General features: G+C 39.3%; 1 protein-coding gene and 1 pseudogene across 1 annotated transcript; both read right to left on the reverse strand.

Moving 5' to 3' along the window:
- Positions 1–659: 659 nt before the first annotated feature.
- LOC136857869 (uncharacterized) lies at positions 660–31,785 on the reverse strand. Its single transcript, XM_067136889.2, has 6 exons — positions 31,407–31,785; positions 29,573–29,767; positions 13,071–13,227; positions 12,787–12,992; positions 6,149–6,361; positions 660–1,024 (listed from the first exon to the last, which is right to left on the reverse strand). Exons 1-6 carry the CDS (start codon positions 31,783–31,785, stop codon positions 993–995), a joined length of 1,182 nt encoding a protein of 393 aa, XP_066992990.2. The 3' UTR covers positions 660–992.
- LOC137497078 (putative nuclease HARBI1) lies at positions 9,640–12,122 on the reverse strand (annotated as a pseudogene).
- Positions 31,786–72,089: the final 40,304 nt, after the last annotated feature.

Below are 72,089 nucleotides of genomic sequence, written 5' to 3' on the forward strand. Positions count from 1 at the left end.
CAGTATCCAGTATTCGGGAGATAGTAGGTTCGAACCCCACTGTCGGCAGCCCTGAAGATGGTTTTCCGTGGTTTCCCATTTTCACACCAGGCAAATCGTGGGGCTGTACCTTAATTAAGGCCACGGCCGCTTCCTTCCCACTCCTAGCCCTTTCCTGTCCCATCGTCGCAATAAGACATATCTGTGTCAGTGCGACGTAAAGCAATTAGAAAAAAAAACAAGTGGTCACGACTGGTCCGTGACCGACAGCTTTGCACTCCCACCGGCCAACGGAGAAGAGGAGGGGTGGCCACAGCTCTACCATGGCTCTACGCCTCTGTATTCGGGAGGCGGAGAGGGGCTGAGAAGGGTTTTCTGTTGATTCTCCAGCACTAAGCCGAGTGCCGGGATAGTTCCTAGTATAGGCCACGTCTGTCAACCCTTTCACCATATCCGCACATCTTCTTCCTCACCATCTAGGAGGCCCACCTCCCCATTCAGGGCAGGAATGAAAACATTATTTAGTAATAGTGGTGATCAACGTTATCAAAGGGGAATACATCCACAGCTACCTTGATGCGGTCATTCGTGAGAATGATTCTTTCTTGAAAAGGAAAGCGTTGTATTCGGAAAAATCAGGATAATACATGAAGAGAGAGAAACAAAAATATGTTGTTGGAAGTCATTGGCATTTACATAAGCCTTTATTTATTATATGTTGCCCCTAAATGTGTTTTAACATAAAGAGAGAATCACTGGATTGTGTACCATACAATAATGGGCAGAAATGCAGAAGAATGACTACATAATCTGAGATAGGCTACGTTATATTAAATGTTGTAGGTAATCCCATGGGTGGTTACCGGCACTGAGCCCTTATTCTTGCGATACATTGTAAATATCTTATGTAATTATTCCTGTTAATCGTTGATCCTTTGTGAGTTTACAAAGTTTTCTTCACATAAACTCTTCTTCGGACATCATGGGAAGATTTCGAGAAGCACTGACGTAAGTTAGCATTTGATGGAAGTTTCATTGCTGTATTCTGAAACAGAAAATTGTTTAACATTAGAATCAGTCATTGACATTGGAGATCATACTGTATAAAATCTAAAAGTTTGTTATTCTCCTGTGACTTTCAGCTCTTTCAAAGGATTAAAAATCATGTGAAGAGGTCTGTTTTACACTAGGAAATGAGTTAAAATCAGCCTCACAGTAGACATTACTTCTATCAGAGTTGCCAGATGCATTACAAACTCTGATAAAAGTGTATTATCTTCGAAGCGGTTTACTTTGAAGGTGGGTGTTTTAAAGTATTCACGATAAGGAATTAAACGTCACGTTTCAGAATTTCTAGATACTACATCGTAGATTACAAGAAGTATATTTCAAACCAAAAAAAAAATACTGTAGTTATGAGATATATAATATTAATTCTAGCTAATGTTAAATTCAAATTAGAATTAAACTGGAATAGGCACAGAAATAAAGAAAGCCATTTTATAGTATTTTGGTTTCTAAATCTGTAAAAGTGACACAAAAGACGACTGACACAATTATCACAAATATATTCACCTTTTTCATATCTCAAAAACAAATTTTGCTACCCATAGACAAAGTATAGAAACATACTTTTTTTCCTCATAATAGTACATCTGTGTTCTATTCAGGAATGATTGATTCAAATCCTATATCTCAATGGTTACTTCTTGAACATTTCTTACGAGATGTTGCGTTAGTACAGCGGTAAATAGTGTTCATTGGTTGGATATACATCATGTTCAGCAAAGGGAGTCCTGATCGATGTATTTTATTGATAGTTATCAGTTACATAATAGTCCGACTCGTTCTCTGAATGGTAAGCGTACTGGCCTTTGGTTCAGAAGATCCTGGGTTCGATTCCCGGCCGGATCGGGGACTTTAACCTTAATTAGTTAATTCCAGTGGCTCGGGGGCTGGGTGTGTGTGTAGCGTATTCTGCATTAAAATCGTCCTAGGTAGGGCCGTCATCTTCACGACTATCTGTTTTCGCTTGTAAGTTATTTGTCCGTGCCACAAGTTGCTTCTAAATTCACCTACCGCGCATGAACATGAATTTTCGAGGCTCGTTAAATTGAAAACTGTACATTTCTGATGATTAGCAATGTCATTTACGTCAGGAATTTATTTGTACCCATCTTTTGGAGAAATCCCTTACGTAAGTTAGTTATTGAATTGGATTGTATACCTGCATTTTTAAAAGCAATCTGCTGACTCTTTCCTGAGGTACCTAATGCTTCATGTAAAGCACAATGAAGCGATGATAAGTTATGAATACAAAATATTCCAGTTTAGAGATGAAATTTCTTAATAGATAATAAGAAAGGAACAATGTAAATTAATTGTCTTAAAAAATTCCGACGGTGCATTTCTGAGATATAGTTGTATGTTGGCAATATCACTATATCATTTATATTCATGTCTTCCTTTTTTGTACATGAATGTGCAAAACGATTGCATATTCATGGCTTACAATTTCATGATGTACGGTGTAAAAGTGAGTTATCATAACATTACTATTGGGTAAATGTGACGTCCAAGATCACCACCGTTTGGATCATCAATAAGTAATTAATAATCGGCACTTCTTTAATCCAGATTGCTCATTCTCTATCAATTGATTCTATATTTGTTGAATACTATCTCCTTAAACGATGTTGATTTATCGAACTTCTTCCGTGGTGAGTAGTGTACAAATAAACGAATGTTTGGCTTAAATTTCTTCTTGAATTCCAATTTATCTTCATACTAATTTACTTCCATACTAATTTAAAAATTCCGTTCAAGCTTATTCGTCTACTAATGACAGTCCGCACTATCTGTCCACTGACAGCTCTGATAACACAACTTAGTCGAGCAGCTGTTCCCCTTACTCCCAAGTCTTCACAGCCCAAAGTTTATATTCCAGTAACACTACTCGATTGTCGGAAATCACCCAGAACAAATTGTGTTGCTTTCTTTTTGGATCTTTTCCAGTTCTCGTTTCATGTAATCCTATTGGGAGTCCCTTACAATGGACCCATGCTCTACCGGGGCCTTCCCTGCGCCTTATACAGCCTCTCCTTTACACTCTTACTATCGCCCTTAAACACCCTCATAACCGTATGAAGAGATCTGTAACTTTTATTTTACAACCTCGTGTTAACATGTAAATACGTGATCCCGATGGGGTAATTTCACTCCACGAACAAAGCTTAAAAATGCGAGGATATTTGTTTTTGATGAAACTAGGCTGACTTTTCACTCGATTTACCATCACACAAAGTTATAATAATAATGTCTGGTGGAACACCACTCTTAATTCCTACTGAATCAGATAATTCTTCACCTATTATAATTTTCTGACGTATATTTTCTAGAAATTTAACCACCCATTCAATCACTCGTTTGTCCAGTCCAATATCCCTTATTTTAGTCAGTATTCCCCGATGAACTACTTTATCAAAAGCCTTGGATTGGTCAATAGCGATACAGTCCATTTGACCTCCTGGATCTAAACTGTCTTGTACAATGTATCTTGCTGGAATCTTGCAACATGAGCCGAACACACATAGACACTTCCTTTGGTAATTTATTTTTACTGGAATATCTATCTTGGAACCTGTTTCTACATTAAAGTACCCTTCAATTTTCACTAAAATGACTGAAAATTACACTACCCATCATGTTATTCTCTGAAAGATTAGTTGAACGAGATAAAAAAGAGATAATGTAGTAACCAATGAATTTTTATCCATATCAAAAACCGAATGCATTGCTTAGGAAAATACGAAACCATTACTACTGAATGCACTGCAGAGCGTCAGTTAATATGTTAATTCTAAAATACAGTACATTGATTGATTTACTAAAGTGATAAGAAAACGAAAGTATTTCAGAATTAAAGGGCTACACCATAATTCCTGATTGATTCGCGTACAACAGAATATCATAATTTATGCATTTGAAAATCATCATACTGAAATTTTTAATCTATTATGCAACTAATAATAATAATGGCCTATGGCGTCCGGAGAGGCCTGGTGCGGGTCTTTTTCTCGTAAACGGCCTATTTATAGTGACAAGCAAAGAGAAAAGTAATGTGAGCCAGTCAAAGTACATCTGCCATCTTCGCCTATCACTGAGTAGCCTAAGGTGTCATTCCATTGTGTTATACTTCGAAGGATGTACTCAGTTCACATCTAAGTCTTAGTGAATGGCTAAAAATAATTTTAGCAGTAATTGGTTTTAGCATTACAGAAGTACGGTACCGAGCTCGATAGTTGCAGTCACTTAAGTGCGGCCAGTATCCAGTAATCGGGAGATATTGGGTTTGAACCCCACTGTCGGCAGCCCTGAAGATGGTTTTTCGTGGTTTCCCATTTTCACACCAGGAAAATGCTTGGGCTGTACCTTAATTAAGACCACGGCCGTTTCCTTTCCATTCCTAGGCCTTTCCCATCCCATCGTCGCCATAAGACATATCTGTGTCGGTGCGACGTAAAGCAAATAGCAAACTGAAGTACGGAAGGAAAATGGGTTATATTTTTGAGAATAACCTTGGTCTAATCTATCAAGATTTGTTGTGACTGTGGCAAAGAAGTAGAACTGAATTGAGAAGGAAACATCCCTCGCTTTTGTCTGGTGTAAAATTTCGAAACCACGGAAAGCCATCTTCTGGACAGCCAACATTATTGGGCTTGAACCTTTCATCTCCTAACGGACAGCTAGTTTCCACGATAGATCAAAAGCGTTTTAAACTTGCCCACATGATCCGTCCATCCCGGCCTTTTTCCCGATTTTTCGGGGTTGGCGCTTTGCGTATGAATTTGGTTTTGTTTTAGGCCAGATGTCCTTTCTGACGCAAGCCCTGCGTTGAGGGATGTATTCTCTATTGAATGTGTCTATGGTGGTTGGTAGTGTAGTGAGAAGTGTAGATGATGTGTACTACGACGAACACGAAAGTCCAGTCCCCGAGTAGAGGAATTAACCATACGAAGTTAAAATCCTCGAACCATCCCGGAAATGAACCCTGTATCCTCTGAACAGAAGGACATTACGCTAACCATTTAGCTAGGGAACCTATATTCACGTAATAGTAAAATATGATACCCATAACAAGAAATCACCCAAAGTGATCGCCCTGCGGGTAGGGACGTAGAATACATCCACGGTATCCCCAGCTTGTTGTAAGAGGTGACTGAAGGATTACCGAGGGCTCCCAACTTGGGATAATGGGTTGCGACCACAGGGATTGTAGCTGATTCTGATATTCCTTCCACTATATTGTACCAGTCTCCTCTCTTTCTTTTCTTGTATCTGATCTTCCTTTGTCAACTCGGTCGGATGCAGAGTGGGTCTCAGCCCACAAGTAGGCATCAGTGATCCGTGGTCCGACAGCTCTGCACTCCGACCGACCAACCGAGCAGAGGACGGGTGGCCAAGCCTCTACCGTGGCTCTACACCTCTGCATTCGGAAGACGGAGATGGGCTGGTTCCTACCGTCGGCTGTCCTGAGAATGGTTTTCCATGGTTTACCATATCCTTCTGAACTAAAGCGAATGCCGGGACAATTCCTAGTACAGACCACGGCCGCTAACCCTCTCACCTTCACCCCATATCTCCTTCTCCGATACAAATCTCCTGGCTTGAGAGACGGCGTCACCGTCTAGGATGCCGATTCCGACGGTATTAAATTTGTGAGGCCTATGGAGACTAATTTTCTCGTCCTTCGTGGTGGTTCCCTTTCTTAAATTGATACCTACATTTTTCGAAGTGTCGGACCTCTTCATGTTAATATTCTTACTATTGTTAAGGGAGGATTGTTGCTCAGATGCTAATCCACTTAACACTTTGATCACCACTGAAAATTGGTTGTTACAGTTGCTCAAATTTTTCCATTTTCATTAGCTATCGACATCTCATAATTACAGGAGGTGAAAAGCCTGTTTAATTGAGGTATCTGTAACAGTACCCGAAGACCTTATATAAGATAGTGTTATAGAAAATCTGAGAAAAATTTGTAATATTTAAAATGAAACAAGAGGGGAAGAAACATTACAGTGTGTCTCTCTTACAAACATTTTAGGGATAGTAGAAGAAAGAACAACTTTTCATATGTTTTCGTTTTACTGCTGAGAACAATACATACTTGAAGAAAGGTAACTGGCCACAGCGTTGAACACCTTGAAGTTCTTGATGCCATAGAAGAGAGGAGTACCTTTCTTGTCCACAGAAGATAGAGGAATAAGTTGTGTCTCGTTGTAACCTGCCACGCCAACAGTGAACAAGATGTCACCATGGGCTTTAATCTTGTCAGCTGCTGATGTAGGGTCCGTTGTACTGATACCATCCGTTACCAGAACTGAAATTCATACAACGGATATGACTTAAGTATTCTCATTACAATTTAAAAATAGAATAATAAAGTAAGAGATATTTTAGTCCCTAATACGTTCTTATGGTTTGAGATGTCATTTATTTGGATTTGCAAATAAGACTACTATGGGATGGTTCCCTAGATGTTCTTCCCCATAAAAATATAATCATCACCACTACCACAAATAAAAACTACAATAAGAATTGACCGTGTTCATTTTCAGTGCTGTTCTTTCTATTTTAGTTTTATGGAATATTTTTAGTAAAATATACTTGAAGTGATGACAGGTAGCGGGATATTTAGAGTTGGACAGAAATTAAGAAACAAACCATGAAGGAAAGAACGGTTTGTATCTTCCCCAGATATGTTCACAACACGAAATAGTTAACATTTCTTCTAGCTCTATTCTGATAGTATGGCTACGATACTGACTAAATTAATCACAATATCCAAAGAAGTTAACTCCCACTGACATAACATAGTGATCGTAGTCACATAACGTCCGGTTTTACACCGAATTCAAACCATAGGGATGTGATTTTCTATTTTTTAAAGCATTACACGGGATTACAACTGCAGTCCCCTTGAACAAAAACCTGTAGCGATCTCACTCTGTTTATCAAGATGATCCGGTCGTCTTAAAATTCGTAGCAGCAAACCGATTTAAACTGAAAACGTTTTCACCAAAGAAGATCATATTGCTACCAACTAACACTTCAGTCGAGAAACATCCAGTTATTTTTGGTCCCTCTTAGACGTTATATGGATAAAAGACGAAAAAGAACGTAGTTTCTTGCTCTTTTTCAAACATCTGTGATATCACCATTAGTGTTTCTGAATTTGATTTTGATCTTTGCATCGGTAAATGAATGTGGAATGGAAAGTCATCTCCCAGTCATTCAAATCCCATGAAAACTGTAAAGTAACGGCTTACTATTACGTAGTTGACAGTTTCATGAAACTTAAGATATTATAATTTCTCCGCCTGTTGCTAATTCTCAGTGGATGTAATAGTTTTTTGTCTGTGTCTTGCACAGGCCAAAGTAAAATTTAGCTTCAGTAAGAGTCCCAGTCTCATGGAAGCTGTTGAAGTATACGTGGTGCTAAATAATATAATTTGGAGTACGACTAGAATGTGTTACTAGTGAAAGGTGTTGTGCCGAAATAGCAAATTTCTGGCTCAGTGAGTAAAGCAATGGGAAACTACCCCACCCCCTCATCCTGCCTAATAGACCTACGACTCATTTAGGTACCACAATTTGTTCGCCAAGACCGCTTCCTACCCTCTGCTAGCCCTTTCCTGCCCCGTCGTCGCCATAAAATCTATCTGTGTCGGTGCAACGTAAAGCAACTTTTAAATACGTTTTGCAATTTCTCTTTTTTAGAGATCCAACCAGCCTTCATACTGATAACCTTATTTCATGTTTCGTTATCAATTGGAGCATCAACACATTCAATCTTTGTTTCCAGCCTGAACGTCAACGGATTACTCGGTAAATATAGGTGAACTTTCAAGAGCTGTACGATTTCAACTGCAGTACAATGATCTTGCTATGATCCAGATTATAAATAATTATTGACTGTAACTATTTGTGACTGAATTTGGTTATTATTTTGTCTCTCTTTATGTCTGTACGCCGGCCCCGTGGTGTAGGGGTAGCGTGCGTGCCTCTCACCCGGAGGCCCAGAGTTCGATTCCCGGCCAGGTCAGGGATTTTTACCTAGACCTGAGGGCTGGTTCGAGGTCCACTCAGCCTACGTGATTAGAATTGAGGAGCTATCTGACGGTGAGATAGCGGCCCCGGTCTAGAAAGCCAAGAATAACGGCCGAGAGGATTCGTCGTGCTGACCACATGACACCTCGTAATCTGCAGGCCTTCGGGCTGAGCAGCGGTCGCTTGGTAGGCCAAGGCCCTTCAAGGGCTGTAGTGCCATGGGGGGTGGGGTTTATGTCTGTACTTTTCTGAATGATAACCGGATACTTATTTCCTTATATCGGTCAGGACAAGTAACAACTAAATGTCCAGGTCAGTTTAATTCTTGCCTCGCTGATTGTAAGAGTGTAAATTAACGAAACTTGGCATTTAAATTAGGTCAAGGGCGATTAGTATCTAAGCTGCTCGTTTTGCGATTCGCGTTAAAAGGAGAGATGTTGGAAGGAAGGCCTGAACACGAAGAAGACAGTAGCTCATATGGTAGAGCATTGGTCTTCTGTGCCCAGGTCACTTGTCAGCCCGATTGTAGTTGACTATGCTCATCCTCTGCAATCTCGTGTCAGTAGACTTACTGGCTTGTAAAGAAATTCATTCCGGAGCAAATCTCAACAGCCTGGGGCTATGAAAACCATAGTTATTGCAATGAGAATAATAATCACATAATACTCCCTCAACACAAGACAAGTGCGCACTGATATACTGATCCTTTCGGTCACAATTTATTTCCTGACATCGAAGAATTCTGAACTTTCCACCTGGAAAGGAAATTACAGAGAGTTTAATATGATTTCCTCAACTGAGGACAAGATGACCGAAAGGGTTAGGCTGATTGAAATTGTATTTACTACATCATCTCTCTTCTGTATAACTTTCATATCGCAAATAAAGGAATGATGTGTGCTTGCACTGGACGAGATGTATAGAAAGGAGATCGACGGCCGTCATTTGACGAATTTACAAGTGCAAATTCAGTTTCCGGAGAAAGACAAGAGTGGGTGATATGTATATGGCAGGCCGCACACCGGACGCGTCAAGTCACGTCAGCGACACAGAGACATGACTCATCAGAAAGGAGCACAGTGATAAGCAATGGAAAAACACAAATCGCCGCACACCGGTCTGCGTCTTGATGATATCATCAGCATCCTGCTGCAGACACGAGCGATAAGACACTGCATGTTCCATTTCTATGCGTCATGTCTTAAGCAAACACCTTCTCGTATAGTTCTGTTCCTGCTTTTTCTGAGCAGTGCCAGTGAACACAAGTGCCAGCATGAATGAAGAACAAATCAACGTTAAATTAGTGCAATCCGTGGAGAAATATCGAATAATATATGATTATTCGATACCAGGACATTCGAATAAGAACGAGGTGGATAAAGCGTGGCATGCAGTGTCCAAAGAATTAAATTTAAATGGTAACTTACATTCAGTAACATATTTATTAATTACGTCCATGTACAGTAATTACATGTTTAATTATGTAAGAATAAACATTTCTTGCGCAACCAGAATTACTGATAATGTATAGTGCAGCTATATTTATATTTATTCTATAGCGTACTTATTCTGCCAAGAAAGGGCTACGTTTGGTTTCATAAAGTAAGAACACAAGGGATTTCTTAATTCAACAGCCTCAACTGTTGCTCTTCTGTTGCAGGGTTGCAATCTCTCCAACACACGCATCGTATTGTCAGTATTTTCATCCTTATTTGTTACACTCGGTTCACTAAAAACGCCGTCTTTTAGTCTAATGAAGTTATGCAGAACACAAATTGCTCGTATTATGTTGTCTATTTTATCAGGTTTGCAGGCTATAGCTGTACCGAGAACTCTAAATTTAGAAGCAAGCATTCCAAAACCACATTCTACACTCTTTCTAGCTCTGCTAAGCCTATAATTAAAAATCCGCCTTTCATTTGTAAGTTATCTTCGCGGATAGGGTCTCATGATATGCTTCTGTAATGGGAAAGCTTCATCACCAACGAAAAAATAAGGAAATGGTGAACAGTGATCATCATCTTTCGGTAGCCTCTTGGGATCAGGTATATTCAGTGTGCCCTGCTGAAGGTTTCTTCCTAAAGCTGAGTTTCGCAACACGCCACCATCACTGTTTCTGCCATAGTCACCAGCTTCTATAACAATGAAAAGTCCATCTGCATCAACCAAAGCTAATAGAACAATAGAAAAATAGCCCTTGTAGTTATAGAAGGATGAGCCACTGTTTCTCGGACACTGGATACGAACGTGTTTCCCGTCTATGGCACCAATGCAGTTAGGCATATTCCAGAGTTCCAAATATCTTTCGGAAATATTCTCCCATAACTCCTTTGAGGGTGCAGGCATAAACTCAGGTTGAAGTGTTGTCCATACTGCCGAACACACTTCATCCACAATTTTGCCGATTGTTGTTTCTCCTCTTTTAAACTGAAAGCTCAAGCATCTGAAGCTGTTGCCAGTAGCTAAGTACCTGGAAATAAAGGACCATGAATACTATTACTGCTAAATTAAATTTTAAAAAGCTTGAAAAAAATTATTTTAGCCAAATTAAACTATTGACAATTGCACTCATATACACACATTCTATAAATTTAATATCATTGAACTGCACTGTTTTTGTTATAAAATGTTTGTTGTGAATTTATTTTTTATGTGTTAATAAGCATTCATTGGTATAGCTATTGTATGTATAGTCCTACTAGGGCTCTGGCCTCAAGGACATCCTTTATATGAAATAAAATAATAATAATAATAATAATAATAATAATAATAATAATAATAATAATAATAATAATAATAATAAGTGTATTTTCTCATTGCAGTGGCCACCTGTAAAGACAAATGGAGAAACTGTAGGAACTGTTGGTCCAGATACTTAAGGCAAGCTCCTACCAGTGGTTCAGCAGCAGTAACCAAAAAGCCCTACTATCTTGCAGACTACTTGGCGTTTTTGACACCATTTACGAAATCAAGAAGACAGGTGGGAAACGTAGAAAATCCGTATGAAGAGGAGCAATCTGCAACAGAGGAACAACCATCATCAGTGGCCATGACAAATGAAAACGACGAGGAGAATAGTGCTCAAGAAATTATGCAGCCGCTACCTCGAACACGTAGAAGAGATACAAAAAGAAGCGCCATTAAAATGGATATTGACGAAGTTTTCTCTTCATATATTCAGATGAAAACAAAGCGTACGGCTGAAGCGGAGTGTAATAACCCTGATGAGTTGTTTTTCAAAAGCCTGCTACCAGATGTGGCTAAATTATCACCTGCAGCTAAAAGCTTATTTAAGTTGTTTGTGCAGCAAAAATTAAATGACATGCTGTACGGATCAGCCAGGAATGTTCAGTGTAGTGATACTCATTCCCATCCATCAACTTCCGTATTGCATTACGGTGGTCAGACGGGCTCCTCATATACTATCTCACCATTCTCGTATGCAGAGAATTTACCAGAAGAAAACGAGGAAGAACGTGATCACTCATACTGATAAGATGTAGTTACAAAGACAGCACTGTATGGTATGAAGTTATAAGTGAAAAACCAAAACATTGCACACATATTATTTATATACTTTGTCAATATGAAAAATTTCGCAGCTGTGTTCATCATCTAATAAATAATTTAATTATTTTAACAACAAATTATTATTCTAAGCTTTGAACTTACCTTAGTGTTATAAGTAGCTTTTCATCAGGACTTATAGCCTTCCTGTAGTTTGTATCTTGTTTTCTTAATAATGGAGAAATTTTCTGAAGAAGTTCTGTGTAGCTTTCGGGGTACATTCGGTAGTATGACTGAAATTTTACCGGATCTTTTAGTAAATCATGCGCTAAGGTATAAGCACCATGTTGAGCACACGACATATTAAAATCATGAATCCATTTTCTTTTCCTCTTGTTACGCAATTTCAACCACATGTACAGCAAAACATCATCTTCACTCGAGGAGGCCATGTTAACAGCTGATAATGCGTAGCGTATTGATGCAGACACATGCTTCTCCGGTGTGCGGCTACAAGTCTGCATCACGAGTGCGACAAACAAGCGAGTCGTTTTTCATGTTGCGTTGCAGATGTTGACGCGTCCGGTGTGCGGCCTCACTATCGTATACATTCACCTTATAACGGGAATTATTACCAGTATTTATTTCTAGAGAGAAGAGCGGTCGAATATAAAACTGACACTTCCATTTTCTTAGTGCAGAAGTTTTAAACTTTGGAAACTCTTCCTGCCGCTTGTTTTGAGGCATTTGGAATTTGTACAGGGAGGACTTGGCGAAAGAGTCAAAATATAACAGTTCATCGGACTCGTCGCTATCCACACGGGGATACTAAAGCCTTTCAGAAACTTCCACCGTTAATTATGATTTATGCATGGAAGAAAGAGCGTAAAATTGCATTATAAAAGCGAATTCATAACAATTTATTTGCACAGCAGATTAAAACAAAAGTTATTCATCATCTAACAAATGAATACCATGATCTTTTGTGTCGATTATCGAAGCAAAGTTGTATTTGTCGGGGTATTTGGGTTTGAATTCCATGGTCGGGCCAATTAAAGATTTGTTTGATCTTAGACAGCATCGTTTCAAAAGAAGATATTCTGTATTCTGTAATGTCTACGAAAGTTTGTAACTATGCTAAGTAGAACCGAAAAATTAATTAGTTTTGCATGTTCTGGTGGTACTTACAGATGAGGGTAAGATTGTGAATAGCGTTCTGAGTAACTTCATAGTAAGCCAGGTTGAGAGCACGCAGGATATCAGTTCCTCCTGAGCTATATCGAATCTTAGTCAGTTCATTGAGGAAGTTACAAGTATCAGATTCTTTAATAGATACGTCCACTGCTGCTCGGCTGCTGAATGTGATGACTCCAGCGGAACGGTCTTTGGACAGTCTGAAAGAACAACAATTTCAGTCAGGTTTCATAATCTCACAATGGTTAAAAAATACAATACCTCTTTTCAATACTCACGGGAAGGCGCCAATGATAGCTTTCACGAAGTTCAGTTCAATATCAAAGTTCCTTGGACCAACGCTTCCTGATTCATCGAGTATGAACAATAGATTGTTTTGTCTCCCAATTGTTCCATGAATGTTATTCATCAAGTCCTCGCCAGTCTCGTTGATAGCTGGAATAATTCACGATACACTTTAACACGCGTAGATTAAAAAAATAGAAGAGAAAATATAGAACAAAAAAGCACAGAAGATAAAAGAAAATAGAAGTTAAGGGACGTTAAGAGAAGAAAACAGAAAAAGAAGACGAGGAAACAGGGCGAAAGAGAAAAGATAAGGGGAAAGGATAAAACTAAGAATAGGAAAGAAAACTGAAGAGAGAGAAGAGATGACCGGAGAATCGAAAAAGGAATAGAATAGAGAGAATAGAAGAAGGAAAAACAGAAAAGAGAGTTGTTAAGAATGAGAAGCGGTTAGTAGAAAAAATAACAGTATTGAATGTAACAGAAAAGGAGATGTAAAGAAGTGAAATAGAAGAGAAATGAAGTGAAGTAGAGGAAAATGAACAAATCGAACGGAAGGGGGTGAACAGAAAGGATTTACCAAAGAACAGATCGCGGAATATGTGAAGAGAGAGACCAGAGCAAAGAAAAGTAGAAGAGAACAAACAAGTGGAGTGAAGAAAAGCGCTGAACAGAATCGAAGGGAATGAGAGAGCATATAAAGACGAAAAAAAGAACCGAAGGGAATGGAGAAAAGAGAACGGGAAAAATAGGATGGATCAAAGTAAAGAGAAAAGAGAACGGAACTTATATCCTGAGTGCCCTCAACCTGGCTTGCTATGAAGTTTCTCAAAACTCCATTCGCAATCTTACCCTCATCTGAACAAAACAGGAGAAAGCATAAAATAGAACTAAAGTGAGGAAAAGGGAGGAGGAGAGAACATGACAGGAAAGGGGAAATAATGGAAGAAACGAAAAGGGAACAAAGCAGGGCAAAACTGTAAAGAGAAGTGAAAGAAGGGGAGATGAGAAGTCATAACATAAAATTTGTTCAGTAAGAATACTTTCAAGTATCGTTATGCTCGTTAAAATGAATCACTGAGTATATACATTGTATTGTAATTAGCAAATATAAGGAAGCTCATCCCTAAATGATTTTCGACATTCTTATTCCATATAATTTTTTCCACCACTGCTATCATGTGCAAATTAACCCTGGGTCTACAACGAATAATGAGTTCTCTGTGTACTGTCAAAATATCAGGTCCATAAAAAGTAAGATTACAGACTGTGAACTTCCTGTTCAAGATTTAGCTGCTTTCGACGTTATCGCCTTAAGTGAAAATTGGTTGACGGATTTTGTGTTAGACTCTGAAATCCCACTCTCTAAAGAGTTTTCCTTATTCAGGGCCGATCGTAGAACTGGATCCCGGGGAGAGGGGTGTTTTAATCGCTGTCAAATCTAAATGGCATGCGACCCTACGCTCCGACCTGATGAATGACTGTGAAGCTGTTTGGATTGAAGTTACATTTCATAACATAAAATACCTTATTTGCATGTTTCTATTGATCACCTCGTTCTTATCTCAACTATTCTGAAGCTTTTCTTTCCTCTGTGCTTAAAGCCGTTAATTCCAAAGATAGCATTGTCATACTAGGAGACTTTAATCTGACTGTCTCCTGGATTTCCCCTTCATTCTAATAGCCTTGACAAATGGTATATGGACCACTATATTACTGAATTGAACTTCAAACAGCATGTCTTGGAAAACACCTGCGGAAATAGTCTTCTTGACTACCTGCTTTCCTATAACGAGCCCTCATCTGTTTCTGTGGAACGAAATATTTTTAACTCCAACCACAAGTCTGTTGAAGCAACTTTCACTCTCACCCCTCCCCATGCTCCGAAATGTCATCGACCAGTCCTTAGGAGCTCTGTGCCTGTGTGGCGCAAAGTTGACTGGCAGACTGTGAATCGTACCCTGTCCCTTTTACCATGGCATTTGTTACATGTGGGTGAAGTTCGGACTTATTTTATGATTGGACGCTTGCTGTGATCCGTGACCTCATTCCTACTCGTTCGATGTCCAGAAAATTCCCCCCATGGAAGAAGAGTGATACTAAAAGTGCTGATTTTTTTTAAATCCCTGGGCTGAGTGGCTCAGACGGTTGAAGCGCTGGCTTTCTGACCGCAACTTGGCAGGTTCGATCCTGGCTCAGTTCGGTGGTATTTGAAGGTGCTCAAATACGTCAGCCTCGTGTCGGTAGATTTACTGGCACGTAAAAGAACTCCTGCGGGACTAAATTCCGGCACCTCGGCGTCTCCGAAAACCGTAAAAGAGTAGTTAGTGGGACGTAAAACAAATAGAATTATTATTATTCATTAAAAAAATCGGTAGCATGGAGACAATGGAAGAATGAGCGCTCCGAGAGAAATTATAAAATATCCTCTGACCTTCGCAAACACCACAAGTATTTATTAAGGCAGGATTACTCAGAATATATTAACGGAGCCTGCCTTGAAGTGAGACACAACAGCAAAAGGTCACTCATAAATAACAGGAGAGACTAGAAACGAATACCGGAAGTAGTAACCTGGGACCATTCTGTAGCCAGTGGAGCAGATAGATCTGAATTATTTAATGAATATTTTACCTCGAATTTTGTTAAACCTGTGCAGTATGCTGATTTTTCTAAAATCAAACCTGTTACTTCCCATAGCCTCAGTAGTATTTCTACCACTGAATCTGAAGTGTACTCCCTACTTTCGTCTTTGTCAGAAAATAAATCCACTGGTCCTGATGGTCTCAGTCTTATCTTTCTTAAGAATACAGAAGTAACTCTTTCATACCCTATTAGCGTAATATTCAGTCGGTGCTTCTCAGTCGGCTACTTTCCGAACTCCTGGAAACCTGCTTATATCACACCCATTCTTAAAGGTGGACAGAAGTTGGATATCGCAAATTATCGTCCGATCTCTATATTAACTGCTTTATCAATCATTTGTGAAAGGATCATCCACCAGCATTTGCTTGCGTTTACAATTCCATATATATCCCCTCAGCAGCATGGTTTCCTTCCTGGAAGCTCCTGCGTAACTAGGCTATCCTCCGCCATCCACGCGGGCTCTCAACTTGATGTATGCCATATCGACATCGCGAAGGCCTTCGATACCGTGGATCACACTCTTCTTGCACACAAACTTTCTGAGCGGTTTAACGTGCACGGGAGACTCCTAGCTCTAATTAATAGCTTTCTGAGCGAAAGATTGCAGCGCGTGATCCTTGATGGATGCAGTTCTTCTCCCAACACCACCCTCTCTGGTGTCCCTCAGGGCAGTGTCCTAGGTCCACTTCTTTTTGCCCTGTTTATTGATGACCTTATCGATACTGTTTCCCACCATTCATGTGAAATCCTGCTCTTTGCAGATTATTGTCAAATCTTCAAGCAGATCGATTCTCCTACAGATACAATCCAAGTGCAAAATGTACTTGATTCTCTGTCAGATTGGTGTACTGCATGGCGTCTTAAACCTCATCCCTCCAAGTGTTCCACCATTTCGTTCACACTTCGTAAATCCCCTGTTCTACAGGAATATCACCTAGTGATCCAACCGATCGCTCTTGATGACAATCAAAGAGAGGAGTGCATTTTGACAGTAAGTAGTTTTTTGTCTCGCACGTAAACAGGGTTACCTCACGTGCTATGTCACTCCTTGGTTTACTCAACAGGTTTTCTGACATCACAGATGTAAATGCCCTCCGAACATTCTACGTTTCCTGTATCTTACCTATTGTTAAATACGCTTCTCCAGTTTGGTTCATTTCTGCTTCTTGAAACCTCAGCCACCTTGACCGTGTACAATCATTTTTCTGTGCTATCATCAGAGCCAGGGTCCCTACATGTCGCAACTTAAGCACTATCCGAGTGCTTGGGAAACTGAAACTCAAGATTCTTTCTACTCGGAGGAAAGTAGCCGACCTAAAGCTGCTATACAAAGCAGCTAATGGGCTATTTAGGTCTCCAGATTTAGTTTCCTTATTCCCCCTCCACGTCCCATCCCGTAGTACCAGAATGAAGACCCTTACTCCCGGCTTTCTCTCACCCAAAGGTCCTTCTATACATATTCCAGCAATGTTTAATACAATATTTATCAACAAGAACCTAGACATCTTCGTAACGTTTCCTTCCTTCTGTCAAGATATTTTTCATATAATTTAATTTTCCTTCTTGTTCTTTCCTGTTCTGCTCCTGTATTTACTGTAAATGTATTTTTCTTTGTTAATATCGTTGTTTATGTAAATTTGTATTACAGTATATATATATGATTGTTCAGTTTTTATTGTGTATATTTGTGCCCTTTGTAAATATTTACATATCTTTAATTTTAGATTCCACATCTATTGTACATAGCTCGGATCTCTGTAATTCGGCGTTATGCTGTTGCTGATCCTGAATAAATAAATAAATAAATAAATAAATAAATAAATAAATAAATAAATAAATAAATAAATAAATAAATATATGCATACATACATTATCATTATAGACTGTTATACCTTTCAGCGTTCAGTCTGCAAGCCTCTGTGAATTTACTAAACGTCGCCACAATCCTCGATTTGCAACTAGTGTTGTGGCCTCATTTAGTTCTATACCTCTTATCTTTAAATTGTTAGAAACCGAGTCTAACTATCGTTGTCTTGGTCTACCTCTACTTCTCTTACCCTCCATAGCAGAGTCCATTATTCTCCAAGGTAACCTATTCTCCTCCATTCGCCTTACATGACCCCACCACCGAAGCCGGTTTATGCGTACAGCTTCATCCATCGAGTTCATTCCTAAATTAGCCTTTATCTCGTCATTCCGAGTACCCTCCTGCCATTGTTCCCACCTGTTTGTACCAGCAATCATTCTTGCTACTTTCATGTCTGTTACTTCTAACTTATGAAATATATGAAATAAATAAATAAATAAATAAATAAATAAATAAATAAATAAATAAATAAATTTTCCTTTTGTAATACGGCTGTTATAAATCTCAACTGTGTACCCATATTCGTAGTTATTCTAACAGTATTTCGTTAAGTGAAATCGGTTACTTCAATTACATGCCCAGGTAATGGCCACTCGTGTTAACGTCTGTCTCAGTCAGAATCAAATCGCCATGTTCGGAGTCGTAACACCGTCCTTTAATCCTTGTTTCATATTTATGACAATAATGCCACTACTGAGAGTGACAACACATTGACAACGACAGTGACAAAGATGATTTTTAAGTGGGAGATTACACTACATACACCACAAAAATAAGATCACTTTTAAAGAACTGTGACACTGCTTTCGTTACATAGGATCCAATTTTTCAGACGGAGAGTACCATATCGTGCATATAACCTATTGCCTTCATGCGTGCTATATTGGCAATACTTGCTTCTGCATCCGCATTGAAGTCGGAAGTAGAAGCTGGATTCTGTTGGTAGGAATAGTAAATAGACCAATAATAACACATGAGAACACTTCTTTGCTTGTGATTCAAGGTCGCACTAACACATCGAAGGTTTTCGGCGACGCAAGGATGAGAGAGGGCTAAGATTGGAAAGGTAGCAGCCGTGGTCGTAATTATTTGCCCACCGGACGAGTTGGCCGCGCGGTAAGAAGCACGCGGCTGTGAACTTGCATCCGGAAGATAGTGGGTTCGAATCCCACTGTCGGCAACCCTGAATATGGTTATCCGTGATTTCCCATTTTCACACCAGGTAAATGCTGGGGCTGCACCTTAATTAAGGCCACGGCCGCTTTTTTCCAACTCCTAGGCCTTTCCTAACCCATCGGCGCCATACGACTTATCTGTGCCGGTGCGACGTAAAGCCCCTAGCAAAATATATATATATATATATATATATATATTATTTGCCTGGGAAACCACGGAACACCGTCTTCAGTGCTGCCATCGGTTGGATTCTAACCCACATCTCCCGAATGTAAACTCATAGCTACGCGAACCTAACCGCATGGCCAGCTCGCTCAGTGTTCGTCTCTCTGCAACGTCTCTCCTCGGCCTCTACATCAATAAACGCGTTAATTCCAGTAAACAGGAAACATTACTTGTCCTTCCCTAGCCGAAGCAAATCAAGCCCTGCTTCACTAAGCTAAAATAGCATTCAAATTACAGTAGTCTCAAACATCCTGTAAATGGAATATTAATTTATGGTGTGTGAATCCGTGAGTAAAATCGCTGTTTTACTTAGCGCGAAGGGTTACATAGTAAATGAAGCTGTAGGAGCTTGGTTATACAACTTCCTACGCCCGCAAAGCACTCCTCATACCCACAAGGAATACCCTTGACCTCGTCCGCTGTGAACGGCACGAAAACATGGTTAGAATGCACAAGTAGGTCGTTCGTCACAATAGTAGTGGCCAGAGTCATTTCCATGCTAAGCGGTGCATTCTACCTCAAGGGACATCTGAATAACCATCTATTCAAGTCCTAAGAGAGGAACTTGTATAACACAAGGAAATATAATATCAGTATAGTATAGTATAGTTTGTTAAGAAGGAAGCCAGACTCGGTTAACGTAATTTATGATTTTCCAGAACACTATGGCATACCTGTAAAATGTATTATTTACAGAAAGACCTGTTTCGTTCTACAGGAACATCCTCAAATTGTATCGCATCACTTTTAACCATGAATATATATACAACAAGCAAGATACCCGTACTTTATTACGTCTTAAGTGGAAGTTATCATTCAAAGACATTGTGGAGGGTCCATTGTCGCCTGAGCCTGAAATGTACCCTCAATTCGTACGTCAAACGGTTCTGGAGGAATGAGTATTTATTTTCGCATCTAACCCACAGAATTGGAATAATTTAAAATCCTATCTTATTTAACACTAGCTGATGTACCCCTGCTTCGCTACGGGATTATCAGAAAGACTAAAGTTTGTGGCTTTCCTAACTGAAGTCAACAAAGGTCATTACAAAAACGTCAGTAGGAATGTAGCGATTAAAAGCAATGTTATCACACAAAATAGTCGATCAAATGAAAAACTACACATTGTCTCACTTTTAACGAACAGTACTATGGTGCCGATCTAACAGTCCAAAGTTCCAGTGCTGGAATGACCAGGCCGCAAACAGCCGTGAACACTTCTCTGCCATTATTCCGTTAAATATGCACACTTCTCATTCCAATCAGTGCCTCAGAATAGCGATTGAATAGCTCGAATGCTATGATTAATTAATTTCGTGTGGCTATTGCTAGCCGAGTGCAGCCCTTGTAAGGCAGACCCTAAGATGAGGGTGGGCGGCATCTGCCGTGTAGATAACTGCGTCTTATTGTGGTGGAGGATAGTGTTATGTGTCGTGTGTGAGTTGCAGGGATGTTGGGGACAGCACGAACACCCAGCCCCCGGACCACTGGAATTAACCAATGAAGGTTAAAATCCCCGACCCGGCCGGGAATCGAACCCGGGACCCTCTGAACCGAAGGCCAGTACGCTGATCATTCAGCCAACGAGTCGGACGAATGCTATGATGAACCAGTGTGTTACGTACCAGTAGTATCGGAAAATGTATGAACCAGAGGAATGGCCTGCTAAAGAAGAAAGTGACCTAATTCCACAGCTACTTCCCGCCAATATTTAGGCAGACTGTTACACTCATACGATTGGGCGAAGTGGCCGTGTGGTTAGGGGCGCGCAGCTATGAGCTTCCATCCGGGAGACAGTGGATTCGAACCCCACTATCGGCAGCGCTGAAAATGTTATTCCGTGGATTCCCATTTTCACACCAGGCAAATGCTGCGGCTGTACCTTAATTAAGACCAAGGCTGCTTCCTTCACACTCATAGCCCTTTCCTACCACATCGTCGCCATAAGACCGAACAGTGTCGGTGCGACGTAAGGCAAATTTAAAAAGAATACTCGGTACGCAGCAGTAATCCTGTCTATCGGAGATGAGTGTCAACAGAAGACGAGGCACATCACAACAAACAATGGTCAATGTAATGTTATTGTTGATCAATTTTATAAACTTTCTATATTGTAGGCCTTCACATTTAGTTTTCTTTCGACTCTGTGATATTAGGGCGTCTTATAAAATTATTTATAGTGTAGACCGTAGTTCCTTATTCTCCAACTTTACATACCGATTTTCATGAAATCCTGTTTACCCATTTTCTCGTCACTCGTCGCTGATAAGGACTTAGCAACAATAATCCAAATTCATGAATATTTCTGATCATAGCCGATATGGTAACAGTGTATAAGACATAAATGATAGGAAAAGTTATGTAGTATTTATCGATACGACCAGTAATAACATAATTAATTGGGACTTAAATTTTAGACCTACCCCTAAACTACCATTTCATTCAGCGTGAATAACTTTATTTATAGCCTAGATTATAGCGACTTATTCCCCGACTTTGCATACCGATTTTCATCAAGATAGGACCACTAATAACACAAATACTTGAGAATTTCATTGTAGGCCTTCCCCATAACTATCATTTTTCTCAGCATGAATACAATTATTTATGGCCTAGATTGTAGCGACTTATTCCTCGACTTCCCCTACCGATTTTCGTTAAGATACGACTATTAATAAAAAAATATTTTAGGTCTTCCCGTAAACTACCATTTCAGTCAGCGTGAATAAAATTATTTATGGCCTAGATTATAGGGCCTATTACCTGACTTTGTATATCGATTTTCATTAAATTCGCTGCAGCAATTTTCTCGTGATGCGTTTACATACATACATACATACATACATACATACATACATACATACATACATACAGACAGACAGACAGACAGACAGACAGACAGACAGACAGACAGACAGACATTACGGAAAAGTAAAAAGTGCATTTCCTTGTTACTGTGGGCACGACTGATACAGAAATACCATCCTTTTTAAATTCTGAGCTATGTACAGACAAAACTCTTATCTATATATATAAAATAACTTGTCCTGACTGACTGACTGACTGACTGACTGACTGACTGATTGACTGATTCATCATCGCCGAGCCAAAACTACTGGACATAATGAAATGAAATTTTGGGGATGCATTCATATTAAGATGTAGGTGCTCGCTAAGAGAGGATTTTTGGATATTACATCGCTAAGGGGGTGAAAAGGGGGGGTGAAATTTTAAAATGATTGTATCTCTATCTCAAAACTTTAATAGTTTACAGATGTAAAAATTAGTACTTAGAATTGTCTTCAAGAATAAGGAAATACGTATATTTTTGTTTTCAGAAAATCCCAATAGGAGGGGTGAAAAAGGGTGATAAAGGGGTTGAATGCCTTTAATCAGCAAACCGGTACTTATATTTCAGAAACTGGACATATTACAGACCTGAAAATTTGTACTTTTCATCTCTTCTAAAAATAAAGGAACACGTATTTTTTTATTTTTGGAAAATCCAATTAATGGGAGGGTGAAAAGTGGGGTGAATTTTTAAAAGGAGTGTATCTATATCTCAAAACGTTGAAAGTTTACAGATGTAAAAATTGGTATTTAGAATCTTCATTAAAAATAAAGAAACACGTATTTTTTGTTTTCGTAAAATCCCATTAGGAGGGGTAAAAACGGGGGAAAAACGGCTTGAATGCCTTTGAAGAGGATACTTATATCTCAGAAACTTAACATATGACAGACCTGAAAATTGGTGTTTGGGATCTCCTTTAGAAATAAAGAAACACGTATTTTTTTGTTTTTGGAAAATCCAATTAATGGGGGGGTGAAAAGGGGGTGAATTTTTAAAATGAGTGTATCTATATCTCAAAACGTTTAAAGATTATAGATGTAAAAATTGGTACTTAGAATCTCCCTCAGAAATAAAGGTACACGTACTTTTTTGTATTCGGAAAATCCATATACTGTAATAAGGGTGGAAAAGGGTGAAAAATAGGTTGAATGCCTTTAATGAGGCTACTTTTATTTCAGAACCTAAAGATATTACAGACCTGATAATTGGTATTTGGGATCTACTTTAAAAATAAAGAAACAGGTATTTTTTCGTTTTAGAAAAATCCAAATATGGGGGATGAAAAGGGGGTGAATTTTTAAAATGAGTGTATCTACATCTTAAAACTTGAAAAGTTTACAGATATAAAAATTGGTATTTAAAACCTCCTTTAAAAATAAAGAAACATGTATTTTTTGTTTTCGGAAAATCCCAATAGGAGGGGTGTAAAATGGTGAATAATGGGTTGAATGACATTATTTTTATTAAGCTACTGATATCTCAAAAATGAAGATGTTACAGACGTGAAATTTGATATTTGGATTCTGCTTTAAAGTGAAGAAACACGTATTCTCGAAAAATCCAATGAAGGGGGCGGGGTGAAAGAAATGAAAAATTAATTGACTTAATTGTATGAGGATACTTACGTCTAATAAAAAAAAGTTGTTACATACGTGAAAATTGGTATTTGGATCTCCTTTAGAAACAAAGAAAACGCGTTTTTTTGGGGGGGAATCATCTTGGGGGGCGGGATTGAAAAGTAGTTGAATTCCTTTCGTGAGGTCACACAAATCAAAAACTGAGGAAGTTAGAGTCGTGATAATTGGCATTTAGAAGATCCTTTACTATTAAAGAAACATTGTTTTTGCCGGAAAATTCAATTGTGGGGGGGGGGGTGTGAAAGGATGTGATAAGAGTGAATTATTTTTATGGGGATACTTATATCTCAAAACTGAAGGTAATAGACGTGAACATTGGTGTTTGGAATCTCCTTTAAACATAAAGAAACATGCCTTTCTGTTATTTTTTGTGGGGGGAGGGGGTAAATAAACTTAACGGCGGTGGGGTGTAAAAGGAGGTGAGAATAGTTGATTTTACTGTTCATAATGTACTTATAAGGAGCCTCCGTTGCTCAGGTGGCGGCGCGCGTGCCTCCCACACCTGGGTTATGTGGTTGAAATCCCGGTCACTCCATGAGACATTCGTGCTGGACAAAACGGAGGCGGGACAGGGTTTTCTCCGGATACTCCGGTTTTCCCTGTCATCATCCATTCCAGCAACACTGTCCAATATCATTTCATTTCATTTGTCATTCATTATCCATTGCCCCAGAGGAATGCGACAGGCTTCGGCAGCCGGCACAGTTCCTATTGCCGCCGCCAGATGGAGGCTTTATTCATTTCATTCCTGACCCTGTCGAATGACTGGAAACAGGCCGTAGATTTCCGATGTACTTATTTTGATCATGAACCGATCATTTTTTATCTTTCCTGGGTTCGTTTCCAAGAGCCATCTTTTTCTTCGGAGAAAGATTACAGTACATTCTCCTGGCATATAAATAAAAATGTAAACATCTTTGAAATAAACGATAGGAATGAGATTGACCGTCCAATTGTTCACCTCTATAATAAGGTCAACAATGCACGGAACATGTCATTCGAATCACCAGAAATCCCGCACACTTGGCTACGCGCGACAATGGTGCTGGTCACATTGTTAACAATGACAGTGGCAGCAGATGTAATTTACCGCCAAGTAGCGGTCTTGCATTTTTATATGGGGTCCAGAACATCTATAATAATAATAATAATAATAATAATAATAATAATAATAATAATAATAATAATGTTCTGGACCGTCGTCAAATGTGCAGACCGCGCTGGAAACGGGTCCTGGACGGGTAATGACTAAGAATGCAGTCCAGCAGCGGGTTCAGTACCGCCAAGGCACCCAAGAGGACACCACGCCGGATCTCCTCAAGGATTTGATCCATATTAAAAATTCTTATAGGAAAAGATGGCAAAGATTTAGGGACCCAACTGACCGGGTGGAATTCCTGGACCTAGCCCGGAAGTACGAAATCGATTGCTGGAAACAAAGATTGAAAAATGGGAGGAAACTTGCCGTAATCTATTAGAAAGCGAGTCAGATCGCGAATTTTGGCGGATTCTCTCAGATAACCAGTCAGATAGCGAATTTCGGCGGATTATATATAAAACAATAAGCATTCAATTATAAATTTCAGTATAATACCGTAGCGAAGCACGGGTATCTTGCTAGTTTTATATATATAGATTTAAGACGTAGAAGCAACCAACCAGTGAAATTTTGTTTTAATACGTCACACAGTAATGGAGGAATTAAAGTTTTGTTTTAGAAGTCATTTTTAAAAGTGTTTCTTACTTAACATCTGGGACATTCTTTGTACGTGATCTGGTTTATGAAGACTGAATATTGTGATATTCATAGTCAACCCCCATCTAAACCCCTTACGGGAGAAATATTTTGAAGTAGGCCTATATGATACTTTACACCTAGGACATAAATGAACAAACATGTTGTAAAAATACAACTTCTTACGTTAACCGGTTCTAGAGTGGTGGTAAATTTCACTTCCTGAACTAACTCCAGTTAATCCTTTAGGGTTGGAATGTTAAAATGTTTCCTATTTCACACGTATATACCTCAATTTGGAATTTTGTCTTCGAACGTTAAACGGTTTGGGAGGAATAAATATTTCTTTTTTCACGTCTTAACCCCAATTTAACTCCCCGGGCAAGGTTATTTCATTTAGTGGGCAAGATGTATGAGACAGGAGAAGTGCCATTCGATTTTCGGCAGAATGTTGTTATACCTATTCCCAAGAAAGCCGGTGCTGACAGGTGTGAAAACTACCGCACCATTAGTTTAGTATCTCATGCCTGCAAAATTTTAACACGTATTATTTACAGAAGAATGCAAAAACAAGTTGAAGATGAGTTGGGAGAAGATCAATTTGGCTTCAGAAGAAATGTAGGAACACGTAAAGCAATCCTGACTTTACGTCTGATCTTAGAGGATCGAATCAAGAAGGACAAGCCCACGTACATGACATTCGTAGATCTAGAAAAGGCATTCGATAATGTTGACTAGACCAAGCTATTTAAGATTCTGATGGTGATTGGGATCAGATACCGAGAACGAAGAATTATCTACAGTCTGTATAAAAATCAGTCTGCAGTGATAAGAATCGAGGGCTTTGAAAAAGAAGCAGCAATCCAGAAAGGAGTGAGACAAGGCTGCTGTTTGTCCCCCCTCCTTTTCAATGTTTACATAGAACAGGCAGTAAAGGAAATCTAGAGGAATTTGGAAAGGGAATCACAATCCAAGGAGAGGAAATCAAAACCTTGAGATTTGCCGATGATATTGTTATTTTATCTGAGACTGCAGACGATCTTGAGAAGCTGCTGAATGGTATGGACGAAGTCTTGAGTAAGGAGTACAAGGTGAAAATAAATAAGTCCAAAACAAAAGTAATGGAGTGCAGTCGAATGAAGGCAGGTGATGCAGGAAATATTAGATTAGGAAATGAAGTCTTAAAGGAAGTGGATGAATATTGTTACTTGGGTAGTAAAATAACTAACGATGGCAGAATTAAGGAGAACATAAGATGCAGACTAGCACAAGGAAGGAAGAGCTTTCTTAAGAAAAGAAATTTGCTCACTTCAAACATTGATATAGGAATTAGAAAGATGTTTTTGAAGACTTACGTGTGGAGCGTGGCATTGTATAGATGTGAAACATGGACGATAACCAGCTCAGAAAGAAAGAGAATAGAAGCTTTTGAAATGTGGTGTTACAGAAGAATGCTGAAGGTGAGATGGATAGATCGAATCACGAATGAAGCGATACTGAATCGAATTGGTGAGAGGAGATCGATTTGGCTAAATTTGACGAGGAGAAGAGATAGAATGATAGGACACATCTTAAGACACCCAGGACTTGTTCAGTTGGTTTTTGAAGGAAGTGTAGGTGGTAAGAACGGTAGGGGTAGACCAAGATCTGAATATGACAAGCAGATTAGAGCAGATGTAGGATGCAATAGTTACGTAGAAATGAAAAGGTCATCAAACCAGTCTATGGACTGATGACTCAAACAACAACAACAACAACAACAACAACATCTAGGTCACCGGCCCTCCATCACCAGACAGCGGCAGGTTGCCGTTGTGGGCATATTCACCCGCGAGTCTGGAGTTGTGGGCAATAACTTGGCTGAAAAGAGGCGGAAAAGGGAAAGCCTCCGCTCTATTCCCGAGCTGTAATGATAATAAGCAAGCAGTGAACAACGAGGGACACAGCAGTAACATCTTGTGTTTCTTACAATGAAATAACGAATATATTAATAGCCCAAAATATAACAAGAATAGGAATATTGTATTACACCTTGATAATTGACTTCTTTGCATTTGATCTGAACTTACTTCCCTATTTAAGTGGGTAGCTAGGTTTTTGTAACTTGTACATTGATCATATTTATCATTAAAATATTATTTGATTATGCTGCATGGACGATAATTTCGGATTAACTATTATTTCAGAATTATTACTGGTTATTTAAATGCAGTGTTTAGCCTGTTTAGAAAACTACCGAACGCCACTGCTTCTAACGAATTAGGCAGTGTGTTCTCTTTTAAATGTACAAGAAGTATCATTGCTTTGTCCTGCTCAACATCTTTTTAAATTGTCGCAAGCTTTCCACATACACGAAGTTTCTTTCTCAGAGTGAAAAATTATAACGATTGGTGTTCTTGCGCCACTAATCGATACAAAGAATTATTTTTATCGTAATTCACATAACTGTACCATGTTTGACGTGCGAGCCCTCCGGGACTCATGCTCCAAGTGTTCTTTTAAAATTTAAAATCTGTCGACCTGTTAGAGTTAGGAAGAAAATATATATGGGTACTTCTGTGGTAAATTAATTCAAAATATTACGTCCTTGATCTTTTCCTGATACGACTGAGAGTTTATTAGTTGTTTGCCTCCTATCGGATGAAGCATGCGCTAGAACAGAAAGGTATATTCTTATAATAGAATGCTAAAGCTAGGAAGACAAAGCAAATTAACAGTTTTGTTTAGAAAATTTATTTCTAGGCAGACATGGTGGGCTCTGTGTTTAATACGACTAACATTTCAGGAATCTTATTCTCTTTTAAGAGTCTTCGACGCACAGGTTTTTCAACCTGCTGTGCCCTTTTTAAACTATATCCTTCGCCCCCTCCCCTCCATCGCCACTTGTATTTTTTGACATTTAGTCTCTGGAGAGGCCTGGTGTAGGTTTTTCGAGATGATGCCCATAGATAGCCTGATAGAACAAAGAACTGTCGTAACAACATGTCAGCGTGAATGTTTTCCATTTTTCCCGTTTCGCTCGCCTCAAATCATGGTACGCGAAAGTTTCATCTTAAAGTGAATTCTTTAATTTTATAAAGCCGAAATATCTGATAGTTGGTATTTTTTAAATTTCGAGTTTCATAGTTTTTATTCGTTCTTTATTCTTCATCTACTTTTGAAAATATGTTAAAGTTCTCTTTTGCGTATTTCGTGGATTTCAATCAGCCAGGATTGGAACTAACCAGAACGTACAATGATTGGTTTCTCAGCAGCATTTCTTTTGCACTTTCTGTAGTGCAAGCATAATATGGATCCCATTCGAGGTGCGTGTGTCCCTGGAAAAGGAATTTATCACCGACATGCTACGTGATTGTACTTGTTGACAAGCAATGGAAAGATGTCAGTATTAGAATTCAGAAACGTGGGGTGATGTGTTCGGTTATAACTCGGTAACTCACACTTATCGGAATTGACTGTAACTTTGTTATTGCGAAAGCACGCCGATGTACGACGCGTAATATACTGGATTTTGATATCGAGCTGTTTCCAAATTACGAACATGTTGGAATTTGTTTTTCTGTGCATGTGTATTCTAGGCGCAACGGAAACATTTATCTCATTTTGCCATAAGAAATCGCCCCGACCTATAAATTTTGAAATTTAACAAATATATTTTTTACATAGGTATTGGATCCTGCTTAATGCCACAGCGATAATGCATCGGCTCTTGCTGTTCTTTCCAGAGGCCTTTTTTGCACACATATTATAAGTTGCTATATGGAAACTTCTATCTGACCTCAACTTATTTTATAGTGCTTCAATCCTCTTATAATAACCGCTAGAATTCCCAAGAATTGGGAATTGGAAAGTATTGAATAATCGTCACGTATTATTGATCGAGTAGGTCCGACTCCTTCGGTTCAAAGGGTCCGGGGTTCGATTCCCGACAGGGGTGGGGATTTTAATCGCGTTTGATTAATTCTTCAGGCTCGGAGACTGGATATTTCTGTTTTCCCCAATTCCTTCTTCTTGATATTCAGACAACATACCACACTACCAACCACCACAGAAGCACGCAATAGTGATTACATCCCTCCAAATAGTGTTGGCGTCAGGAAGAGCATTTGGCCGTAAAACAGAGCCAAATCTACAGTACATGTGCTGCACAGTTCGCACCCGGATCCCGCAATGTATGGAAAAAGCGATAGTAGACGAAGAAGAAGATTATTGATCGAGTAGATTCATTATCATTAAACCATCATTCCCCTGAACTAACTAGTCTGTTATTAGAATATAATCGCAAAACAATTACCTGAAACGGAGTTTCTCATACGCTGTAATCGTAATGAGTGTGGATATTAAGTAGTGTCACTTACTTTTGCACGAGGGTATCTGGTCAATTCCCATAGCTCCACTCCATCCTTCTTCAGTACAAGTGATGTTTGCGCTGCCACTGAGTTGGTAATCAGATTTACAGACCAGGTGACAGGTATCTCCCATTTTCTTACGATCTTTGACACAGCTGTCAGGCTCCCAATGGCTGCGGTTGTCATTGGAAAGTGGCTGGCATACTGTAAGCATGAAGATACGTTTCAAAAGTCTATCGATATTATAGTTGTTGGATTAATCTATGATATGATTCAATGAAACAATCTTTTTTTTATGTAAGTATACATCTAAGATACAATTCCACGTGGAAGGCCTCTATTCAGGAATTAGCAGCTATCGCATCTAACAGAAAATACATTATTACATAAAACATACATTGATAGCCCCAAAAGGGATTATTCTGTTGGGCCGTTAAAGACTTTCAAATTTTGACTTATTAACTATCGATAATTACGTTATTATTATTATTATTATTATTATTATTATTATTATTATTATTATTATTATTATTATTATTATTATTATTATTATTGTTATTATTATTATTATTATTATTATTATTATTATTATTATTATTATTATTTCCATTCCAATCACCAAAGACAAGTAATATGGCGGAAGATGTCACCACAGTCACCATTTGTTACTCCTGTTTCTGAAGGCTGGGCAACAATCGTGTTGAAAAGCCATAACCCTTAAGAGGTTCTATACGAAATAGGATTTGTTATATTATTATTATTATTATTATTATTATTATTATTATTATTATTATTATTATTATTATTATTATTATTATTATTATTATTATTATTATTATTATTATTATTATTATTATTAAGAATAACGAGTACAATCACTCTATAACCCTCCTGGAATGATTTACGAAACCGTAAGCGTAAACAAATTGTTTAATATCATCAATGGTGAATTATTCAGACCAATTCTTACCTTAACACCAATCGTTATTTATTTATTTTTAGTTTATGGATTTTAGTGCTGGGAGTATACGAGGGTATATAATACCGATCGCCAGTTCTGTAGCTGCTTATCACGATACACTCCATGGAGGTGAGCATCATATACCTCTATATGAGGATGTCTGTAGCTGTAGGTGTCCGGCTCGATGGCTAAATGGTTAGCGTGCTAGCCTTTGGTCACAGGGGTCCCGGGTTCGATTCCCGGCAGGGTCTGGAATTTTAACCATCATTGGTTAATTTCGCTGGCAAGGGGGCTGGGTTTATGTGTTGTCTTCATCATCATTTCATCCTCATCACGACGCGCAGGTCGCCTACGGACGTCAAATCAAAAGACCGGCACCTGCCGAGCCGAACCCGTCCTCGGACACTCTCGGCACTAAAATCCATACGCCATTTCATTTTTGTAACTGTAGGTGTAATTGCACGGGCCAGGAATGGGAAGAAAGCGGTCGTGGCCTTCGGAAATGCCGATGGGAGGATTCGACTTCACCTGTCTTCGGACTACAGAAGTAGTAACCATAACTGGCCGTGCCTCAACGCACCGAGCTAATCTGTTCACTACAAGATCATTAGGAATGTCTCACAACCTGTTATAACCTGGAGGGAATTTGTCCACCAAGTTGATGTGAAAGTAGACAACAATTTGTTAATTCATACATAAACCGTTCAGTGCGGTGAGGTCAAAAAGCCATGAGATGCGCCTAGAGAGGAATGAAAGGCTGGCGCTATGCAGCTTAACTCCATTATTTATTTCTGATGTTGCGTTTCCACTTCCTGGCAATAAACATCACTTGGAAAATGCAGCCTCCATTACACAATAAAAGTAGGAATATGTTTTACTTACTCGCGTCTCCACCGGCACACTCAGCTGACTGTGGATAGTCACACACTTGGAGTTTGGGATTGAAGTGGAGGCCTACAGGACATCGATCAAGTTTAGGAACACCATGATCGCAGCGGCAGAAGAGGTTACAGTCGTTCATGTGGGGAAGATGAACTGTGTGGTCCAGTGGATCTACAGTTGGGCACTTTCCACGAGAAGGGCAGTCCATCCCTTGTATACCGCCCTCGCCAGTATCAACATTGTTATTGTCTTCGCCAGGATTTCCTTCACTACCATTATTCTGAACGTCATCTCCACCATCAGTGCCATTATTTATTTCCCCGTCTGATGTTTCTAAGGAATAAAGGAAGAGATTACGAAGCAAATCAGCACACTTCATAAGGGGAAGAGGGAGTTTCTTTTTAAGGGAGGACGTACACCTTCCGTTAGCTTATACTGAGTAAAATCTAAATTAATCTATCACGGTAATTATAATTGCTACTTACCTTTTAAAAGGCCTTAGCTACCGTGTTCAATGCCCATGCATTTTAATTTGACCCCATCTGGCTGCTTGCTCGTCAGTGTCGACGTTCTGTTTTAATTCAGACTTACTGGATGGCAGAATGAACCTAACGTTCTTGGCCGTCTATATCGGAGGCCATGAGATTATTATTATTATTATTATTATTATTATTATTATTATTATTATTATTATTATTATTATTATTATTATTATTATTATGCCTTTGCTGGCAGGACCTAGTGTTTACAGTGCACTATGTCTTCTGGTCTAGGCTAGAGCAATTTTGTTACTTTCATAGATATGTCTCTGACTTATCCTTGGCTTTGACAATATGAAAGTGAGCGATGCTAGTAATGCCAATCCCTGCTATGAATCGTGTGAAAATGTTGTTCATAGGGTCAGTTGGTGTATGCATTTCAGTGGGCTTGGCAGACTGATATGTAATAGCAACTCTGGCTCGGTGAGGAAAGCAACGGGAAACTACCTCCCTCCTCATTCCCTATACGCCTCTTCAGTGATGCCTAGGCCATCTATGACAGCTGATGGCAGAGTTGTTGAGGATCCCACCAGCGGTATCGCTGACGGACTGAACATACATTATTATTATTATTATTATTATTATTATTATTATTATTATTATTATTATTATTATTATTATTACAAAATGTTACGTGCTTAATATTTTTTCATCTATAATTAATCGTTAAATAATGTGCAGATTTAAAAACTCTTAATAATTACCTATACTTGTTTTTCAATGTGCATATTACTTACTTCTTTGCAGGTAAATAGAAATGTCACTATAAATTAACATTTAACTGAATATTTGCAAGACAGTCTCACTAAAATATCAACAACACGCACTAAAATATGTAATATATTATAACCTTTCAATGGTCTCGAGGTCAAGAGCGAAGGAGCCATTGAAAGTTATAGATAAATAGATCAACAGAAGCGGTGCATAAGTACACAATCAGCCGGAATACGTCCAGTTTATACGTCCAACTACGTACGAAAACCGAGACAACTCGCTCATCAAATGGAATTTTACGGAGTGAAATCAGGAAATTCATAAGCTCAGAAGCCCGTGGTATTCGGAGGATTGAATTAAGAACATGAGTTGGGATACAAATAGAGACCAGTAAATGAAAGATCTCATAACAACAGCTGTGAAGGAGAAATCTCATAAATGTAACATTCAGGTCCAGAAACGTCGCGCGGCCGAGGCCATGGAACGGTTTGGAGCAATGCAAGTTGTACCATCATGAAGGCGTATGTGGAGTGACGAATCGTATGTATTTGAGAAAATAAATGAATAGTAGGTTGTGTTCCTTTGTGCAGTTTCGTGAATGAAAAGAGTGACTGTGTTAGGCAAAGTTCCTCAAATGTCAAAAACATATGTAACGGAAATTACGACATAGCAATTTTAGCGTGAATCATAAAATGCGAACCAAGTATTATTGTGATGTTGTTAAAATGGGATTTTGTTTTATGACAATGTATGAAAACAAAACAGCGTAGAAGGTTGATTCGAGAATAGCTCTGATACATATTGAAAGGAATTGAGGAGATTATAAGAGTTTTTAAAATATTGCAAGGTTTAAAAAGTTCAATAACCAATTATACGACGTCAATGTACGAAGGCGAGTTTAGTAAACGAAATTGAGAATTTTAAACTCTGTTTAGCACTATTGTAATCTGATCTTTACAAGTTTCAGGGTGGAAGAACAACGAAACTAGTTATTATTACGATGAAGGATCTAGATAAGACGGAGATGTGTGCCTAAGTCGAAACTGGGATCCTGATGGGTCCGAATTCTGCTGGAGTCGCCATTATAACATGAAAAAAAAAAGTGTCCATAGTTACCACAACCTAAAGGATGGGATGAACAACAGAGTCTTCGGATGTTAAGTACCCAAGCATTATCTTCCCTTATTCTATTTGTATAAGCTTAGAGTAGTGTTAGATTTGTCATCATTGCGGGTAACCTTTTAAGAATACGGCTTGAGTAACGTAACGTGTCTGTCATTATGTATCTGTGTGAAGCGTTAATCCGATCATTAGTAGAGTGGAATTCGGTATATCGTCAGTGTCAAGTTGTAGAGGTATACAGGCACGATTATATTTCATCTAATGTCCTAATACTGTCTGAATAATCGTGAGAATCTATTTGCAATGAGATAATATCGAGTGCCGTGTAGATAAGTTCAGTGAGTGATTGTACGTAATTTATGTCAATGTCGAGATCCTCTTAGAATAACTTGTGCCGCAGAATAATTTAATGAAGTGCGTACATGCTGTAAGTGCTATGATGTTTTTATATGCGTATAGTTGAGGTTCTTCGATACCTGCGCTAGTATATTTGAATAATGATGTAGATATGGTGTACATTTTTGATGAGATATGATAAGTATTAGGGTCGTCGAATGTGTTATGATAAAATAGTGTGATTATTGTAAGAATGAGGTTTGTTGAAATTGATGCTATGGCAATGTGGTAAATCTTCTAGAAGGTCAAGGAACCTAGGGTAGTAATGTTATGTGACACGTTCGTCGTGTGATTTTAAAGATTTTGAATAGGCAAGCGGAATAATATGATGCTAGTATTTACAAAGGTATCCCGGAGAGATTGAAAGTTAAGCATGTAGAAATCATCAAAATACGAATTTATGGCAAAGCATAGAGGTAAAGCGGATGTATTATCGGATGAATTGTTAGGATCTTCGGTAAATGACATATCTAAACATTAAAAAAAGTTGTTTAAGAGGTTAATGTCACCTGATGAAGTGCGTTGACATTCAAGGTAATTGCTTGCTATAGTTATTTGGCAGTAGTATTATTTTCAGGAAACACTGGAGGAGAGCAGATGCAGTACAGACCTTCCGATATTATTGTTTCATTGAACATGCCAGTAGTTAGATGTTGTTGATTTTCAGACACGGTGAAGCTGAATGTTCCCGATGAGTGTTACAGCACCATGAATGTTAATTTATTGAATTTATTTGTGTCTTTTAGATGATTGACATATAACAATATTTTTCTCTTGCAACGTTAGGGAGACTAACCGTCAGGATATTCAAGTTGTATATTAGATAGCTAGACATTTAAATGATCAAACAGATAGAACTGGGGAAGGCAGACTATGGGCAAATATTGACTCAGATGAATGAACAAAGTGAATGACTTTACGATTGGCAGATTTTCAGAACTGTTAATAATTTCATTATTTGTGGAAAATATTTCCGATATTGTGATGAATTATTTTTAAGTTTTAATTTAACGTCAGAATTTTTTTGGTGTTTTCGGAACCAACAAAGATTGATAAGATGTGTGTTACTTGTAAACCTCCGTCCTGTTGTCTAATCAGATGATTATTATTATTATATTTTTTCATGATTACTTAATTAAATGGAATATCCTTCCAAAATTTTATTGCGATCTTTCATTTTAAAATTATAATTTAAGAGCCTTTACATAGTTAGGTAGGACGTGGAAATTACTCTGTTTGAGCTGATGTTGGAAGAGATTTGACCGGTACTCGCCGAATGACCATGCCCGCGAGTGGAGCTTCTTTCAAACCATTGATACTAGCCGAGGTTTAATTGAAGAAAATCATATCATTTCGAACCACCCACATCCACGAACGGTCACAATATATTTCTTCTCTTTTTTTCCTTATCGTTACATTTGATATAAATTATTCTAATATTTACACTAATATTTTTTTAAATTCAAATTCCTTGTGTTCGTGCTTTTACAAAAAATACGCATGTGTGTAAGATTTCATCAAAATATCTTCAAATTATGATGAAAATAATAAGCAAAAGTGAAATTTATAGAATAGAATACGGCATCATCTTCTTTCTGTAGTCATAGTTTTCTCACTTTCATAACAGATTTGTGAGCACAGAAAGTGACGGCACCGTGTAATATTTTTAAGTGAGCTTGATAGACTGATTGTAATAGTATTTTACAATTATGGTAACGGAATAAGTGGAATACCTCCCCCAGTCTTAGAACTTGGTCGAAAAGTTATTTTTTCCACTTCAGGAAATAGATTTACTGAACGTCCAATGCTTTCCTTTCCTACTGGTAATAAAAAATGTCCATTCAAATGCCTCTTCAGTGTTGCTTTCGGCACTCCATATTCTCATAAGACGATGTTCAAACCCAAATGTCCACGTTAATCAGAAAGAGCATGTTCTGTTTTCTGTTTTCTCGGTATTCCACTAATCATATCTCACGCCCTTCTTTGCTTTTCCGCAATATTTTTTTTAAATGTGTTATTCAAATATTTGTTTTAAAATTAAATATTATCTATGTTGCTTTAACATTTCCATGAATGACCACTTAATAAACTGGTCTATTCACGGAAACATGACATGTTTTAATCATGGCAAATTTGCCATATTGGATACACTACGACACACAGGATTAAATTACTTAAAATATTCCTGAAATTATCGTGTTCTGTTTTGAAGAAAAGCACCTTTTTTAACTATAATAATATGTGAAAATAGCGAGCAACAGTCAACGTTTACGATTTTAACTTAGAAAATAAATAGGTAAAGGCTATTAGAGTAAGAGATAAATCATACCCGACCTCCCAGCTCACACTTCCAACTTTCCTAACTCCCTGCTTACAACTGATTAGAGAGAAAGTTGGGGATTGCTATTCAACTTCATGCATGTGGAGACTGTAATGGGGGAGATATCAAAGTGGCACATCTATCTAAATTATTCATCGATGGCTACCTTCACCTATTTTCAAAAACAAATCTTCCTACACTGAAACCGGAGTCATGAGCTCTCAGATTTACATATGCCTCATATATTTGAGTACACATACCATTACAAGGGCAATCCACACTAGTCGGGAAGTCACAAGTCTGTTGCTTAGAGTTGAACACTAGTCCCATTGGACAATATTTTAGCTGCGGAACAAATTCGTAATAGGCAGAGCAGTTGGTAGGATCTGCCAGAAGAAGGCCATTGGTCAGAGTCTCTTGAGCCAAGCATGCGACTGCAAACGCTATGATCGCCATGAAAAATACTCCAATAGATCCCGCCATAGCTGAAAAAAGCATAATACAAAATATATATGAAAAGAAATTATTCTTAACTCCCAAATAAGCCTACGTGTTGTACAAGACCCGATTATTAAACAGATTACGTAGGTATAATTTACTTTCTTGTAGTTTAATACTCCAAGAATTGCTAACAGGTTAAAATGAATAATGACAATCATTTAATCCTCGGTTAGTGGCCAGGACCAATACTCTCCTTAAACATACTCAAGACTAGCTGTATTATCCTTTCTTGACACTAGAACAATCCATTTCCTGACAGGTAGAACAATTGAAAATCAAGTTGTCTAGATGAATTAAATTTTAAAAGCATAACATGAAAAGGAAAGCACAATTCCTTGAAAATCCGGTGGTTTTATTGTTGAGATTATTGTTATAACTAAGAATTTAAAACCCAGCCACAATGACACGTTTGATGAACGTTTTTGAGCAATGGACGTCTTAAAGAAAATACAGTTGAAGTTCCGTGATAAACAGAACAGCGTTATGAACGGGTTAAAAACGGTAAGTATGCACATTGAATCCGAGTAATTCACATCTTCGAAATATACATCATACCTAATAAATCACTAAGTGTTCACGGCGTTCCTTCAGATTGCTTTGGGGCCGAAGAGGGTAAACATGTGTGAACGAATACTTCATGTTCAGAATGTATTAATTTCGAAAAGAACGCCATTGTTGAAAAGACGCTGGAAATATTTATAAATGTAGGTCCTTAATCTGAGAAACAGTACGCAGAACTTCGTTCATCTTCAGACTGTCTTAGTGGCGTAATATCCACCAATACCATATCTCGACTACAGCAGGGTATGAAAGATTTCAAGGCTAATATGAAGGAAAGGGTCAAAGCATTCACTTATGTTGGTGTTCCACTTTATGTCTTCCAAAATGGAAAGTTTCGTTAGTGGATAGCAACATCTTCTTATACAGTATGAACCCGCTCCAGGTGAAACCATTCTGTGAAGGTACCTTGCCAAGTGTACTGAATGAAACTTCCAGAAATTTGAGTGGAAATTCAAATGGAAATGCGAGGAAAATCCTGTTTATCCAGTAGTTGATGAAACAGGTAAAATAATCGTAAGTTCGTGATGTTTTTGTTACTGTATAGTGTAATGTGAGTGGAGGACCCGTCTCGCAAAAACAAAAATTGTTCAATACTGCAATATTGATGGTACAGCAAGATTTAGTACCTGTTACATTGGATCTCACTGGTATTCACTAAAGTAATTTGGTTATTTCAATATGAGAGAGTGCACGATGCAAGATTTGTACTGGGTGGAAAATGCAGAAAGTTGAACCTTATATTCTTACGTGCCACATGTTGGGCTTTTGTTATTTGTCATTGTTTTGACGATATTAGATTTTCACACAAAGTTGCAATGTATTCGTTGCATTTGTTAATACTCCTTTAGCAAAACTGCATGAAGAATGGAGAGAGAGTTTTCTTAAAAGAAGCGGAAACGTTTTCTCTACCTCCTAATCCTGTTATAAGTCGTTGGAGCACGGAAGGTATGAATTAGATTTCATTATGATTAGGCAGAGATTCAGAAACCAGGTGTTGAATTGCAAAACATTCTCAGGAGTGGACGTGGACTCTGACCACAACTTGTTGGACATGATATGCCATCTGAAGTTGAAACTGAAGAAGGGAAGGAATGCAAGGAGATTGGATCTAGACAAGTTGAATGAAAAAAGTGTGAGGGATTGCTTCCAGGAACATGTTGCATATGGACTTAAGTCAGAAGGGATGTTGGAGAAATGTTAGGAAGAATGAAAAGAACCTCTAAGAAATAATAGATAACTCAGGAGATACTACATACGATTGATGAACGACGAAAATACAAGAAAGCAAAAAAGTGTAAAAGTGAGTACAGGATATTAAAGAATGGATGGAAAGCCCAGTACAGATAACGACGAATGACTAAACGAGGAGTGCAAGTATGTTGAATGTTGTATGGTCCAAGGAAAGGTAGATTATGCATACAGGGAAGCCAAAAAATCTTTCGAAAAAGGAAAACGAGGTTTATGGGTATTAAGAGATCAAATGGAAAACCACATCTAGGGAAAGGAGACAAGGCAGAAAGATGGCAGGAACATATCTAAAATTTGTATCAAGGTAAAGACGTGGATGATATGGTTCTTCAACAGGAACAGGCTGTTATTGCTGATGAAATGGGAGATCCCATTTTAATGTCGTAAATTGACAGAGCTTTGGGACACCTAAATAGGGACAAGTAACCTGGAATTGATGACAATCTCTTAGAATTACTTACTGATTTAGGAGAAATTAGCATGGCGAGATTATTTCATTAAGTGTGTCAGATGTATGAGACAAGAGAAGTGCCATCCGATTTTCGGCGGAATGTTGCTATACCTATTCCCAAGAAAGCCGGTCTTGACACGAGTGAAAACTAACCCACCATTAGATTAGAATCTCACGCCTGCAAAATTTTTTGGTGTGGGTTACTGTAGGAACGTCCTAATTCGTGAACCATGGGCAACGGCAGAGTGGCCTAGTAAATGGTCCAGAGAGTAGGGATACAGTTGCTACGGAATGGAAGTGGGTATATCGGACATATTCTGAGTCACAGACATCCTTGTGCTCAGGCGGCTAGGATTATACAATCTACCCGTGGTCCATAACCCGTTAGAGGAGAGATCCTCACTTGGACTATGTGTAAGAAGAGTAACATCCTGCCTCATGAATTTACCGCGCTCAGAATATTTTAAGGAATACTCGGACCTATGGGAGTAACGGAGTCCAACTCCCATTTGACAGGCGAGGGACTCCTTGGAAACAAATTGGCGAACGAAATGGAATTCGATGTGGAGCTATCAATATTAATGGGACTTATGGAAGAAATAATGTAGAACTGGCTGAGTCAGCATGGAGGATGCATCTGAATATGCCAGGAGTAATTGCTATTCGGATAAGGGGAAATAACGAGGAAGAGATAGGAGATTATAAAGTGTACTCGGCGGGTGTTAAAAAGGGAAGGGCAGAGTCTGGGGTAGGGCTGTTCATCAGGAATACTATTGCACGCAACACAGTTTCTGTTAGGCACGTAAACGAGCGAAAGATGTGGGTAGATATGGCAGATGGAAGAATTAATACGAGAATTGTCTCAGTGTATTCACCATGTGAGGGTTCAGATGAGGATGAAATTGACAAGTTTTATAAAGCATTGAGCGACATCGTAATCAGGGTAAACAGCAAGGGTAGGATAGTGATAATGGGTGAATTTCAATGCGAGAGTTGCAAATAGAACTGAAGGATACGATAGGGTGATTGGTAAATGTGGGGAAGATGTAGAAGCTAATAGGAATGGGAAGCATCTCTTGGACTTCTGTGTTAGTATGGGTTTAGCAGTTACGAATACATTCTTTAAGCATAAGGCTATTAAACCACTACATATGGGAGGCTAGAGGTAACAGATCTATAACAGAATATAATATCTTAACCGACTTCGAATTCAGGAAATATGTTACGAATATACGAGTTTTTCGGGGATTGTTCGATGACACAGGCCACTATTTGATATGTAGTGAACTATCTCTAGGTGTAGGATAGAGAAAGTGAAATCAGTATACAAACGAATAAGGTTAGAAAATCTCTAGGACGAGGAAATTAAGCAGAAGTACATACTGTAGATATAATTAGTGAGAAGTTCTGAACAGTGGACTGTATGCAAGTTCAGGATATAGAAAGAGAATAGGTGGCACACAGGAGAGCTGTAGTAGCAACGGCAAGGGAATACCTAGGAACAACTATGTGTAAAGATGGGAAAAAACGAGAAATCTTGGTGGAATGATGAAGTGAGAGCAGTTTGTAAACGTAAACAGAAGGCTTATCAGAAATGGCTCCAAACAAGGGCCGAGGCAGACAGGAAATGTACATACATGAAAGAAACAGAGCGAAACAAATAGTTGTTGAATCCCAAACGAAGTCGTGGATAGTTTTAGGTGATAACCTGGACAGTAATAAGGAATTTTAGGAAGCGAGGGAAAAGGGAAATGAACAATGTTTTGAGTAATTCAGGTGAACTCATAATAGATCCAAGGGAATCACAGGACAGGTGGAGGGAATATTTTGAAAATCTTCTCAACGTAGAAGGAAAACTTCATGGTGGTGTCGCGAACATAGGGTGGAGGAAAATTATGTTGCTGAAATTACGCTTGAGGAAGTGGAAAGGATGGTAAATAAACTCCATTGTCACAAAGCAGCAGGAATAGATGAAATTACAGCTAAATTGGTGAATTGTAGTGGGAAGGTAGGGATGAAATGGCTTCATTGAATAATAAGATTGGCATGGAATGTTGGTAAGGTAAATCCAGGTTGGACGACAGCAGTAATTACACCTATCTCTAATCAAGGGATAGGAAGTATTGCGACCACTATCGACGTATCACATTGATTAGTATACCGGGCAAAGTATTCATTGGCATCCTGGAAGGGAGGGTGCGATCAGTGGTTGAGAGAACGTTGGATGAAAACGAGTGTGGTTTCAGACCACATAAGGGATGACAGGATCAGATTTTCGGTATGCGCCAGGTAATCTAAAAATGCTACGAGAGGAATAGACACTTGTGTTTACGATAGACTCAGACAGAAAGCACATGACAGGGTACCGAGTGAAAAGATGTTCACCATACTGGAGGACTATGGGATAAAGTGTAGATTATTAAAATCACACAAAGACATTTATGTTAACAATTGGGCTGCAGTGAGAGTCGATGGTAGAATGAGTTCTTGGTTCAGGGTACTTACAGGGGTTAGACAAAGCTGGAATATTCACCTTTGTTGTCCGTAGTATACATGGATGACCAGCTGAAACATATAATGTGGCGGGGAGGGACTGAGTTAGGTGGTGATGTAGTTAACAGTGTGGCCTATGGTGACGACTTGGTTTTAATGGTAGGTGGTTCCGAAAGCTTGCAGTCTAATATCTTGTAACTTGAAAATAGGCGCAATGAGTATGATATGAAAATTAGCCTATCGAAGACTAAATTGATGTCAGTAGGTAAGAAATTTTACAGAACTGAATACTAGACTGGTAATGCAAAGCTGGAACAGGTAGATCATTTCCAGTATTTAGGATGTGTTTTCCCCAAGGATGGTAATGTAGTAAGTGAGAGTGAATCAAGGTGCAGTAAAGCTAATGTAGTGAGTTCGCAGTTGCGATCAACAGTATTGTGTAAGAAGGAAGTCAGTTCCGGGACGAAACTGTATCTTTACATCGGTATTTTTCAGACCAACTTTGCTTTACTGAGGCGAAAGCTGGGTGGACTCAGGATATCTTATTCATAAGTTAGAAGTAACAGACATGAAAGTAGCAAGAATGATTGCTGGTACAAACAGGTGAGAACAATGGCAGAAAGGTACTCAGAATGAGGAGATTAAGGCTAAATTAGGAATTAACTCGATGGATGAAGCTGTACGCATAATCTGGCTTCGGTGGTGGGGTTATATGAGGCAAATGGAGGAGGATAGGTTACCTAGGGGAATAAAGAACTCTGTTTTTATGGAGGGTAAGAGAAGTAGTGGGAGACCAAGAAGACGATGGTTAGACTCAGTTTCTAACGATTTAAAGACAAGAGGTATAGAACTAAACGAGGTCACTTCACTACTTGCAAATAGAGGAATGTGGCGACATTTAGTAAATTCACAGAGGCTTGCAGACTGAACGCTGAAAGGTATAACGCTCTATAATGATGTGTGTATGTATGTTATTTACAGAAGAATGGAAATACAAGGTGAAACTGAGTTGGGAGAAGTGTAGAAATACGTGAAGCAAACCTGACTTTACGTCCGATTTTAGGGGATGGAATTAAAGACAAACATACGTGCATGGCATTCGTAGATCTAGAAAGAGCATTCGATAATACTGATTGGACCAAGTTATTTGAAAATGACCGGGATCAGATACTGACAAAGAAGGATTATCTAAATCTGTATTTTTAAAAGTCAACAGTGATAAGAATCAAGGGCTTTGAAAAAGAAGCAGCAGTTTGTCACCTCTCCTTTTCAATGTTTATATGGAACAGGCAGTAAAGGAAATCAATGATGAATTTTGCTGAATGGGAATCACAATCTCATGAGAATAAATCAAATTCCTGATATTTGCCAATAATAATTTTACTTTTCTCTCACCTTTCTTTTTGTAAATTCGGCATATAATCCCTATTTGACACTCTTCTGGAAACCTACCACCCTCCAAAATCGTGCTGAATAATTTTACTATGCCCTCTATCATCCGACTATATTTCCCTTCTTTCCACAATAAATTATTGATACCATTTCTTCCTCCTGCCGAGCTGTCCTTCAGTTTTCCTAGAGCCCCTATTACCTCATATTCTCATATTTCTTTTTCAAGCTCATAGATCTGTATGTCCAACCCCTTTGTACGACTTTCTGACCCCTTATATCTTTCCACCTATCCTTCCCTCCTAATAATTCTCGGAAGTAGTCCACCCATGAATCATAGTCAATATTCAGTTTGTCAACCCTCTTCCCCCTTATTAATTTTTTTACTCTGTCCCACAGCCTTTCAGGTTGCTTCACCCTACACTTGCTGTTTATTGCCTCTGCTTGTTCTCTCAGGCATAATTTCTACCTCCCTGCAATTTTAAGCTTGTCTTCTTCCTTTAATTTACAAAATCTTTTCTTTTTCACTCCCGCCGTGCTTTCTATATTCTTTTAGAACCCACATGACTACTTTCCTCATTACACTCTTTATTATACCGCACGTCTTCCCCTCCGTTTATTCTTTTCTTGCATCTGGCTATCAGAGCTACCCCCTTAATTGGATACAACCCCCCGGCATCCTGTCCTTTCTTCCGCTCTTTCGTTTTTAATTTGCACTTGACCACAAACCCCCTCCACGTTAACACGCTCCCTATTTCCAACCACGTCTCTAAAAGCCCCGCAGTATCGAAGTTTTCTACTACTTTTTTTACTCCTTCATTATCCATCTTGCTTAACAATCCTTCAATATTTACAAAACCTACCTTCCAATCTAGTTATAACATATCCTCCCCTGCATCCCCACTTCCCCTCTTATTTTTACTCCCCTCGGCCACATTACTTGATTTACTTCTTGTTATTATGGCCCTCTCTTTTTCCAATTCCACTCCATCTCTTTAAGACATTTTGTAACGCTATTTATCCACATTTTCCTCCAAGCCTTTAGTTTTCTTTCCACACAGGTCCCTTAAACTCAGACTTCTTCCTATGCCCAAAGCATCCGTTCTTTTATTTTTCTTCTCGCGCACCTTCACGTTTTCCATGCACGTACACACTGTCGACGGTACTTGCAGATTCTTCAGTTTCTCTCTCCAATGAAACCTGCTGACTTCTCGTTTTCGTTCCTGAGATGTCCTGGACACTGTCCTCTACCATGCCCCCTCCTCTTGCCTCGTGATGTCCCTACGTTCGCTCTGCGAAATTTCTTTCGCCTTGCCTCGTCACCATACACTCTTTCTGTTCAAGCTTTTAATCCATTTCCTGTAGCTTAACCACTGACCAAGTTCTAAACCATCTTCCATTTGCCACAAACAACTGTTGGCCCCTGATATACGCTCTCATTCCTTGGTGCCTGGCTTTCACTAGATGCTTTCTTAAAATTCTGAAGCTCTTGCTACCTTCACTCCCCATCTCTCTTTTCACCCATAATTTCTCACCTTGTAAATTCCCAGTGTTTCTCAACACAACAACGGCCATCACTCCTTTTATAACCTTCAGTTCTATTTCCAACTCTCGCATTGAAATCGCCCGTTAGCACTATCCTATACTTGTATTGCCCTGATTACGATTTCAGTCAATGCTCATAAAACTTGTCAATTTCATCCTCATCTGCAACCTCACGTGGTGAATACACTGAGACACTTTTCGTCCTAATTCCTCCATCTACCAAATCTACCGATATCATTCGCTCATTTATGAGCTTAACAGAAACTACGTTGCTTGCAATAGTACTCCTGATGAACAGCCTTACCCCCACACTGCCCTTCCCTTTTGAACATCCATCAAGTACACTTTAAAATTTCCTATCCCTTCCTCTTTATCTCCCCTCTCCCGAATTTCATTTACTCCTAGCACATCCAAATGCATTCCCTTTGCTGAATCAACCAGTTCGACTTTCTTTCTTCCATAAGCCCCATTAATATTGATAGCTCCCCATCGAATCCCATTTCGTTCGCCAAGTTGTTTCCAAGTAGTCCCTCGCCTGTCAAATGGGAGTGGGACTCCGTCACTCCCATAGGTCCGAGGTTTGCTTAAAATGTTCTGAGCTCGTTAAATTCGTGAAGCGGGATGCGACCCACTTACACATAGTCCAAGTGAGGATCTCTCTTCTAACGGGTTAGGGACCACAGTGGATTGTGTAGTCCTAGTCGCCTGAGCAAAAGGATGCCCATAACACATAATATATCCGAGATCCTCACTACTATCCCGTAGCAACTGGTACCCCGACTCTCAGCACAGCTTACTAGACCACTGTGCCGTTGTCCATGGTTCACGAACTGGGACGTGACTACAGTAACCCACACCATGAAACATGAAATAAATAATTTCAAAACAAAAGTAACGGGGAGCAGTCGAACGAAGTTAGGTGATGCAGGTAATACTAGATTAGGAAATGAAATCTTAAAGGATGTAGACGAATATTGTTACTTGGGTAGTACAGTAACTAACGATGGTAGTAGTAAGGAGGACATAAAATGCTCACTAGCACAAGCAAGGAAGACCTTTCTTAAGAGAAGAAATTTGCTCACTTCGAACTTTGATATAGGAGTCAGAAAGATGATTTTGAAGACTTTCGTCTGGAGCAAGGATTTGTATGTATGTGAAACATGGTCGATCACTGCCTCAGAAAGGAAGCTGCTCTTAAAATGTGGTGTTACAGAATAATGCTGAAGGTGATATGGATACACCGAATCACGAATGAAGAGATAATGAATCGAATTAGTGAGAGGAGGTAGATTTGGCTAAATTTGACCAGAAGAAGAGATAGAATGATAGGACACATCTTAAGACACGGAGGACTTGTTCAGTTCGTTTTTGAGGGAAGTGTAGGCGGTAAGAACGGTAGGGGTAGACCAAGGTATGAACATGACAAGCAGATCAGAGCAGATGTACGATGCAGCAGTTATTTCGAAATGAAAATATTAGCACAGGATATAGTGACACGGAGAGCTGCATCAAACCAATCTATGGACTGATGACTCAAACAACAACAACAACAACAACAACAATATTATTGTTCCAGGGTTTCCCGTGGAACGCAGAGGTGAAAGAAGGTGCCAGGGTGAATGCGTCTAACTACAATGTCAAGAATTGAATTAAAAACTTAAACTGAAGGTTATACTTTCAGAATGTCAAACTTAACCATTTTTATGACAATATTGCAGGTACAAGTAGGAATCATCAAACAAGATTGGGAAAAAATCCAAGATTTAGAACCTTAACACTTAGGGGCTTTAAGCCCCTAGCTTTACATTTTCCGAGCTATAAAGCTCAAATTTACAAAAGAGCACAAATTTATACAAAGGCAGAAATCCCCTAATTCAAAGAGCACTTGCTCCCAAAATTACAACATCTAGCCTTCAAGAAGCATTCATAAATCGTACAAAAACCTAGAAAAAGAGCGAACAGGCTCTCAGTTTTCCAAGCCTACTCGAGGCAACCTTACATCAACATTTCCCAAATGGAACTTATTTTTACAGTGGTATTAAATACCCAACCTACTGGATCTTCGTGGGATAAGAATAGGTTAAGCAAATGGCCCGAAACACAAACTGAATGGAGGCGTATACTTGCACTCCTAGAAATGAACACTAAAACAACCTAAGGGGCTCTAGGCCGATGAAACAGTGGCTATTCCCAAACCACTGAGGTGACTCGAATAGAAATTACTTTACCATATTACAGAATGAAAAACAGTTATAAAAACGTAGTCATCTCAAACCAAGATGCAGGGGACCTCGAGAGGGTAATTCACTCTCTATCCCCGATTTACAGTTAAAGATTTTATGAAGTTTTTACATTAGCCGGCAGAAGTTCCATTTTTAGAAAAGTAGGTTACATAGTTAACGATTCGGACCTTTCCCTCGGGTTAAACTGCGGAGCTGGCAAGAAAGAAGGATGGCATGTGGCCATTACCTTGTCGATGTACTGCTGCCTGATGAAAGAGGCCACCCGCCTCCTGCTTTGACACATACATTTAGTAAGATGACGATCAATTGGCCAAGAAACGTGAAAATTCGCAGTTTATAAACCCTCGGGGAGAGTTAGAGACCATTCAAGATTAAACTAGCCACACCCTCTCACGTTTATTGGTCAATTTAAAAGTTACACTCAAAATCGAAGAAGCAGAAGAAGAAGAAGAAGAAGACTGTGATTGGTAGAAAATTAGTTACAGAAATTAGGCATTGGCTAGATTCAAAACTGGCGGAAATAAAAAAGGAAATATTGCCAACCCAAAAATAAATGAACATCAATCAGTAAAAAAACTTATGTATACAAAACTTCTTTGAATTATAAGTTCTTATACTTCGCACCAGGGTGCATGATCATAGTTTTTAGTAGTGACATCTGTGGAAGAATGTCCCAACTTCTGGATGGATAGCAAACAAAACTAGTAGAAATACAGTCAGTTCAGGAAACTTCACAATAACAAAATTACATTATATTTTAGTGGTGACAACTTCTGAGTAAATTTCTGAGTTAGTGTAGTTTCAGTTTCACTGTTGCACCAATAGAGGAGTTCATTTAGGTGCTAGATTTAAATGCGCGGCGTTGGGGTGTACCTCCCGGTACAGTTATTATTATCGAATATACATTTCTATGATTTCTAACAGTTTAAACCACGGTTTCCTCATTTCAATATGTTAGGTGATTTTTCAAATGCTGACCGGTTTCACTGTGTTTGAAATTTAACAAAAAATTATTTCTGTAGCTGCTAATGCTATTCTAATTATTTTCGATGGCCATCCTTAGGGTAAAAAACGGACACGCCATCGTTACCGGGGCTTGCATATCGCTAAAATGACCACTGTATTTCAAATTTTGTGTTGAGTTTTGTTTTGCAGGTTACGCCTCATCAAAATGAAATCGTCCGGCTCCTTGGCCGAATGGTCAGCAATTCAGGGATCCCCGGGTTCGATTCCCGGCCGGGTCCGAGATTTTAACCTTGAATGGTTAAATCCCCTGGCTTGGAGACAGGGTGTATGTGCTGTTCCCAACATCTCTGCAACTCACGCACCTCACATAACACTATCTTCCACCATAATTACATGCAGTTCCCCATATACGGCAGATGCCACCACCGTCGTCGGAAGGTCTGCCTTACAAGGGCTGTATTAGGCAATAGCCACATGATATTATATTACGAAATTGGTGTTGAGTTTTGTAGCGGATATTAATAATCCGTAGAAAACTCTATATAACTCTCCAAAGACCATGAAATTAATTACTTTTGTAGGCTTACTACAATACTGTTTTACTCTCATGGCAATTGTTAAATAATATGCAAACGTTTATAGGAGCCTACTGTGCAACAGTTGTCGTCCATATCACATGTTTAATACAATTACAGCCCACTGATTTTAGATGGTAAAAATTTTAAACCTTTCTATGATTTCGTACTCCAACTGTTCAGTTCTATCTGGCGTACCATGAAATAACATGAAGTACAAAGAATCGATTTATAGTTAAAGAATGTAACAGAGCACTCTTTGTATGTACTTATTGCGATGAAAGATTGATATCACTTCTACCAGGGACATTGGATATGAATGAAATTCTCACAAATGGACAAATTATGAACGTAAATTAATTAAAAGCGTTCGTGTCCTGTATTTAACTAGTTCAAGAGTATCATCTATCTCTTATCATAGCCTTGATCCATTTATCATTAATCTTTAGTAACTGATTACAAAATGTCTCATCTTTCCTTTTTTCTTGTAAAGCAGATAATCCAACTGCATTAATCTTTTCCGTCCATCCATCTCATTGTAGATGTCTGTGAATGCCAACTACTCAAGTTTCTGTAAGACAGACGGACCAGTCAGGCTCCATGTAGAACTTAACCGGATCATTAACACAAATGTCATTCCTGCAGCCCTTTCCGTGTTTTTGTGGGATTCAAGACGAGACTCAGTTTACAACTTGACCTGGGCTTCCTGCCACCACAAGGTGATCCTCGTGAAAATACCACCACCTGATGTCACCGGGATACGCATCTGAGACACTCAGTTTGAGAGTAATTGACACTCCGTGGAGGTGTTTAACGTTAATTCATCTGATTTGGTCAGGCCAGGTCTGGAAAGCTAGCACCATAAGCTGATAACTAGTCCACCCAACGACTTGGAAGACTCCCTCCGGGTCTCTTGTCATTAACTTTGTCCTCTATCATCTATATAGTTTCAGCATATCCGGTGACGTATTCGAAGTACCAGAGGTAGATCTGGCCTGTCAAGGCGGTTAAACATATTCCAAAAACAAATGCATCATGTTAATACTTTTGCACTATCGAAGCTATAGTATCTTGCACATTTTCCATCCTCACATGCCATTTGCCAATGTATTGAAATGGCAATTGGATTTTATCTACGGAAAGGCTGCAGATACAGAATATGAGAAACCAACTTCATCTGACTGAACATAATGGTGTCTTGCACCTAATTGCAGTCAGGAAGAAATGCACACCACTCTTTCTGTCTCACACCATCAAAGCATTGTACTGAAGAGGAAATTAATTTGATAGTGCAGCTCAAATTGTGACAACAGACCTGAAACTAAAATATCCATTTCGTTGCTGCTTCAGAAAGGCCCTTACGTAAGGACAAAATTCTAATTTTACTCTAGAATGAAAGTAAAAACATGTATAAATGGTAGAGAATTCTTAAGAATGTTTCTCTTGTAATGAAATAGCTCAACTACGTTGTACGTACAAGAAAATATCGTTTATGTACGTATTCGTCCATGTTAGTTACGCAATATTGATCAGCTGTATTTGTCTATATTCTGTTAGCTACGCAGTGTTGTGTCTTAAGCGGTGATGTGTTCAGGGTCAAGGCCGGTGTGCTATGAAAAGTTTGGCCGACTACAGCCCTCGCATTATGTTCGCTGACCGACCAAAATCGAATCGAGTCTAGAACAACTTATCTAAATCAAGCCCAGCACACAACCTGCGCGTTTCGCGTCCGATGTTCTACAATTGGACTATGATGCACTAGGTATTTCTTCTTCTGTTGGCAGGGTACTGAGCTACCACTCTGATAATACGATTAACACTGCTGTAGTGAACGCTAGTCCCGCGCAGTGCACCATATGGGTTGTAAGTTCGATTCCCACCGGTATCCAATGAGCCTTTCTTGCTAAATATCTCACATCTCTTCTGCATCTACTATAATGTGCTTGACATAATCCATTAACCTGGAACTCCACTTCGAGTGCAATGATTTAATGATACCCGAATGATATTAAACCACCCAAACCCTATGGCACTCTAGCGTATATGGACCATGGCTTACCAAGTGACTGCTGCTCAGAAATTCCCCTCGGCCATTATTCTTGGCATTCTATACCGGTTCGGCTATTTCCCCATCATACAGCTCCTCATTTATTCTCATGCAGGCTAAGTAAACAACGAAGTAACCCAAAAGAAAATCACTGACATGGCCAGAAATAGAACCAGGGCCTTGAGATAGAAGGCAGGCTCGCTAACCTTGACCGCGGAGCTGACTCAAGTGACATCTACAATAAATTTCATTTTCATATACTGTAGTGTTCCTAGTTCAAGCATTGGAGTAACATAAGAGTTAGGGTACCTTACGACGTTCATCATCATCCTCATTTAATTCTAGCACATACTGAAATTAATAACAGTAGGTGTGCATTCATATAGATCATCCACATTAAATAACGTGGGAAGGTTAGTGCTTTCATAACCGAAATTACACTCGTGCTTACCAGGAGAAAGCCATTTACAGAGTGTAAAATATGTACGGCAAATTCACCATTAGTTAATTTCCCAAAGGGAAACAAACATAAGGAGCTTTACAAGCAGGCTTTCTCGTTCTCACCTCATCGTATCGGAGGTCATTTAAGCACTGAAATGTTGTTCTTAAAAGAAAATAATTGAAAATAGAGATAACTGGATTGCCGGGTCATTGCCTGATTGGTCGCCGCAATGATATTAGTATCAGAGAGCCCAAGGTTTGATTTTGACTGCGTACAGTTAATTCCTCTGGATCAGGGACTGGCTGTTTCCGTTCGACTTAATACGCATCTCTTCGTCTACATACAAAATTCCACATTAACAGCTTCCACAGAAACACGCAATGGTGAATACACCCACACAGGGTGAGGAACGGAAATAGCAACCGGTACTAAAACTGAGCCATACAAAATATACATGAAGTGCTGACCCCAATACATTGAAAAAGGGGCCGGGAAGAATAACATGAAGAGGGATGACTGGAGTCAATGAGAGGAAGGCATCTAAGTTCGTTAAGCCGGGCTGTGTAGCTCAGACAGTAGAGCACTAGCCAAAATATCTTCAATTTTCCTAAAGTACTACTTCAGCTAGGGGCTGCCTGGCCGAGGCGGTAAAGGCGTGTTCAGTTCGCCCTGAAGGACGTGGGTTCGAATCGCCGTCAGGAAGTCGTAAAATTTAAGAAACGAGATTTCCACTGCCGGAGGTGCACATGGCCCTGACGTTTCACTCAGCCTACACCAAAAATGAGTACCAGGTTAATTCCCGATGGCAAAGGCGGCCGGGCGTAGAGTTAACCACTCTACCTCATCATGTGCCGAGGTTACGGATAGTGGAAGCCTTTACCTTCCACCCCTCCAAGGGCCTGAATGACCTGAACGGAGATGACTTTGCTTACTTACTACTTAAGCTATTCAAGCATCTCCTTAAAGGGATGTAGTAATTAATGTGGTTGATGTTGATGTTGTTGGGGTAATCAGTCAATAAACTGATAAGATGCAGCTCTACATACCACCCTAGCCTGCACTAACCGTTTTCATTTCTACGTACATCCTACATCTACTCTAATATTTTTGTCATATTATTCATACCTTGGTCTACCCCTACTTCTTACCGACTACACTTCTCTCAAAATGTAACTGAACAAGTCCTGGGTATCTTAATATGTGTCTTATCATTCTATCACTTCTTATGGTGAAATTTCGCCAAGTTGTTCTCATCTCATCAATGCGATTCAGCATACCTTTATTTGTGATTCTATCTAGCATCTCGCCTTCAGTATTATTCTGTAATACCACGTTTCAAAATTCTATTTCTAGTTATCGTCCATGTTTCTCGTCCACACAACGCCACGCTACAGATAAAATTCTTCCAAAATACATTTCTTATTCCGATATCAATGTTCGAATTGAACAAATGTGTTTTCTCAAGAAAGGTCCTCCTTACTTATTTTAGTCTGCATTTGTATGTCTTTCTTACTTCTGAGATTGTTAGTTATTCTAGTACCCAAGTAACAAAATTCTACCCCCTTTAAGTCCTCATTCCCTAATCTGATATATCCTGCATCATCTGACTTCGTTCGACTGCACTCCATTACTTCGGTTATAGAAATATATGTTCATCTTGTCCTCCTTCTCCAACACTGTGTTCATACCATTCAGCAATTTCTCCAAATCTTCTGCAGACTCTGATAAAATAACAAGAACATCTCGGAGCTTTTGTATCTTCTCGTCGGACTGTGATTCATTTTTCAAATTCCTCTTTGATTCCATTTCTTTAACCGCCTGTTCTATATATAAACGTTGGAAAAGAGAGGGGACAAACTGTATCCATGTCTCACTCCTTTCCAGATCGTTGCTTCTTTCTCATAGCCTAAGATTCGTACCACTGCAGACTAATTTATATAAATTTTGAAGATAATCCTTTCTCGGTATCAGATCTTGATCACCTATCGTAGTAGAAAGGTTGTCGGTCCCGAGTCGTGAGTGTGAGGTCGTGCCTGATGTGCGATTTAGGAAAGTTAACTTGCCAAGTTGAATAGCCTGTTTCTAAATATTCATGGGGAGTTAGATAAATCGCATTCCACGGCTGGATATTCTGATATCTACCGGTACTTGGCACACCGGTCCATCATAGTATTCTAGTTTATGATATGTGCAATGGAGGCACATTGAATGGAACACAGCAGAACAGTCTTCACCGCTGCATGGCTAGCTTATTCCAGCATTACCCGGTTCTTCGAATGGTCAGTGTAGTCGAATTCGATTCAAAGGCCTCCGTACAATTCCCGGCCAGGTCAGAGATTTTAACCTCCATTGGTAATTTCCCCTGTGTCGGAGAATTGATGTTTACCAACATCCCTGCAACTCTTAAACAACACGCAACATTATCCTTCACTACAAAAACACACAGTTCCCACGCACGATAGATGGCGCATGCCTTCTTGGGAGGGTCTGCCGTACAAGGACTTCACTAGACGAACAGAACACTCCCGCCACTAAAAGCCTTACGATAAATAAACAAATCTATATAAATAAAATCGTTACGACAGTCTGTCTGTACATTGACTATTTTGGTAACACTTCCGTACAGTTATCCTTTTCAGGTGTAATAATGACCATCTGCATATGTTTTAGCTTTGGTGTCTGTTTGTCAGTTTATTTGTCTCAGTTCTTATAACTTGAAAACTACTGGATATACAGTATTTCTACCAAACTTGATGTTTAGAATCCCCCCTCCTTGAGTAGGTTTTAGGGCTAATATTTTTTCTGAATAAATATAAATTTACTGGTGGCTTATCCGAAACCGAAACGATGATTTTGCACTCCTACAAATATGCACATTCAAAATTAATGGAAACCCACCATCCTCAATGAAAATAAATTTCTAAATCTTCTTCCTCGTGTGCATCATTTCCATAGGAGGATGAATAAGGAAGATATCATTAACGGACGGTTTTTCAGCACAAGTCCCAACGGACTTAATAACGGGTGCGTGTAAAGGTTATTTCTTCTAACTTGAAAACTACAGAAGATATCTCAACCAAACTTTATATTAAGCTTCCAACTGTCCAAAGATAACTTTAAGGTCCACACCATTTCAAATTCCCGGAATGGACTGGTATTTTATTGGGAAGCGAAACAGTGATTTTACACTCGCACAATACATACAAGGTCAATCTGACTGGAAATCGACCAACCTTGATGGAAATCCATTTCTAAAACTTTCTTCTCACGTGCATTTTTTCGACAGGAGGATTAAAAAGGAAGATATTATGAACGATCGGTTCTGCAGGATACAGTAAGTAAAGCGGACATAGCCTAAAAGGTGTTGTACTGTACCTTTCCAAGGCATCAGTACATGAACCAGTTACCATTGTTCATAAATATGACGTTAGAATGGAGCACCATCGGTGAGCCTCGAACTCAGCCCGGTTGTCGAAGCCTCACCCTCCCCTACTAGAATAATTCGCTAGCCGAGTCGGTATCGCATTTTCGGGTCTGTGGAATGTCCGATGGGCGGTAAGTTCTTTAGTAATAGTCTCTATAGTAGGGGAAAAGTTAATTATGAGAGGAATACTATTTCATTACTAATGAGAAGAGAGACAATATCTTGTATAACAAATTTTTACTTATACTAGTGAAACACATTATTTACATGGATATGCCATACAAACACCTTACATACAGTAATTTGGGTGATCTTGACGTTTAAATGTTCGGTAGTATTTTTCTACACTTCATTGTACGTTTAAATATTCAAACTTAAGAAGGCGTTCCCTCTTGGGTTATTTACACTATCTCAGATTTAGAGGGGCGCTTCCTCTCGAATTATTTCACTCTACACTTACATTAAATCACACACATATTTAATCAGTATGGACACACCCCGCTGTAAATCTGTTTACCTGCCAAGAATTAATATATTCAATTTGCATCAAATTATGATATAAGTTTGCTAGAATCGGATGAACTGAAATAGGTAATTTACACTCCCAATCCTTTGAAAGTCGCGTTACAACACTTCCTTAAGTTAAACGTTGCCAAATATGCAGTATAATAAACACGCTCATTTCATTAGGATTTTTATCAATGCATATATCAGGACATTATTTACACAACGTTGCTACCTACGGACAAGCACTTAGCGACTTCAATACCAGACATCATAAACAAAGTATCATAGCACTACCTGCAATAACTGGACAAGAATATATACATTTCACACACACACGATGAATCACAGATGGTACAAGCCACTCGCTGTTGGTAACAGTGAACATAAACTTTCACTGTCTCCTGGAACGAACCCAAGATCTTCTGAGACGGGGTATATCTAACCTGGAATTCCCTGCACGCTATAAGTAATTAAGAAAAGAAATTGGGGGGATCCTTCCTTTAATGCTCATTTGGGATCTCTGCGACGTTGGCTCTATTTAAATTAACACACGCAATCTCTGTGCCGAAAGGAAAGAATCTCGCCACTTGTATCTGTTCTATTTCACTGAAGAAAACGCCTTCACTCCCCCGTTTAAAGGGGCTCATAAAACTCCAGCTGTTAGCTGCCCGTGACACACTTCCAAAGAGCGGTCCACTAAGCCTTCTCGGACAATGGTTTCACGGCAAATAATCTATCTCACTTCTTTCTCTCGGGCCACAATGATATTAGCACAAATCTCGGCCCTACATCCGACCGTACTCAACATATTCACATCGCGATATGCACCTCGCGTATCTTAATGACAGATTCCAAGGGAACTTCACATTTTCATTTCACACTATATATTATGGCTACAGCCTGTTCAGCCATCTAATTTCCTCTCGGTACATTGACCACGATGCAGATTTAATGATGATCTCCTGCCACCAGGGTCCAAATTAACTTGCGCATTCGCGAACTAATTAATTAACGATGTAATATACCCACTGTCTCGATGCCTTGTTCCATGTGCCTTAGTTACTAATTTGGAGGGATCTCTACCAGGTGAAGCGCACCAAAAAAAATGAATTACTGAAAAATCTTGATGACTCGTATATGCTATGGAAAGATGATAACTGGAGTCATTTTTACAGAATATTTAAGCCCTCTCTACTTGACAGCGCTTCACACTTAATTAAGCCAAGGTCCTTATAATTACGTCATGCATTATCGAACCCTTATACAAGGATGGAAGTAAAATATGGTCGTCCCAAAACCATGATGAAAGTATTCTATAAAAGACCCAAATAAAAATGAAATTATAATTATTATCCCTCTGAAATGGCGTGCTTGCAGTCTACGTTATATCTATGTGAAAAATCTACATATTTACAATGGGACACGACCTTCAAAGATATAAATACTTGGAAATGTACTCAGCCTTCTGGATACCACATTTACAGCTTTACAGGGAGGCAACCATGGTTTACTCGGCTTCCATCACGTCGTCAGCGATGCGAAGACCTATGATGACTTCCTGGCAGGTCACACACATGACAGCGACGTTCCAGACGTTCTCTGCTACCAGGCGAAATTTCGGCAAACAGCTAGATGACTCGTTCACTCCAGTACACAGGCAAAACTTCGGCATTCAGCTGGATGTCGACGTTCTCATAGACATGTAAATGAGGGGAAATTATCTCATGTGAATGCGTTAGTTTATTACACATCACAATTTGAATATATGGTTGGATATACTCATTAGCACGAGCAATCCAACACGATGTCGGTACTGTCCCAGAAACCCGACATTAATCCCTTCTCATTTATCTATTCTTCTCGTAGGCAGCTATTATAGGCCCAGAAATTTCACTAGTTTCCCTAGAAACGACAGTGGTTAGGCTACTAATGTATTAGCATTCTCGTATTTCATGATACTAGTTCAGGCCTGTTCTATTGCACTTAGCCGTAAGTCGAGCTCTCAACTGCACTACGGATTACTTTAACGTGGCACTGTCCTCAATTGGGTCGACAATGAGCCGTTCACTGACTTTCTTGGTAATTCACATTTATATCGAGCACGCTCGCTCCACACACTTCGCTAAGTACGTCCCTATATATGTTAACTGAGCCGTATTAGCTTAGACACATAGGAGGCTCGATGTACGACCTCTTCTACACACGGACATCGGTTATTGCGGTTTCGCACCGTTCCTATTTTATTAATTAGCGGCACACTGTACACGCTAACATCTCTCTCAGAGGGTGATTATTTCCACATATATTCACAGACTTTAATAAATCACTGCATTACACTGCTCAAATTACAAGATTATTTCTTCACAAACGACTCACACACAAACCACGACGAAATACTACCGTACTAGCGTTACACTGAAAATGCACTGGGTAGTGTCTGCCTCTCAGCTCTTGAATATATAGGTGAGCTACGCGAGAGGCTCAAATGCTGAGGGTGGGGGGAAAATGCAACCCTTTCTCACACGTTGGTCCGTTAACACGCAACGTATAGTGACGAACAGGATATCAAATTGTAGCTCTTGCATTCTCATTTCCACTGAGTGAATGTTTTTGAAATAGCTTCGTAGATTCTCAAGCAATCTTAAAAGCGTCCTTTTGTCTCTGGCGGTGAATGATGACGAGCACAGGGGATTCCTTGTGTTCGCTGGCACGGTTAGGGTCCAACATCTGTTAGTCATTAAGACGCGCCCTTGTTTACAGCGTAGTTACCGCTCTGTCAGTTAAGTAGAGCACTTCTCGGTCTCATAATTATGCGTAAAATTCCCTGATTTAAATGAATGTTTGCGCTTAATTATCCATTGGGTATTTTGCGATTTATAAAAATTAACAGAAATAAAACAGCTGAATGCGATAAGTTGGCAGTGGTGAATGAGCGAGGAAAACAGGGTATAATGTTAGTTTTCACGTTGGATATACTCTCTGGGCTCAGCTAGTGACCTAGATTCTCTGTCACGTGATAACGCGTCTCTTTCCATCTCGCTCGCGGATGGAGTGAGAAAACTTCGAGTACAAGCGCTCTTGCACCGCCTTGCTGCTAATTACCAGCAACTAGAGCTGGGTCGCGCGACTCTGGATACTGCAAATCGAGTCCTGGTGCGGGTGGAAAAATTATAACTTGGGCAGTTTTATGGTAGAATGACGCGGAAAACGGCATATTTCAACTCCTGGATATCATGACATACCATAGGTGACGTTGTGAACGGTCACAGTACGTGGAGCAGATTGGTTATTTATCTATAACGTATAAATAAAAAAGTACCGCCCGTGTGACTGTACATTGACTATTATTGCGGAAATTTTCGTAGAGCTATCCGTTTAAGGGGTAATAGTGGCCATTTGCACAATGTTAGCTTTAGTTTCCTGAAAGTCCTAATATTTACCCCCCTCCCGCAAAATCAAGATTACGGAACAATCTGCCAGACGAGCTAGAAAATTCGAATTTGGCAAAATTATACGTTTTAGCCTGTAACCGACGGAAAAATTCAAAGATTTTTAAATTTTTCACTTTATATCCCCGAAAAATATTGAAATATGAAGGTAAATTTAATGACGGTGCAGACCTTCTTTTCGAGGTATTTCGTGGCTAAACGGTAAGTCCTATAACAAAATGGATGGCACAATCTTTGTTCAATTTAGAGTGATCTACAGCTTTGGTCCTATTACCTTTTGTCGTACCTCTATCCCTTATACGTTACGTTTGTCACTATTTCTCGATAGTAGATGAGGTTTGCATAATTCATACTTTGAATCACATATAGGAAAGATACAATCATCAAATTCTACACGGACATTGGCCCACCCAGTAGCCATATGTGAGCCAAATGCTATATTTGTAACTGTCACATAATAATCCGAACAGTAATCCACTGTGAGAAAATCTTACCCAAATTTCACCCTATTCAACGTTTCTAACTCAATCTGACCCATGAATAGATGAGATAAAATAAAATATCATAGATCCCGATATTTAGACTGCTAAATACGCGTCTTATCGAACAATCTGTTTGTCAATATGACGTATCGTTTAGCAGCATTTAATCTGTAAATGAAGGTCTGCAATATTTTAAACATGCATATACTTTCGTATGTCATTCTATATATATATATATATATATATATATATATATATTCATTGATGTCGATTTTCGGGCCGATGACCTTAGATGTTAGGCCCCTTTAAACAACAAGCATCATCATCATCATCATCATGCTGATTTGTAGTGATCGAGTGATCTGCTATTGTAATCAGTACTCCCACGTCGACTTTGAGTGGCAGTAAGAATGGGGTCCTTCTCCAACTCCTGTGTAACTCGCTTTAGTAAGGAGGGCCTACCATTGTAATGCATAATTCATTTCTCGATTCGACTTGGAGAACGCAAGGGAGCATGAAATTTTGTTCAAAACTCCCCTACCCGATTGTGTTTGGCTGTAGGCAAGGGTGTACGCCATTATAAACAAATGTCCCATCTGAAATGTGACTCTCAATAGGCATAGTGGCCTACTATATTAATGGGAACTCACCAACTCGGTGTGACTGGCAGTAAGCTGGCTGGCAGTAGCAAAAGGAACATGTCTATATGATAACAGCACAACTCAATTTTGACTGGCAGTAGGTAAGTGGCCTCCCATTATAATAAAAGGTCCTCAACTGTAATCTGTCTGGAAGTAGGAAAGTGGGCCGGCATTGTAACGAAAACTCCCCAAATCGATTGTGACCACGCAGTAGACAATGGGGCCTGGCATTATAATGTAAACTTCCCAACTCGATTTTGAATGGCAGTAAGGAGATGAGCCTGCCATTATATTCACAACTCCGCGACTCACACTTTATATTGTAAATTACATATGTGGACCTCCCCATGCTGTTTCTTGGATAACGCTAACAGACACGCAATTTAAAAAAATATTATCCACTGCATGTACAGTGTAGCATACCGTAGCGAAGCACGGGTGCATTTGCTAGTAAATCAATAAAATAATTCCAGTATTATTACTTGACATTGGTAGATTGCTAGCGTAGTTGGTCTACTCCTTCACCACCATGGACGATTTGCCGAAGATAGGTATGATAGTTGGTTTGAAATAATTGATCTTATTTTTCATCTCATCTACAAACTTTATTTCGGTTTTCCACGTAAAATTATATTTATTAATCAGATAATAATGTATCATTTTCACTCTCTCTATTTAATGAGATTTCAGTTCAACGAATATAATGCAGTTGTCCCCCAGGATTTTGTTGTAAGGATAATTGACTGAATAATTATGTCATTATGCGGACATGCAAGTATCATTATTGTTTTCATTTCGTTGTCATTGACGAGTTACGAGAAGAATGAACATGAGTAAGAAATTTATTTTATGTCCTCTAAAAATATCCACATGTCCTACATGAAACTTTTATGTAAATTAAGTGCTCTTCTGTCTTCAGCCTTAGTAGAAATCTGGGAAACTGAAACGATCCTGAAGGATTGGAAGTGGGCATTAATACACCCAATGCACAAAAAAGGCGACTAGGCGGATCCAAATAACTACATAGGCATATCCCTACTACCGATCACATTCAACATTCTTCGTAAAGCTCTCTTGAACCATTTAAAAAAACAGACAGATCGCCTGATCGGCGAGAACCAAGCGGGTTTCAGAAAAGGTCGATCATGTGCTGAACAAATATGGACGATATTAAGGATCCGCCGAGCTAGCAGCACTATCGTCACTTTTGTGTCTGTTTACAGACAGACAGACAGACAGACAGACAGACAGACAGACAGACAGACAGAGAGACCGTTTTTGATTCTCTGGAAGAACTCAGAGTGGACAGGAAGACCAGATAACTAATCCGGCAAACGATCACGAATACGACTGTCAGGGTGAAATTCCTTGGGGAAATTCCTGACACTTTTGAAATATCTACTTCCTTTCGTCAAGATGACGACATCTCCCCTATTCTGTTTAAGTTCTAGACAATGTTATTAGAGAATGGGAAAGGGACATCAAAGGTGTGAACATCGGAAACTTGGGAAGCAAACTCAAGGTGAAATGTTAAGCCTTTGCTGAAGACCTAGCAATCAATTCTAAGACCAGAGATTAAACCAGATACGCCGTACAGAGGTTAAACCATATAGCATCAAACGCATGCCTCCAGATTTGCTGTTCATGGAAAATCTACATCAACATATCAAAAAAAATGCGCTAGAGATGGAGAACGGCACAATTTCACAGGTGTCCTCCATTAAATACCTTGGAGAAATCATACCACCATCGGGACTAGACAGTTGGGCCTACATTGAAAGAGCCATTAAACTCCATAAAACGTACAGACTAACGTGAAATTACTACAAAGAAGAGTGATATCGCGGAATGCAATATCAAGACTTTACAATACAGTTGTTTTGCCGGAAGCCTTTAGTACAATATGTAGTATAGTCATTAAGTTCTGAGACTGACCGCATGATGGCGCTGTGGTGCACTATAGCACATAGGTGGCGCCGTGGTATGGTCCATGTCAGTCTCCTGTCCGTCCAAGAGACAGTTGAATGCATGCAATTGGAAGCAGACGTACGGTCGTTTGTGTGACGGTGATTTGAATGCGCCCGTCGGACCTTGACATGTCAGAGTTTGCGCAACGGGCAAACATCAAGTTCTGTCAGAAATTAGGCAAAACCACTGCCGAAACGTTTGAAATGATGCAGCAGATTTATGGTGAGGACGCATTGAGTCACAGTGTTGTGTTTAGTTGGCACCGACGGTTTGTGCAAGGACGGGACAGTTTAGAAGATCATGTGCGTACTGGTCGGCCACAAACATTTCGAAAGGAACGCAAGATCCAAGGAGTTGCAACGTTGAGTGCATGCTAACCGCTCCCAATCGGTAGACGATCTCGCAGCGCCAATAGGGGTCAGACATGGTACTTGCCACAAAATTCTGACGGATGACCTCAACATGTCTCGTGTTACCCAGCACAGTGTGCCACGAATCCTGTCGCAAGACCAACGTGATGATCGCATGACGATTTGTGGTGACCTCATCACTAGTGCTGACGATGATCCGACGTTTCTCAACCGGATAATAACTGGAGACGAAACATGGTATTTCCTTTCAGCGGTGCTTCCAGCAGCCATACCAACTTTGGCAAACGTGCATAACGGCCAACGACGACTATTTTGAGGATGGATTTGTTCTGTTTAAGTGGTTAATGACCAACGGGGACTATTTTGAGGGTGGGTGTGGTTCTGTGTAGGTGTCCGCCGTGTAATGCGGCATCGTGTGCAACATACTGAGTCGTGTGGGTGCTTCTCCTCCAGGCGTCAATTCTCAGAACTTAATGACAACTACGCAGTAGCCAAGCACGAAGTCGTGGAGAAACGTAAAAAGAAATCTAGTAGGAAGTGGTCCACTGAACGCAAGATTTAACACAGTGCATTCGTGAAGAGATTTTGAGCGGATAAGAAGGCAAAAACCATCAGGCCAAGGAACAAGTTTAAACGCGCTCCTTGAATGGGCATAACGAGGAAAGAAGAAGAAGAAAAGCGCTTCAGTCGGTCGAACATACGGGTTAAATATAAATATTGTACTACAGCATACCTGTAACAACATATTATTAAACAAGGGATAATAATTAGTTACATTTACATTAGGTCACATTTAACTGATTCGACATTGGAAACTAGGTCTTCCTTAACAAAATTCCTTCTTATCAAAATAAAACTTTGATGTTCAAAATCCTCTGTCTTGGCCTTAGATAGACGCCATGGGTTTTTTCCAAGAGAGGTTTACAAAGAAAAACTGTGTTAATTAAATAATGATATAGGTCATCATATTTCAAATCACTGACGTATGCCGTTAGTACCTTAATTTATCCACTTGAAATGTGAAAATCTACTTATGTCATCAAACACACTATAGAAGTCTGGAATTTAATAGCCTAAGAGATCACATTCATTTCAGGGGTTACCGTGAATCACGAGGGATCAGTTGACATGTTCAGAGAACACGCTTGGAGTTCTTATTCGGACAGTCTTCAAATTGTGCCCTTAAATGTTTTAGATGTTTATAAACTTCCCAGAATCAATTCGGCTGAGTGGACAGTGTCGTAGCCTTCGGGCTCGGGATCCCAGGTTCTATTTAAACTTAAATTATTAATTCCCAAAGCTCAGGGATATGGTGCTTGTGTTGTCTCCTCACGCAACACTACTCCCCACCATAACAACAGGCTGTTTCCCATACACGGCAGACACCCCTCATCCACATTCGGAAAGTCTGTCTTAAAAGGGCTGCAATGACCACAGCTAAATGTGTATTACTTGATACTTAAGAGATCACTGATGTAAATTTGTAGTACAGGAATTTATGTGAAATTTAACTGGAGGTGACATATATAATTGAGAATGTTTACGAGGTTATTTCCAATAATTCAGTAAAACCGACTAATTAAGATGAATTAGGTCTCTTCCCTAAGGACATTACACTTGTATTGAAAAATACACTACAGAACATGGTGAACTGCACAGAAGAAATCTATAAAATAGCCTGTCCTATCTTAATGAAAGAAAATAACTGGGGAAATCTTACATTCAGGAGAAAACTTTCTTTCTTCCTCTACAGCAAGACCTAACATCTTACGATTATAACTATGCATTACTGACGGAAAGGCCATGGATTCAGTCCCAAGCTCTGTCAGTAACTTACGAAATCTTGATGTGGAGTATTATGATGTTCGACTTTGTGAAGCCAAATGAGAATCAGAAGAAATCACGTAGCTTTACTTAACTGCCGTGCGACTCGTAGGCTGAACGGTCAGCGTGCTGGCCTTCGGTTCAGAGGGCCCCGGGTTCGATTCCCGGCCGGGTCGAGGATTTTAACCTTAGTTGGTTAATTCCAATGACACGGGGGCTGGGTGTATGTGTTGTCTTCATCATCATTTCATCCTCATCACGACGCGCAGGTCACCTACGGGCGTCAAATAGAAAGACTTGCGCCTGGCGAGCCGAACCCGTCCTGGAATATCCCGGCACTAAAAGCCATACGACATTACGTTCCATACTTAACTGCCAATATCGTGACTAGCCACGAGAGGTCACTACTCCAAACCACAGGGGGCGTGACATTTCATTTCAAAAAATCTCCTATACACTGCCTGGGATTCGAATCACGTTCACCTTAGTATGAAGCCAGTGACAATACCACTTGGCTACCATGATCATATGTCACGTTGTGTAGCTGACTAATTGGTCACAATTCCGCGCGATGACTTCGTTCACTCAGAATTATACAAACTATAACAGCCGTGACAATAAATCATGTTGTCAGACTGTTTATATTCATGTACAAACTCGTACAGAGGTTGAAAACCAAACTTAGTTCTTGAATCGAACGGTTAACAATAACAAAGTGCATTTTCACCAATTGATTATGTCACGGGCATATCAAGCAAAGATTTGAACCGGTAATTCTGTTGGGAATTACGGTAGTCTTGTCGTCCAGCTTACAGATACATCAAACCCCATCTTAGCTTCTGATACCGAGTTTGTACCATACAATTATTAACGGGACTGAAGTAATTAATGCCGTGCTTAAACCCCGAAAACTATTTATCACAAACTACACGAATAATTGGCGAGAACGTTGTATGTTCATGCCATGCGGTGAGAATGCACGCACAAGCATTGCGAAAGTAATTATTGCTGCTGATAGCCCGTTAAGTTGCGGACTTGAATCCTTCCTGCTTTCTTATAACAGTGATAGCCTCGTTTGAGGTAGAGCAATTTTACGACCGTAGGCTTAATTACTTCGTGTGATTTTGTTCACACTTTTTGCGCAAAATGGAATAGTGGACGACACGGACGACCCTGTTTTTCTAGTGGACACTGTGCATAGGAAACATCCGTTTTGTGTTTCTTCATTAGTACTATCTGAGCAGCAAAATTACAAAGGATGGTATATCCTCAAGAGAATGAGATCACGGATACACCTAATAATAGTGAGTTTCATTAAAAGCAAGTCGTTTTCATGTTCAAGAGGCATATTATCTTTAACGATTGTGAAAAACCGGGTAAGTGACAATGCACTTCCTAACCATTATTTTCCTTAAGACTGGTCGCGCCTCTCAGCCACGCGCGGATATGAAATACATCAGAACAATTGTCGTTGTGTTCATTTTCATATGCTTATGTGTGCAGGAAAATTAACCTTGCATACCTTGCAGCATAAGCAGTGTCGGATTAATGTGTTTGTGGGCCCTGGGCTATTTAAAAATGTGGGGCCCCTTCTTCGTAACATCGCGTAAGACTAACATACCGAAGTCGTTATAGAACTACTTCCACTTAAATTGATGAATAGGGAAGTGCTGAAATAGATTACAATTTTTCTCTATTTTTCATGTTAATATTTCATAATGCCAAAACATATTTTACATTTCTCTCATCATCACTATCAAATCGACAGTACTACCAGGATATTTTCTATCCATTTTACAAGAACATTAGAGTTGTAACTTACGAATGGTTCAATAACCAGAGGTGAACTGGAAGTTCTTTTCCTGATGCAAAGATATAGTAGAGCATGCGCATTCCATCGTGCTTCCCCTGTCCCCTCCCGCTCACTTCCTAGACCTCTTCCCCCCTTCCCCCTCTGCCCGTACTCGCAAGCTGCCAGATTTAAATTTTCGTCAACATTAACCTTTACAATAATTACAGTGCGTAAGTGGCGAGGATTCGTGTCTCCGGATGGTAATTGATTTTAGCAGGGATGAAATACTAACGCGGACAGCTGATAAGAAGGAAGGAAGAGTGCGTGTTCGATATTTTGCGAGCGTAAATATTCATATAATGCACGGAAATGGAGCAGCAGGCCTTTTTATACAATTTTAGGTTCAGCCAAGGGCCGGGGCCCCTTGGCACTCTGGGCCCGGGACTGCAGCCCCTTTAGCCCCCCCTCCCCCCTAATCCGGCACTGAGCATAAGCCTGCTGCAGAAATGTATGCGTGATTTCCTCCTACAGTATAATGCATGTAAGTTTCATTTTCCTGTACACATAGGCATAGGAATATGAACACAGGGACAATTGTTCTGATGGACTGCATATCCGTACGTGCCTGAGAGGCGTGACCAGTCTTAAAAATAATGGTTTGGAGGTACATTGACAGTTGCCCGGTTTTTTACAATCGTTACAGATATTATAAGCTCAAAAGCGGTTTCTGAAGTTACGTTTGGAGTGTGGCAATGTATGGATGTGAAATGGGCTTTCTGGACACCTACTAAAATTAGATACCCTTTAGCCATTTGTATTAGAAATACAGACGAAACGCAGAAAGATGAAGAGGTTGTCCAAGAAGAGCATTCTTTGACAGAATCAAGGACACCCGGAAAAGACCCTCATCATTATAACATGATAGTAATAAACTTAACTCGTATTAGGAGTGGGAACCTTCCTGACGTTGTGTTACATGGCACTAAAGTTGCACTGAGCAAACCATTAAAACTTTCCTCGCGTTATGTTTGACAAAATTCGCTGGTGGGCCGAGCATGTAAAATATACCTGTTCGAGAGTGTGTCGGTCCTTCCATCCGTTGAGAAGAGTCTGCAAATTTCTAGCTCTAGCAAAAAAATATATATATTCAACACTATTAAAATGCCCCTATCTGACTATTACAATGGTGTGCATAACGATTGTAACTAAGAGTTATCTAGTAGGCTACAGAAAGCTCATAGTTCCTGGATTCTATTCATTTTCAGCGTAAAACCGCGTCAGCTTATCTCTCCATATCTTAACCAACTATCTATGCTAAACCTTCAAATGAGAAGGCAACTTCATATCTAATATGTAGGCTACTTCACAACAATCTAAGTATGTCTACACCTCAGTAACAATCATTTAGATTTAGTAAGCTCTCAAGGACTCATAGCTATCAAAACCGCTATCAAAACAGGAAAATCGTGGTATTACAGGCAACTACGAATTATTCTGCCTGTCATCATAGAAATCACGTTTGCGTGATTGAATTGAGAAAAAATCCCTGCACATGTCACCAAACAGCACACCCTGTCCTTCACGGGAGGTGCTGCGTAAGTCTGCCAGAAGAGTTACAAGGCCTGATGTCAGATCGTCTTTCAAAAAGTGGTATAAGAAATATTTCAAAGCGTAAACAAAGCGAAGTCATCTCTGTACATGCCATTAGGGCCTTCTGAGTGGTAGAAGGTACAGGTTTCCACTATTCGCAATCTGGGTACTTGGTGGGGTAGAGTGGTTAGCTCTATGCACGGCCAGGTTTTCCCCCAGGAGTTAACATGGTACTCATGTTTGATGTAGGATGAGTGAACCTCATGGCACTGTGCATCTCTTTGGCTCGAAGACTGAATGTAATGTACCCAACATCCCTGATACTCAAACTGCACGCACAACACTATCCTTCTCCTTACAACCATCTTCAGGGCTGCCGATAGCGGGGATCGAACTCACCATCTCCCGAACGCAAGTTCATACATGCGCGGCCCTAACCACACGGGCAGCTCTCTCGGTCAAGTGATTTCTCCAAATGCTTACATCTAATAAACGATGGAAGTTCGCGAGCATCGAGTGTGAAATCGGCAGCGAGTCCACTTTAAGAACATGTTTTGTTACTGGTATCCACTCTTATGAGAGGAATATTTCCTCAGATTTCTAAACCTTAGTGGTGTAAATTGACAGTCAACAAGGACATAAACTTTCAAAAATTGATCACTGTGTCGAAATTTCATGTTGTATGAATGCAGAACAATATAGGTTATTAACGTGACTATAATTTTGTACTGAATAAGGTGTGCTTATCGTATAGTCTCGTGTGAATTGCTGTTGCAGTTCTACCCCTTTCAACACACTTTATCGTTAATTACACGTTATATTTGGGACAGTTCCCTATCAGAATAACTTACGTATTTTACATCTCCACTGCATTAGGCTAATAATTATAATTATAATTTAATTATAATTATATAATATATAATAATATATTATATAATATACTGTATATATAATATATAATTATATAATATATTATAAGTATCATAATTATAATTTATTATTATTATTATTATTATTATTATTATTATTATTATTATTATTATTATTATTATTACATGAAAGGTAATCTCCTGACCGACTGTCAGTCAACGCCCAGGCAAAATTAATGGACGTAAAGAAATGAAACTTTGCGGATACGTTTCTATCACAGCATGGGTGTTCATAAAAGAAAGAGTTTTAAAAAAATGCTACCCCTCAGGTGATGAAACGGGGATAAAATTTTCGAAATCAAATATTCATTCCTTTGAAACCATTCATCGGATAAACTTGAAATTTCACACAGTGGTTGATCCTTTATGTACAAGGTGTTAAATAGGACGAGTTTAGAAAACTTCAGTCCTTATGTGGTTAATACAGTGTTATTTCTTCAATACAGAAATGTTAATTTATCTGAAACTATTTGACATACGAAATTGAAATTTCAAATGATGCTTGCTCCTGTATGTCTTAGATTTGAAATAAGAAATGGTCTTAAAACAATACGAACCTAAGGGTGTTTGACTGGTGAGTGAGGCCTGACAACAAAAACATTAACTTCTTTGAAACCGTTTGACATAACGTTGAAATATCACATAATGATTGCTCCTGTATGTCTTTATATAAGAATTGGTCTTAAAACAATAAATTCCTAAAGGGTTTTAATCGGGAGGGTGAGGCCAGAACACATACGTATTCATATCTCTGAAACCGTTTGATATTCGAGGCTGAAATTTCACATGATTATTGCTGCTCTAATTAGTTCTTAATATATAAAGTGGTTTTAAATCAATACACAATAAAGGGTTTTGACTGGGAGTTGACACAAATATTAATTTCTCAAAAAACCATTTTGACATACGACGTCGAGATTTCTCATGAAGATTGCTCCTCTCTGTGCTAGAGGAAGGGTTGAAGACTATTGACAAAATTATTCATCCCTTCAAACCGTTTGAAGTACCAAGTTGTAATATTACAAGAAGGTTGTTCTTTTATTTCGTCAGCGTCAAATGCGAAGTAGTATATAATTCACGTACAAGTTGTTGAAGTTCAAAATCTGACCAAGGCTTCGCGGCAGCAAAGATATTGAACCGAATTTCCCACATTTTTTCATCATTGCCAACAAAATCAAATTATAAAACTGGGCTGTTTAACTGAAATAATATTAAAATTAGTACACAACTGGATAAAAAATTATTGGCACTCTGCGCCATTAATAATGCCAATCTATTCTTGCCGACATTCAATGCCTACATTTTGAAACATTTAAACCTCTCAAATTTCTACAACCTTAATAGAGAAGCCTATTAGTGATAATCTCTATACACACAAAAATATATATCTTAGATTTTAGGATATAACTGAATGTCAAACAAAGCATCCCTAGGGGATTTTTACTGGCGGTTGAGGCCTGATGACAAAAAATAATATCTTCTCTGAAATCGCTTGACTTACTTAGTTAACATTTCAAATAACAACTTAGGTGTTAAATAACAGAATGTCTGAAAAAATGTATAACCTCAGGGAGTTATAAGGAGGTTAATATCTGAAAAAAAAATATACTCATTCCTCCGAAATCGTTTATTATACGAAGTTGTCATTTTACAAGAAGGTTTTTCTTTCATGTCCTAGGTGTCAAATAGCATATACTTAAAAATATTCCTCCCCTAGGGGTTAGATGGGGTGTTTACGCTGATAATCACAACTCTCATTCTTTCAAAACCGTGCCACGCATGAATTTCACATTCTACAAGGATGGTCTTCTATGTCGTAGATGTTAAAAAGGGATTTTTTTTTTTTGCTAGTTGCTTTACGTCGCACCGACACAGATAGGTCTTATGGCGACGATGGGACAGGATAAGGCTAGGAGTGGGAAGGAAGCGGCCGTGGTGTTAATTAAAGTACAGCCCCAGCATTTGCCTCGTGTGAAAGTGGGAAACCACGGAAAACCATTTTCAGGGCTGCCGATAGTGGGGCTCGAACCTACTATCTCCCGAATACTGGATACTGGCCGCACTTAAGCGACTGCAACTATCGAGCTCGGTAGGGGGGATTATTTTAAAAACATTTTACCCTTAAAACAAAACATTAATTCCTCCATTACTATTCGACGTACGAAGTCAAACTTTCACAGGTTGTTCGCTTCCAAGTCCTAAATGTTAAAGAATATACGGTTTTAAATCATTCCAATTGCATGGGTTTCAAATTAGTGTTAGATCGTAAAATAAATAATAATTCCTCCAAAACAGTTTGACGTACGAACTGAGGGTATGTTTTACAGGGTGAGGTGATAGCGGACTCTCCACTAATATGAAGTCCACAGCGATGAATAAGGTATCAGTGGATATGATTTCTTACCAACTTATGACGAAGCATTCTCATTTTACATTAAAACATAGTCTGTTTAAAAATTAAACTTAAAAATCCAAAAAATCAATGCAACGTTGAGCACCGCCGTACTGGTGTAGAGTTTTCTCTACAGATCTCTATGATTTGTCTTTCTTTCTCAGTATATTGAAGTGAAATCTACCAACAAATGAATATGGAGTTGTACATAGACTTCCAAGGTGGCGTCAAGGAACATCATATGTATGTATTCTTTGTAAATTGTATTCATAGAGTGATCGTTACACGCAAGTCAGATAAAATAATAAGTTACGATGATCAATATTGTATTTAATGTTTAATACATTTTTGTATTTTGTATCCCTGGAAGTATAACATCCACGCGTATTAGCATACGTTTATCATATACAGTATTATCTCTGTTGAAAAGTTCCCTTAATCTGCGCGAATCAATACGTATGAATGAGGTATCCATCGAAAGATACATTCACTATTGTTTGACGAAGTCAGATAAACAAAATTCCATGTCGCAACAGCCTCGAAAGACACTAGCCTACCTAGCGATCACTGCTCATCCCGAAGGCCAGCAGACTACGAGGTGTCGTGTGGTCGGCACGACAAATACTCTCAGCCGTTATTCTTCGCTTTCTAGAGCGGGGCTGCTATCTCACCGTCAGATAGCTCCTCAACTATAATCACAAACGCTAATAGGACCTCGAACCAGTCCCCCAGATCCTTGCCTGGAATCGAACTCGAGTCGTCCGGGTAAGAGGCAGACGCATTACTTCTACACTACGCGAGAGACGAATTTAGATACTGTTGTGTTATAATAAACATTTTGGCTAAAATAAAAAACTCCATGGCACTACAGCGCTTGAAGGGCCTTGGCCTACCAAGCGACCGCTGCTCAGCCCGAAAGCCTGCGGATTACAAGGTGTTGTGTGGTCAGCACGACGAATCCGCTCGGCCGTAACTCTTGGCATTCTAGACCAGGGCTACCATCTCACTGTCAGATAGCTCCTCAATTCTAATCACGTAGACTGAGTAGACCTCGAACCAGCCCTTAGGTCCAGTTAAAAATCCCTGACCTGGCCGGGAATCGAACCCGGGGCCTCCGGGTAAGAGGTAAGCTAAATTCTACTAGGAGGAAAAATCTTACTGAAAATACATTTCTCTTGTTCTTTACCGCCTTTGGAGAACTTACTCGAATCCGAATTTTGCCAAAATTGTTGTGATTCGGGAGCTATCGTGCTGCATATTTTAAGCCCAAATCCCTTTCTGGAGTTACGACCCTATATGTGGGGCGTAAATTTGAAAATAACAATTCCTACCCGTTTTTTTTTTTATCCACGCCGCATTCTCACGAAAAATCCCATGTCGTTTTCGGATTCCGTGCACGAAAACCATAAGCTTTCACTTCGAATTCCTTTTGTAAAAACTCCTCACATTCGTACCGCTCTGTCTGAAAAACATAAACGAATAGGATTTGCGAATAGGAGTGGCTCATTGCCACTTATCTGAATTCGACGTTCTTAGTGTCGTCTCGAAGCCTTCGAAATCGGTTACGTCCAACAAGTAAAAAGCGAGCCGAAACCGAGTGACACCAAAAAACCGGTTTTATGCCAAGAGTAATTACGAATAAATAATTATTACGTTATTGTGTTATTATGTTGCGGAGTTTACAATTAATCTGATAAAAACCATCTATAATTGTCCTGAAAATTCATCACCGAATTACTCACACACTGTGTGTTCATTGCAT

Source organism: Anabrus simplex, chromosome 1, assembly GCF_040414725.1.
Source record: "Anabrus simplex isolate iqAnaSimp1 chromosome 1, ASM4041472v1, whole genome shotgun sequence".
NCBI classification, from domain to species: Eukaryota; Metazoa; Arthropoda; class Insecta; order Orthoptera; family Tettigoniidae; genus Anabrus; species Anabrus simplex.

Excerpts from the sequence above, each read along its gene's own strand:
- LOC136857869 (XM_067136889.2), bottom strand. The coding sequence starts at position 31,785 with ATGAAGTGTGCTGATTTGCTTCGTAATCTCTTCCTTTATTCCTTAGAA. Across the intron at positions 13,228-29,572 it reads CCAGATACCCTCGTGCAAAA|CTATCAACGAGACTGGCGAG; the intron begins GTAAGTGACACT and ends GAATTATTCCAG. Across the intron at positions 6,362-12,786 it reads TCACAATCTTACCCTCATCT|TTCTGGTAACGGATGGTATC; the intron begins GTAAGTACCACC and ends TATGAATTTCAG.